Raw genomic sequence first — 72089 nt, 5'->3', positions numbered from 1 at the left:
TTCTAAAAGCAGCTTGCCGAGGCCAGATGAGTGCAACCTTGCTGTGGGCCTCAGGGTCTTTCTTCTCTAGGATTTCCAAACCGAGGAGGCCACTTCTACACAGTGTCATTGTAACTCTGGTCACAAACAGAGAAGAGGCCGAGCCCCATTGTACTTCTCCCCGAACTGAAATCACTCTCCCTCTTCCACTGCAGCTTTACCAGACCGACAGCACTCAGACAGCTCGAGCTCTGCACACTGGACTCACTGCCAGGTGATAGGTCCTCCTTATCTGACCCAAATGCCGTGCCACAGTGATCACACCCTGGGGTCTGCCTCTATTCCAAGACCCTGGTGCCTATCACTCAAGCTGCGTTCTGCCCAGATTATTGTGAGAAGATCCTTATTTTGTAGTGGAAATAGTATATATTTTGGAGGTAGCAAGAGCTGGGTTTGAATTCCAGCTCTCCCACATAATGGTCATTTGGCTTTGGTAATATCACTTAACCTCTGTGGGCTCCAGTTTTACTATCTAGAACATTGTTCTAATGGTTGAAAAAAAATCATTGTAAAGTGCCAGATATAGTACAGGACCTATAGTGGTTATGTAATAGATGGCAGGTTTGTTTGTTTTCCAGTGATGTATGTAATAACTCGTTCTCCAATTTCAGAATCATTTCTGGATTTGAATTCCAGGTCTATTACCTATTATCATTATGACCAGGAGTAATGTACTTAAAATCTCTGGGACTCTGAGTATCTTTGAAATGAAGATTATGGATCATAGTTCTCACTCTGCAAGGTTATTATATTGAGTTATGACAAAATGTGTACTCAGTAATGTAGCTATCTTAAAGATATGTAATCAAGATGGTGTTGGGTGAGAACATAAAATCTCTTATTCCATCTTTTACCACTCTTCCTCTCCAAGAAGTTCCCGAAGAAAAAGTGCATACTTCAAACAGTAAATGCCAAATAAACACTATTACTTTGAGGTTCCCATCATCCTAAACTCCCAAGGCAGAACCATGGAGAGTTCCTTTGGTCTTACTCAAAAGGAATAAGCCTTTTTCTTTTTTGTTTTTCCTCTAACTGGAGGAAAGCATTCCTCTGAGATCGCCTTTGTATCTTTTTTTCTTGGTATAAGTTTATATGAATTATTTAATTTTTTATATTTCCTCTCACTTTTTGTGTACATGGTTAGATATCAGTTCAGATTGGTTCCGCCGCATTTAACAAGAAAACCTTATGAAACATTGAGTAAACAAGACGGAAAACAATGAAATAAGTCAAGACACAGGCAGTCCGCAACTGGTAAGGCTGCTTGCCTTTCTATCTTTCTAGCTTGCCATCTTAAGCTCATGGCTCTCCATCCTCAAGGATTCCTCTTGGTAAGAGGATAGCTGCCGGAATTCCAGTTATCATATCTGGATGTCATGCAAGATGAAAGAAGAGGGTAGGACCGAAAGCCCCATTCCACTATCACTAGGTACGTAACATCACCTTTCTTTAGCTACAAAGAAAGCCAGCAAGTGAAGCCCTTTTGTCTGGGTCTTGATTTCTCAACTGTTAAAATGAAACATTAGGCTGAGTGATTTCTATGTCCTCTTCTAGCTCATAATATTTGAGCTAAAAAGAGTGTACTTCCTGGCTTTCTTTGTAACTAGAGAAACACATCTTTATGTGAGTGGCAACATAAGAACAGGACTTTTGGAGAACTCTTGAAAGGGGTTTTGACTCAGATGGGAGAGCTTTCGGTTGGATACGTTGCTGCTCTGTATAACCTCAGGGTTCTATTGTTAAGAAAGAAGGGACGATAGACGTTGGGTAAGCAAGTCATGGTTTCTGCCATGTAATATAATTCTGCTGTAATAAAATATCATAGTTGTTATTTTATAATCAGTTACTTCCCAAAGGTAAATCTACCCTAGGCCCTACCTCTGCTGCTTTTACAATACCATAGTGGTTTCCTATTATTACTGCAGTTGGTCACTGCATTCTCATTCTTCAGCACGAAACCTCTGTAGGATCGGTTGAATTTTGATCAGTTGGATTCCCCTTGTGATCTGACGATGTCACAGCATATTCAGTTGGTGAAGCACATTCCCAGGTTATCTATTTTTGCAGAGACAGAGAGCTGTGGGAGTTTATACTTCAAATAGTACATAATTGTTTCCATTAGTTCTAAGTAATTATCTTACAATGTGCCTTTTGATGCATTCTATAGACAGAAAGCTCCTATACTCATTCTCCTTCTACCCCAGAATAACACATTCCCAGGAGAAGCACAGTCTCCCAGCACAGTCTGAACTGGGTCTTGTCTGGCTGCCTTATTAAATGGTCTACACTATTCGACATAATTTTTTTGATACCTTAAAACATCCCCATTTTAACACTGGATACATGGTGTTCTTTTCTAAAAAAATAATTTATTTTTGGAGAACAATAATTTAAATAACCTATAAAATAGACTGTATTAATAGCCTTTTATATATCTAAAACTCCAGACAGAGCAGAAGAATAATGCAACCTGCAAATAATATGGCCAGGTAGTCATGAGATGGTTTTTGTGAGACTGGAGGTACAGCTATTATAGTCCTATTATCCTCGTAATTTTAAACATGAAACAACCGAGACCCAAAAAGCCAAGTGACTTCACAGACAGTGATTCCCACCCCCACTCTTTGTAGAACATCTGAAAATTTGGAGCTCATTCAGTGTGGGGCTTTTTCTGTTTTTGTTGCTGTTATAATGTGAATCAGGCACTTTTGACAATCCCTGTTTATGAAAAATGACTCATAGTTTTCAGCAAAAATGCCAAGTCCGACTGTGTACAGCACAGTATTGGGAAGGGAAAGTTAAATTTATCCTCTAAATGAGGAAATGCAGAAAAAGTAAAAACTGCTCTCCGGCATCCTGCATCAATGTCTTGGGTGGTCTGTGCTTAGTCACGAAGGGAGTCAAAAAAAAGACAAAAAATGCAAAAGGACCTTCAAAGGTGAAATATGCTCTAGAGATGAATTGAAGATATTTAAGTTATTTACAAAAGAAAATAAAACTCCTTTGTAATGTGATACAGGACACAAAATGCAAGAGGGACCCATTCTGTGGACCTACAACTTGAATCATGTCCTGAATTCTACCAAGACGCTTTTCAGAGACCCTGGAAACATTTTTTTCTTTGGATCAATCAGTAGCAAAGCCTTTATTGAGAACCTACTGTGTAACCAGCCCCATGCTGGGGATGTGGTCAGGGTCAATGCAAAGATAGGATCAGCAATATGACTTCAGGACTCATAGGAACCTCTTCTCTCTCCCCCAACCCCTCTTCAAAATGCCTTCTCAACTTCAATTCCATTTGAATTGAAGTCTACTTTTAGAGCAGCAATGATTTAAATCAATGCTCTACCCCACATTAAAGTGCAGATTCTCTGTGGACAAAAGCCGGACTTGAATCTCTGTTATTCATGCGCTTCTTTGTGTCAATGGGTATACTGAGCAAAGAGGAAGGAAGAGGGAACCTGCGGCATGGCACCATTCTTCAAGGGCCGTTCCAGAAGCTGTAGGCAGGCTCCTTGGTGATACACCTGCCCGTGCAGATCTGCATCTCTCAGCACTAACCAGCAGTTTCCAGGAGACAATTCTTCTTTGGATGGAAACCAACATAGTGTACCTGTGGCAGTCGCAGAGGTGCCATCTGCTTTGAAAACTCTTCCCCAACATTCCCACCACTTGCACCACAACACTCCTGGGCACAAGAGTCTGGGATTCTTATGCTTATGCATAAGTCTTACATAAGAGAGTCTAATGCTTCTTCCACAGTGCAGAAATATAAGGTCCATTTTTGATGAATCAGTTTGTAATTTTAAAAGAATATTCTTTTCCATTATCTCATTTTAGCCATACAACAATCCTACAGAGAAAGTATGATAGATTCCATTTTATGGATGGAAAAATGGAGGCCAATAAAGGATATAAAGAGAAAGATTGGCTACAAGTTACACAATTTGGTTGGTTCAGGTTTTCTAACTTCCTCTAAATCATCCTGTTTACAAAAAAAATAATCAACCTTACATTGTTATAATACATATCAGTTCACGAAGCTTTTTCGCACATTATATCATCAAATCCATCTGATTGGGCAGCACGTTTTCCTTCTACTTCTCTCCAAAGACGTCTTAGGCTGAACTTATTTCTTGGACTGATTAACTTTCACCATAAGGAAGCCTAGGGAGAAGGCAGATGCACCAGGCGAAGACTATTTTTGTAAAACACAAACAGCCAGATAATCAGATGCACAGACAAAACAACAAGGTAGCAAGGGCGGTGGCTATGCAGTCAGGACCCTGTGACTGAACCTTAGATTCATCACTTGTCATCTTGGGCAAGTCAAACTCTCTGAACTCTCTTTCCAAAGCTGTAATGTGCAGATTAGATGAAATGATAGACATGAAAATATTTTGTAAATCACTATGCACATGTCAGGGGTTACAGTCCTTAAAAACAATGTCCATGATTAGGAGGGCTTAGAAGTCTTGGGGACTTTATTCATCTCCACAAGACCCAGGATAAAAAAGGCCCAGAAGATTGTTTTGAAGAAATAGTCAAATGCACAAATAATTTGTCCATCAATAGGTGAGAGGGGCCTGAACTGGTGATTGGGAGAAAGAGTGTTTGACAGGCAGTTTGGGGGGAGAGGTCAGTTGTATAATAATATCTCAGATTTATAAAGGCTTCACAATTTGGAGAGCAGCTCCCCACGTACTTTCTCATTTGACGTCCATCCATTTTGGAGGTGACAGACCTGATACTCAGAGAGATTACTAAGCAGCTGGTAGAGGGCTAGTGATTGGAAGGGTGGGATTCAAATCTGGGTTAGTGTGACTCCAATTTTCTTGCATGTTCTCTGCAATTCACTGGATACATCAAGTGGGGAATTCTAGGTCTGTTGTTCTAACTAGCTACTGGTACTGTTTCTCTCCCACACCCTCGTCATCACAGGCTTTGGAGCTAGGATTAAGCGTTGTTCTGGCTCCCCATTAACATTTGCTGATTTGGTTCCTTCATCTCGCCTAAAAATCCTCAGCTCCTTTGATGCAGAAGATTTCACCTACTATACTTCCCAGTGAGGTCACCCATGGACTCCACATCACTCCCTTTTATCCACTGGAGAGTTCTAGGCCACTCCCTACCTCTCTACCTCTATTCTGATCTTTGTTCATGTGATTTCAAAATCTAGGCAGACAACCAAACCAACACACTGGTCTCTCAGTTTCTTACCTCCAAAGCCCCATTTCTACTTCATTTATCACTCACTCTCACTTTCACACCCATAGACCTTGTCATTGTTGATAACATACTTCTTCCAAAATTTCTATTTTAAGTCTCTCAAACTCTGTCCATATATCTTCCCCCATCACACACACAATACTTCCTTCAATAGCTTGATGCCAAAACCTCCATGACCTGAGCAAAATCTCAAAGCAATTGATCTTATCACCTTTTCACTATCTTTCTATCCTCATATCCTCATGTCTGCACTTCCGGCTTTGATTTCCAGTCAGTCATTATAGTTCTCTTGCATAAACTCTCGACTCTCTTGTACCTCTCTCTCTAGCCTGGTGACATGAAATCTTGGTAAAATCCAGCCCTAATTCAATGTTCTACTAATGTTTAAACAGCTAAATAAAACTAGATTAAAAAAATTCATTCATGCAGATGAATCTCAATTTAAATTCATGATCACACTTCAAGCGACCTTCAGTGCTGCCCCTCAAATGCAAATACATTTCATTGGCTCTCTCATTCTCCAAGGTCATTATCTTACACCTTATCGTTCTTCCTCAAAAACCTCAAAACACTCTATTCCTTCCTTCCTCTCAGCTTCTGACATTTACTTATTTCACTAACAAACTAGAACCACCACAAGAATTGTCTACATTCTCCTACTACTCAATCTGTAACTACCCAATATCTGTATCTCGTTATGATTTCACAGAATTTTAACAAGTGGTATAGCATGAGCGTTGATTCATCTGAATAGACCGCAGCTTTCAACAATCCGAACCATCACAACAGTGCATAGCACTGAAATCTCAACCCAGTCTATAGCCATATGCACTCCCTTCACTCCTGTGGCAGTGGACATGCTATCTATATCCCTACCTTGGGCCAACTCTTCTCTTAGGCACTTGATCACATCGCTTCTCGTCAACTCAAGAATATTACTTCTGTAATTCTCATTTTTTCTTCCATGTCATCATATTTTTCCATCTTGGTTGATTTATCCTCACCTACATACCAGTATCCTATAGGATTTCCTATTATTAAAAAAAAAAAATCTTTGATTCCATCTACCTCCTGATTTTTCTGCTCCTCTTTATAGCAGTTGTCTATTATGACAGTTTTCAGCTAATTTTCTCCATTACCCCTTGAAACATTCCTATGAGACTTTCATATCCTTCACTCCGCTGAATAGCTATTATGAACATCTCACTACTGCTAAACTCAATGGTCAATTCTCAGTCCTGATCTCACTCAAAGTCTTAGCAGTGTCTGTCACAACTGACACTTCCTCCTTTTTGAAACATTTCTTCATTGATTTTCTGGACAGAATATTCTCTGGTCTGTTTCTACCTAGTTGCCCCACTTATTGCTGAATCCTCCCTATCATCCTGCTCTCTAAATGTTGGAATGTTCCAGGGTTTATTCCTCTTGCTCTTCTGTTTTCAATCTACTCACATTCCTTAGGTGACCTTGTCCAGAATCATGGCTTTAAATGCCATTTTTCCATATGCTGGCAACTCCCAATTTTTTGTCTTCAACCAGATTTCTTCTCTGAACTCAGGACTTGTATATCAAATTACTGTCTCTATTTGCTTATCTAATTGTCATCCTAAAACCATTTTGTTAAGCAAAATGAAATCATTCAATTTCCCCTCCAAACTTGCTGCTCCCTTAATATTTCTCAGTTAAGGTGAATGGTACCTCCATTCACCCTTTGATAAGCCTGACTCTCTTTTTTCTCTCACTCTCCACATCTAATCCATCAACAAATCCCAGAGGAGCTACCTTTAAGACACAGACCCATCCTACAACTTCCTACTCTTCTATAACTATACATAACTGTATTCCAAGTCCAAGGCACTATTGTCTTTTACCTGGAACCCTGAAACAGATTCTTAACTGGTCTCCCTTTTCCAGCCTTGCCCCCAGCACTCTATTATCAATCTAGCAGGCAAGTTATTTTATGCTATTTTAAAACGTAAATCTGATTGGGTTTCTCTTCTGTTCAGAACCCTCCAAATTTTCCCATCACAGTTGATGTAAAATTCAAGTCCTTCCCTTCATGTGCTGGCCACTGGCTACCTCTCCCAGCTTTAAGTCCACACCCTGTCTTCAAAGAGCATGTGGTCTGCTGCTTATTCTGATCCTACAGCCCTTTGGAAGCCTCTCCAACCTCCAGCCTAAGGGCAATACTAGTCATTTCTTTCTCTGTACTTCTGTATATAACAGACACAACATTGCCCTTCCAGATAAGTGCACACATATAATCACATCTCTGGCATTTTTATCATTAGCCACCCAAATCTCTTCCTTCAGGAAAGTCCATTGTCTCCACTTGAGATTTTTACACCCTTACCTGTTCTCTTTACCTTTCCCTTCCCATTTAACTGCCTGAGAACTCCAGGGTTTACTCAGCCTAAAGGGGGCAGCAGATGGAGCAGCAAATTCCTCACCCTCATCGGACCGTGGACTTCTTGTGCAACGTGCTGTTTCTTCCCCAAAGACTAGATCTCCTTACCAGCAAGGGAGACAGCTTTCATTATGCTTCTTAAAAACAAACAAAAATCATAAGTTTTTCTTACCCCTTCTCCCAAAGCAAGGTGTAATTATTCCTCATAATGAAGAGCATCGCTTTTGGGGACCAAAAAAAAAAATCAATTTCTCTAGACAACATTTTATTGTTGCACATATCCCAATATTCCTTATGTTTGTTTACAAGACTGTCTTTCCTGTAAGTCTGCAAGATTCTTGAGGGGAGGACTGTTTATCACAGAACCCTGCTCATAATAAGATTTAGAATGAGCATAGGAAGTGTTAAAGCAACAGAATTAGGTAGTCATTTTATACAAATAGATTGATAAGTAGCTTTATCCAAATAAATCTCAAAAGGCACTGATGGGCATAGCTCCATTTGTTTAGGAAGAAGTATAACTGGTTTGTTGGCTACAGAGTTCTATGTTCTTTTTGCTCATCTCCCACTGCCCCTTTAAAATGTATTTAATAGAATTCATCTACCTCTGATACTGGACAGAAATTGAGAAGATTCCATGCCTTTTCTGCCTTACCCATAGGTGATGGACTCTCTCGCTTCAAATTACAAGCCCAGCTTCATTCAGAAATTGGAATGCACCCATTTCAAGATATTAATCAAAGGTTGGAGATTTCTTCCTCCTCCCTGAGGAGGAGGAAGACCTGTGGCTATTGTTGCCTCTCTCTAAGGAAGGAAATGTGATGGGGCCAGCTCTTTTTCCACATTACATTCCCTGCTAGCTAACTACTCTTTCCAACTTGCCAGAGTAAAAGCTGGTAGAGGGAGGAGAGATAAGTGGTAGGAAAATTCTTACTTGACAGACGACTTCTTCCTTTTTGGTCTGGCTGATGCTCAAAGATGAATGTTTCTTTTTCATCAGAAAATCTTATGGTGGAGAACTCTCTTCAAAACATTCTTTGACCTGTGCAATGCAATGTCATTCTTGGCTCCCCAGAGTCTGGCATTCACCTCTTGCTGGAAACACCATGGCTTTCTAGGGTGGTTTATTTGACAAGAAACCAAAACGACACACACTGGCTTTATCTCTCATGTCAGCCTATCTGATTCACAGGAAAAATTCACACATCCATTGCTCTGACATTCTGTAGAACAAGACGGCTTCCATTATCCTACTGCCTAAGGCCACTTGACTTTTCTTTGCCCTCTAGTCTCTCAACTGCAGGGAATTCTTTTAAACTCTCCAATTCATCCCATGGGTGCATGCCCCTCACCACTACACACAGGAGGCTTGGTGTGAAGGAGATCTCTTACCTTCCCTTCCCCTTTGGTATGGAGAAGGTATGGGTAGGACCCACAGCAGAGCAACTTCCATTTCTTAAGACAATATCACATGTCTTTACTCTTTCATCATGATAACTCCCTTTCCCCCACTTTTTTCTCCTGGGCGTGCCAAGTAATTTATATTTGGATGTTGGACATTGTGAATTTTAGCTTGTCGGGTGCTGGATCTTGTGTTAGTTACATGATTTGGGATCAGATTGATCCTTTCAAAGCTTGTTTGTAAGTTTATTAGGGTGTGTCTAGAGCAGCCTCTGGTCTAAAACTAAGTAAGGCTGTACTAAGCGCTAGGGCCAGACCTTTCTGAGAGTTTTACCCACTTCTCTGTGTTTTATGAGGTGTCTTCCCTTTAGTTGTTGGGAATGCAAATTATTTCCAGCCCTTTGTGAGCTCTGCAAATTGTTCAGCCTCGTGGAGATTTACCCTACACATGTATACTTGAATAGTCAGACAGAGATTTGAAGGGATGCCTCTGTAGATCTTCTCAACCCCCTTCTCTCTGGTGCTTTGCCTCCAAAATTCCAGCTGCCTAAGCTTTCGATCTCTGTCTTCCAAACTCAGGGAAACTCAGGGCTCTGTTGGGGCTTCCATTCCCTATGTTGGGATCTGGAAATTGACTCCAGGCAGAAAATTGGGTGATTGAATGGCTCAATCAACTTGTTTCCCTTCTCTCAGAGAGCAGTAGTCTGCACAACCTGTTGCCCAATGTTTTAAAGCAACCCTAATACATTTTGGCAGATTTTCTAGTTGTTTGCAGAGGGGGAGCAATTCCCAGAATTTAATCCATGGGCAGGAGTGGGAGCCCTTCTAACTCCTATTTGTACATCTATTTAACCAATGAATCTGAGAGTCCAAGAACCAGTTCTCAACTCTTTCTTTTGTAAACTCTGCTTATGGTGATTTGGCTTTGACATTTTGGATTTTATCTTATCTTGCTGTCTCTAGGGAAATTTTAATTTTAATCTCCTCTTATAAAAGCTCTGAAGTCAGTAGTATGGAAAAAATTACATTTATTCACCCAATGGATCCGGAATTAAATTTGCTTTTACTATATACTTGCTTTATGATCTTAAGTACATCACTTCTCTGGTCTTAGATTCCACATAAGAAAATGTAGATAATAAGTACTGCCCCACCCATCTCTTAGGAATTGGGTGTAGATCAAATGAAGGAACAGTGGTATAGCCCTTTGGAAAGGGCAATGCTTTAAAGTGAGAAAAGTAGGGAGGGAATGCAACCATTTCTATGCCCCCCACTAAATATTAGCAACTGTACAGTGATTAACATTCATTATTTAACGTAGACCATATAACTACTTCCTTAATAATTGGTAATGTTATCCCCACTTTTGCTTTATTATTCTTGATGCAGCAGTTGAGGATGTGTAGGCTGAGGCAACTTGCTCTATTTCACAGAGCTGCTAAGGAGTGGAGCTGGAATCTGAACCCTGTATCATACTGCTTGGTTTTTAAACTTATCTTTCTTCGACATAAAATGTTTCCTTTCCTTTGCCTTCAAAGGATGTCTTTTTAGTCTTTTATGGACAGACTGGAATGCCTGTCATTGCATGTGTACTATATATCTGTAAGAATGCTTACAAATACACTACTGTTTATTCTGCATTTCACCTTTAAGATGGCTGTTGTCAGAATTTTGTCTTCATCCCCCAGAATTACTAGTGTACAAATTACTGCTGTGCCAACTTGCAATTCTTAATAGGTTCCCTAGCAGGGCAATTTGAAACATTTTCAGTAGAAATCAGATCACTGCTTATCTTAAGTTGCAAGACCTCTACAAACCTTTTTTTGGCATCAGAACTATCAACCTTGTGGCCTACCTCCCACAATCTAGTCAAACTCACATCCTGTGTTTGCAAATTCTTGCTATGCTAGGGTAGTGAGGTTAGTCAGAAAAGTTGAGAACCGAGTAAAATGAAGACTGGAGAAATTCAGAGTAAATTTAAAACAAGACCCCGGGTTGATTACTAATTCTCTTGTCAAATATGTGAAGAACTGTCATAGGGAACAGGAATCAGTTGTTCTGTAGGAACCCAAGAAATAGAAAAAGGACCTTTGGTAGAATTGAAGGGAGGTACATTTCAACTCAATAAAAGGAAGAACATTCTAAGGATTAGAGCAAGAACAGAATGAGCTACCTGAGGAAGCCATAGGTTCATACTTACTGGAGAAAGAATGGAGGGGGGTGTTAGGTGACCATTTTGTGGGAATTTGAATACAAGAAGGGGTCCTTCACTTGGGAGCTACAGAAACCCCATGTGGTCCATGAATATGGGCCAAGAGACCTATGAATTCTTTAAATTGTATATATGAAAGCAAATGTTAATTTTGGGGGAGAGAGGGTTTATAGCTCTCCTTTGATAGTCAAAAATCTTCAAGACTAAAGACCAGATGCTAGGTCTATGAAACACAGAGATATCACATCATACTACAATTCTCAGGGGAGTTTCCTATTTTGGAAAGGAGATTCCATTGTTTGGACTGATATCCTTCTTACTTCTAATAGTCTGTTTTCAAAATAAGTGCAAGAGGGACCCAACAAATAAATATTTGGGAAATATAAGCTATATTTCAGGTCTATAGCAAATACAATAATAAAAGGAAAAAGTTAAACTATGTCTTGGCCACTTCTAGACCCATTCAAAATACATCAAGATGTTTCTCCCAGATAGAAAAACAAAATTAAAATCTGCTTCTGGCCATTTTACAAAACATCCCATCACTTAAGAAGCTGATTTTGAAAAAGTTGGCCAAAGTCACAATGCCCTAGAATTGAAGGAACCAACTAAAAAAAGAGCCCAAATTAGTATTTCCTTTGTGAAAGAGTGGAGACTTTGAAGTGCAACAATTAAACTATTTAGGAAATGCAAGCATCAAATTTTAAAATATCTGAGAATGAAGGAACAGATTCCAATTGAAAATCCAGAACCCGAGGCACACAGACAGCCAGGTTTCCCTGCTGGAGCACTCCAGAGCTTCATCAAACTGGATCCTTGACTTTTTGCCCCTCCCCATCATATCCTCCTCTCACCCCAGCCCTCCTCTCCATCTCCTTTCTCTGCTCCCAAGGCAGCTTCCTCTGGGATTTTGATGTGACTGCAAGTGCACTGGCTGGTCCTACCTAAGGAATCAGGACCTTTAAGCCATTTACAGAATTTACATGACAAAAACAGAAGTAAATTTCCAGAGCTTTCAGCTTATGCAGCATAGGATTTAAAAATGTACCCTGTACATTTCCTCATTAAAAAAAAATCTATTTACATAAAAATACCCTTCGCTCCTATTCACCCAGGAGGATGACTCACTTCCCCAAACTCTTAAGATGTTTTTAAGCTTTTGAATCTCAGTCATAGCAGGAATGCTCTATCACAGCTGTCTTAAGTACCTTGTTTTTTGACCAAAATATCTGGGAATCTTACAGTATAAATAATCTATAGAAAAAAGGAAATATTGAACACTAAACAAAAAAAAATTGTTTCACTCAGTTCTTCCTTTAAAAAGATACATACGCAAATTTTTAACTAAATTCTATGTGAAATTTGGAAATTGAGATTTCAGGATCAGGATCTGGAATTTGACAGTTAATGTTGCTGGACATTTCCCGGTGAACTAGAAAAAAATTGGTGAAATTAAACAGAAGCAAAGAAAAATAAGTTTAGAAGATAAAGGAAGTCTGTCCCTTAAGAAGTCAACTTAAATCATTTGACGACTGTGAACGATATTTTTGTGGGATCAAGATGTGGAAAATCACCCAACCATAGTTAAACTGACACTCAGTCATGGAAGAGAACCTAAAATAGTTTAATAGACTTTGACATGTAGCAGTTCTATTTTATTAGAAAGATAAGAATAACACACGCCCAGCTTTGTTGGGATCTCACATCCTGAAATGACGTGCAAGAAGAGGGACAAAAGTGTGTTAAGGCATTGACTCCAAAAAGGCAGGAATAAAATAAGATACCCAAGAGAACAACAAGATTAATAAATTTTTCTACCAGCTTTTACTTGCAGGAAGAAATACTAAGTGTTAAGAAAAAGAGACACGTTTTGTAAATATAAGCCAACTTTAGGACACCTACTTAAGATTATTTCACTTTCAGGAAAGATTGCCCAGAAGAAATTTATCTTTAAAATTGACCCAGGCTGTTGATAACCCACTGGATTCCTAGGGGTTTGCGTTATGATTCTAAGTTCCCCTGAATAATATCCAGACACCACAATCTCAACTGCCAAGGTTAAAAATGTTTTCAAAGGAAATAAAACTGGCTTAGTTCTCCATTTTTTTTTATTTGGAAGATGCTCAAAGGAATTTTATTAAGAGAAGAGAATTCATTTCTTGGAAGAAAATGTCCTAGTTTGACTTTTATCTTTAGTACTATTACCATTATCAATATTACTCTGTTATTGGTTTGCATGTCTGTTTATTGCCAGTTTCATGAGAGACTAGAAGTTCTTGACAAGCAATATCTCCAGTTTCAGTATCTCTGGTAGGTTTCTTGTTATGTAAAACTGACTAGAAACTTGTAGAAATAAGAAAAAAAAATCCCTCAATTCACTTCAGCCAGTAAATGGAGTATAAACAATAAATTCTCTGCTAAAAGATCACATTGGATTTTAAGGAAGTGACAGTTTAAGAGATTTAGGGGCTTACAATTCCACTGATGAAGCATAAATGAGTTTCTGCTTCATGTGGCCCAAGGAAAAATGGTATTGTATCCATTTCAGAAGCATGGATTGGGGAACAGGAAGCTTCATTAAGGATTGTCTGCAGGTACAGCTTTCTAAGCAACAGAGGAAACGTTAAGTCAGGTCCAGGATGCGAAGGCCAAGATTTTCTGGATTGTGCTTCACATTTTCTGCATGAGAAACCTGTATTCGTCTTTGGCAATGTAAGTCAGAAGTAAGTTCTGTGAAGTCTTCCCTGTTGTCTGTCTCCGTGTCCTCCCTCAATTCTGTCCCTCTCTCCTTGGTGTTGTATTTGTCCTCTGTGTATACTCGGTCAGTGGTCCCTCACACAGCATTACAATTGTTTGTGCATGACTTTCTCCTCGATTAAATCTCCTTCATTCATTCTATAAACATTTATTAAACACCCGCAGCTCCAGGCTTGCACTGTGGACTCCTTGAGAACAGACGCTATATTTTATTCATCTGTATCTCTTCAAAACTTACCACAGTGCTGGCTCCTGATAGGTGTTCAGTCAATATTTGCTGAGGTGATTTTTTACACCATCTCTGTTTACCCTTATGATGACTTCCATTGGATCCACAGTGGGATAATTTATGAGTAGATATCTGTTTGGTTGCTAAACTTCCACAAATGTAAATCACCAAGAACGGGGTAATTCTGAACAAAGTATTTTTCTTATTAGCATAAATTTAATCACTTTTCTGCAGATATCTTACCAAAAAACATCCAGTGTGGCATAGATTGGTAATCTTCCATCATCTTCGGCTTTTCACCCCTATTGGTGAAGAAAAAGAGTTTATAATCTGAAAAGTTAATTTCTTTTTGTGCAATCAATTTGGACTTCCAGAAAGAGAGGGAGGAAATTGACAAAGAGGGTCAAGATTTAGAATATCGTATCCATTGTGGTTCTGTATTACTTCTTAGGTCCCAATAGGCCACATCTCTGGAGAGCATTGCCACGGGTAATTTTTCTCTCAAAGAGTATTCCCCTGCCTTAGGCCACACAAAGATACAGTTCACTTCTATAGAGGTAACAGCCTTATTCCTCTCTGCACTGATCAAGATATGTTTGTGTGTGTATGTGCTTGTATATCTACTTTGGATGTATTTAGAAATAGTCCACATTATTTTCCACCCCACCACTTAACAAGAATAACACACATTTGATAATTATATTTATGCTAGTAACTTGAAAGAATATTCTATATACTTTATGAAGGTCTTTTTGTTAATTAACGTAATTCGTCATTTGAAGAGAAATCTTATACTGTTCAAAATGTGAAACTTCTTTGTCACTTCCAAGTTTAGGACCTGGAATTTGAGGTCTAATGCTGCTTAGACATTTCCTGGCTAGAAAAGAGTTGGTAGAATCAGAAAAAGTAAAGAGAATAAGAGTTAGTCACTTTATACTACCAGAAAGTAGATAAGAATTAAGGACAAGTCAGGAATCCAGTCATTAATTTGTTGTGTGACCTGAGGTCAATTCTTACCTCCCTCTTCAGTTTCTTCACTTTTCCTCCCTGAGCTGAATAGATTATTCTGGAGCACCCAATCCCATTAAAACTGACACCAAGCTTGACTCTGATTCCTCTGGCACTTGGTTCTCAGTCTTAGCCTGACCTTATTTCATTCTTTATTTACCAAAAGAAAAAAAGAGCTCAGATTTTATAACAAATCAGTCAGGGTTACTTTTTTAATGTGATCACTTCCTTATCTCTACCCAAGTGATTTTCATGTTCAAATACACAGGAATAGTTTTGTTTCTTTTACAGAAGTAATAGTTCACTGAGGGATCCTAGTGCACTGGGGTGGACAGGTGGAGAGAGAAGCTGGGACAGAGGCAGGGCTTAGTTCATGGTGAGGCACCATGTTATGCTGAATACATCTGATCTTGAAAGCGAGGGCAAATCTTGGAGCTTTGTAAGTGGAGAGGATTGTGTGTGGGAGGGGAAGGAGGGGATGGTAGGCGTCCATGAACAAACGAGTGGGGTTTCAGCCACCAGCTTGGGAATCTGACCCAGGAAACCAGCAACAGTCCAGCCACCCTCAGGATGAACAGTTTATGCCCAACCCTGGGGCCCCTGAAGCATTGGGCTCAAAGTCTCAAGCTACGTCCCTGGGATCTGAGAACAGAGAACGTCTCAGGAGCTGACGTCAACAATGTGTTCCCGTGTGTCTATACAAGCTGGCAAATGACAGAGGTTTGATGTTGAATCTACTCCTGCTTTGGCTATTTGAATATTCTCTACCAGTCAGCTTCATCTGCACATTGCTGGGCCCTTGAGTGCGGCCAGGATAAAAGGCCAACTAGGATCAGAAAGGCTCTGGAAGCACTTGGTCTTGGCCTTGAAGACTTGCAAGTAATGTTTATATAGGGAAGAGGAGACAAAAGACTTTGCAGGCAAAGTGAAATGCATATGTGGTGACAAGAGATGGTAGCACAGGAGACAAATTAGAACAAAGAAATAAATCCGTTTTGCTGTAGGACAGAACTCATGTACGGGGGCAGTAGCAAATGTGGGCTGGAAGTCATATTGTGAGGAAATTTGAACTTTCAGCTATGTAGCCTGTGTTTCATGTTGTGGGCAATCAGGAGCCATTGAACGTTTGTGAATAATCCAATGCATTAGTTTCCTATAGCTGCTGTAACACACTGCCACAAAGTTAGCGGCTTAACGAACACAATGTTCTTATTCATTATCTTACAGTTCTGGAAGTCCAAGGTCTCACTAAGTCAAGGTGTTGGCAGGGCCGCACTCCTTCTACAGGCTCTAGAGGAGAAGGCTTTCCTTGCTTCTTCCAGCTTCCAGAGGCTGCCTGCTGTCCTTGACTTACGCTCTCTTCCGTCTTCAAAGTCAGCACTCCAACCTCTGCTTCCTCCTCTGCGTCTCCTTCTGAGACAGAACCTCCTGCCTCCCGCTGTCCCTCGTTAATATGATTATATTGAGCCCGCCCAGATAAGCCAGGAGAATCTCCCCATCTCAAAATCCTTAACTTAATCCCATCTGCAGTCTCTTTTGCTATGCAAGGTAACATTCACAGGTTCCAAGAATTAGGATGTAAACATCTTCAGGGGGCCATTATTTTGCCTATCACACCCAATTACAACCAATTAAATGGAGCTAAAATAACATTAACAGAAAACATTTGTTCAATACATATTATGTATAAGGCGTTATTCTAAGTACCTCACACGCATTAGTTCATTTAGTGCTGAGAGGAAACTTTTGAAGTATCTGAGGTACAGAGACATGAAATAGCTTGGCCAAGGTCACACAGCTGGGAAGGAGTGGGACAGGGATGCAAACCCAGGCCGTCTGATGCCAGAAGCCACAACTGTAACGGCCCCATGATGTCACTTCTGAAGTAATGTGAAAGATATCCAGTGAATTGTTTGAGGAAGAATCTTTGCTCCGATGTTATTTCCTTTCCTGTTACATATTTAAACTTCTGCCTCTATTAGCAGTGAGAAATTATTCCAAGAGAACATAAAGAGTGCCAATACCCCAGAATAAGCACCCTTTCAGAATCATTTGCTCATGCGAGTGTCCTCAGCAAACCGCAAGCTATTATAGAACAATAACATAATGTCTGCCTCACAGTCAATTAGGATCTGAAGCTCCGGTCTAACAATTGTTTAAATACTCAAATTGTGATATAGCTTAAAGTATCTACTTGACGGTAAATGGTACTTATGGTACTTAATTGCATTCTAATTTGCTTCCCCCAAAATTGAAGAAGGGGAGAAGGGTCTTGATGGTTTCCTCCGAAAACCAGATTTCCTTACATTTAGGGATGGTTTTGACATAAATTGACTTTCTACAGTTGTTAATATTTGTTAAATACAGTGGATTCTGGAAGAAAATGAAAAGGCAGAGAAAGTAGCCCAGAAGAAAATTCACAATGAGCAGCTGATAAGATACACTGGGTATTTCTGTGAGAATCTTTAGAATTGGTGGAATTAAATTACTGCTCTGGGTATCTATTTTTTAAGGAAAATGTGTATTTGCCTAATCCAATTTCAGCATAATTCATATCCCTGTAACACTCCGAGAACACTGGCATATGGTTACATGAGATATAAATTGGGAATATGATTAAAAATCACTGGTGTTTCGATTTCAATTATATTTCACAAAATAGACTCCAGGGGAAAATTGCACAAGCAAGACCACAATCCGCTGCAAAATGAGAGTGGAGAAAAATCTCCTACACATGCACGCACACATACCTATGCACGCACACACACGCATAGCCCTCTGCAGATCTGAGAAAGCACGGTAATCCCGAGGTGAGCTCCCAACACTGTTGGCTTCCTCTGGGTAGCCAGGCAGCTCTTCTTGGTTTGACTTGAAGCCAGAGTCCAAAGGTTCTTGGAAGCCATTTTTGAGGCTGAATCAAAGGACAGTCCACTCTTCCAGAATTTTGAAATCAAAACTGGGATCAAATCACAACGATCACTGACCTTGAGCAATTTAGTCAGTCTTTCTTCAAAATGACCTTGAAGAATAACTTTGAAGACTAAGTGAGAAAATGTAAATTTCTTGACACATAATAGGTGCAAAAGTAATGTATTTAAGTCAAAAGAACTTTGCTTAGAACTTCAATCGTCCACCTTGTTTTATTCACCTTTGTATCCTTAGAGCCTGGCAGGATTTCTGGCAAATTCTAAAGGCTTGACATACTTGCAGAATTGAAAATAAAGAGTCAGGCTTTCCATTTTTCTTCTCCCGACCTCTCTTTAACTCTTCATGGGGATATTGCTCCCAAATGATATAAAGGGGAAAGGGGAAAAGGAATCATTTTCATTAAAGTAAGATTTTAAGAGCAAAAATAAATTCTTCCCTCCTTAATCTTGACAGATGGAAATTTCAAGTTCCTTATTTCGTTTTAAGGAGCTAATAAGGAGTTCATAAATCTCAATTACTTCTGTGGCGTTAAAAGCAGCCGCAGGTCTGCTAAGCATGATTCCAATCTCTGATCAGCCCTAGTACCTTTATTAAAACACTGGAGGAGGAGAAGGGCCAAGTCATATTTCAACCTTGAGCTGACATTACAGCAGTGAAATTTCCTTCTTATTCTGGTCAGAGTAAAGGAAGAGGATCAGGCCAGGTGACCTAGGTGACCTGCGAGATGCCATGTCACACACTAAATTACACACTGCCAGCAGCTTTAGAATTGGCTTCAACTAACTTCCTGGAATTGGCCAATTTCCATGCATAATCAATGAAGAGATCGATTAATAAATATTTATGCCCTTAACAAAACTCGTTGTCTTTTCCTTCCTAGCCATGTACTCTCTTAATTATATATGTGTTCGTTCTCGGTTTTCCAGATAAAAAATAGTATAAAATCCCTTCTCTCCATCATCTCTTTCATCATTTCCCTAGGGCTTCCGTAACCAAGTACCACACACTGGGTGCCTAAGGCACTTAGACAACAGAAATTTATTTTCTCACAGTTCAGGAGGCTGCAAGTCTGAGACCAAGGTGTTGGTAGAGCTGGTTTCTTCTGAGGTCTCTCTCCTCGGCTTGCAGGTGGCCATGTTCTCCCTGTATCTTCACGTGGTCTTCCCTTTGTGTGTGTCTATGTCCTGATTTCCTCTTCTTATAAATTCACCAGTCATACTGGATTAATGCCCGCCCTAATGACCTTTACCTTAATTACCTCCTTAACTAATTTGGAGACCCTCTGTCCAAATATAGTCACATTCTGCGCTACTTGGGGTTAGAACTTCAACACATGAATTTAGGGGGACACAATGCAGCCCATAACACTCCTTAAAACTCAATCAGCCTCTAGTTTTGGTTGATTCTACTTCCCCAATAACTCTGAAGTGTACATCCTCTAATTGGCCTGCCCTACACCTAACTTTTCAGACTCATTTCACATTTTATTATTCACTCCTGCCCCATGTAGCCAGGCGGTAGCTCAGCCTGTTTTCTTAACCTGGGTTCTTTCCCCCCAAATCCTTCTTATAGAATGTTATCCATATGTCCAGCTCCAATCCAGATCCCAGATTCTTCTCTCACCCTAAACTTATTGAGCTTTCTGTTCTCCAGTCTCCTCCATCACTTAGTTTACAGTATAGCGCAGTCATTTGCATCCAAGAGGCAGTATGGTGTAGTGGAAAGAGCAGGCGCTCTGGAGCCATGTAGTCACAGCATAGAAGTGCAGCTCTGCCACCCACTAGCTGTGGAAGTTTGGGCAAGTCACTAAACCTCTCTGAAATGCAGTTTCCTTATCCATAAGAATGCTATGACAACGCCCACCTCATGGGATTACTGTGAGGATGAAAATAAATTAAATATACCAAATGTACTAAAACATCTGGCACATAGTAGGCACTCAAAAACACTTGTCTTTGTCATCATCTTCTTATTATTATTACTATTATTGCTACAGTGTTTTTATCACTTCCTACTGGACTGTTGGCTCTCTGGGCACAAGGACTAGAAATTGATCACCTTTCTTTGCCCAACAGCAACATGACCAGAGATTTTCATATTTTAGTACTCAACAAATATTCACTAAATTCATTTTGAGCTCCTCTTCTGAGACCCCTGCTATCCACAATGTGTTGCTTGGCGCTACGAGGAAGGTATTAATCTCCATAATTGGGATGATGAGCATAATAATTCACAAGACTGCTTTTGGGAGTAAATAGAACAATCTTTATAAATTAAAAAGTGTTGAACAAATGTTTGCAATTCTTTAGGAAAAAAGCTACACAAAAGAGATCTTAAGAGGTGGAGATGTGTAAAGGTAAGATGAGAAGAAAATGAGTGTTAGAGGGGGAGGTAAGGGTAAGCACCTGAGTGGAGGTCTCGTTAGTGTCACCCATGGAGGGGCAGCCAGGTCAGTCTCACTGACACAGAGGTGGTGTGTGGGCAAGCGAGTGGCCCAGTGCTGTGCTAGGCAGAGAAAAGCAGCAACTCCAATCCCTGCAGGGTGAGGGGTGAGGGAACCTATGATGAATTCAATACAAAAAGAATCCATGCAGATGAAAGGTGAGGACTTTCTGGTCTTTGGCTGAGAGCCCAAGGAGTTCTGTTTGAATGGCAGGTAAGGTATGGAATTGGGGATCCAAACTGTGGGGCAGAGACAAGGAGTGCCTTAAAAACAAACTGATTAGTGAATTAAAACTGATTATTTCATTAGAATATTTACTAACCATGGTGCTAGGCCCTAATGTTAAAAAAACGAGTGAGTTCGGATTTCCTACCTTCACAATCTAAGGGAGGAAACAGATGTTTAAATAAACAGGTACCATAAATTTTCTGGATGCTATCATTCCACATAGGGTAGAGTAGGGCATGGTTGAAGCAAGTATTCAGTAATCAGAGGTTTCATAGAGATAATCATCCCTACAGAGTCCTGGAGAACCAATTTTACGGTGCAAAGTGGGGAAGAGGACATGACAGGCTAATGAGCAGTGGGAACAAAGGGCGGGGATGCCGTGCTAATTTCAACAGTTTGATTTAGCTGAATTAGGCAGAAGCAGTGAGAGGGGAGGCTGAAGTGATTGGCAGGGATGAGGCCATGGAGAGCCTTTTACAACAAGAAATGTAGGCTGGGTTTTCACCGGCAGCTTATGGGGAGCTACCGAAGGACTTTAATCAGGAGAATGACATGAACAGATTTGTGTTTTAGAAAGATTACAGTGAAATGGAAGCAGTATATCCTAAATCCTGATTTGATTAATTAATAAAACAAAAGATTTTTAGAATATTTTTGAGTCCTTTAATCATCCAGTACAGTGCTGCATATCCTGCAAGTTAAAGGAAGTGTATATCTACAAAATCGTTCCTCCGAGGCCAGTAAGGGCTGGACCAGTGAGGTCGAGCTCCATAAAGGAAGAGAGAGTGGAGTGTGATGAAACATCAAGCTAATGGCAGAGAAGGAAGATCTGGATACTTAACTTCGCTAAATCTGATTTCTTGTCCGTAAAATGCAGATGGCCATAAAACCTACCTTATGTGATTATTAGAAGTAAATGACCAAATGTGTATAAAAAAATAACCACAGTGCCTAGCATATAATAGTTTCTTAATCAGTGCTATTTATTCAAGTGGGAAGACAAGAATGGATTTAAGATGTACTGGAAAAATTATAGAGTTAAAGTCAAATTGAATTGATATTATGCTGGACTTCCTATGTTCTGGTCTTGATGCAAAGTCTCTCTCTTTTTTTTTTTTAATTTTATTTTTTTCCTTTTTCTCCCCAAAGCCCCCCAGTATATAGTTGTATACTCTTAGTTGTGGGTCCTTCTAGTTGTGGCATATAGGACGCAGCCTCAGCATGGCCTGTTGAGCGGTGCCATGCCGCACCCAGGATTCCAAGCAGTGAAACCCTGGGCCGCCGCAGCGGAGCGCACGAACTTAACCACTCTGCCACGGGGCCAGCCTCTCAAAGTCTCTTTTATGCATTGCAGTAAATCATATAATCCCTTTAACAAATCAGTGGTATAGCTACTATTATTATTTCCATTTTACACATGAGAAAACTGAGCCTTAGAGATGTTACATACAAATGCTGGTAGTTACTTGCTGTGTTACCTTGGGCAAACTTTAGCCACTGTGGGCCAGTTTCTTCACTCACTTCCTCTACTTCCTCAGCACAACTCTAGATGATATTTTCCAGCCTCCACTGTAATTGGGATTGGCCATATGACTGAGTTCTGGCCAAGGGACAATGGCAGAACTGATGAGCACTGTAACTCTAGAGAAAATGGTTGAGTCATATTGGTAGTGGGTGTTACTGACTACCTTTAACAAGGTATTACAATAGGTAGTTGTAACTCAGGTGACGATTGGCTGGCCTGTAAGCCGAAATCAAAAGGAATAGAGAAAGTTTAGAGATCTGGGAGCTTACAGGGTTAGATAAGCCAACTGTGCTTGTTCTAAAACATGTTTAATCAGTTATAAGATGCACACTTTTTCATATTTTAGCATCTCTGAAATTTGGATGTGACTTATAATCCCTGTCGTCTCAGAGTTGCTGTTGGGCAGGTAACAATTGTAACATAGTTGTCATTGCTTGTGCACATGTGAACTTGGTACTTATTCCTGTGTATTAATGGATAACAGCATCCCTTAAATGTTTCAAATGATAAACCATTAATGACCATTTGAGGAAGAAATATGAATAAAGGTTGATGCCTGACTATCTTCTATTGACAGATGGATCAGCCTATTGTGAGATTACAAACGAAAGTGAAAAAGTGCCAGCATCAAAACTTACACAGCAGTTATTGCCAGCTTGTAAGAAAATGTTGGGGACAATAGTAGAGAACATTTTTTATTAATGTTGTACCACCAATATTTTTGATGGCTTAGGAGATGAAATTGTATGAAAAAACCCAGATATCTACAAACACAATGCAGAAAGTGATTCTGAACAGTGAATGTGAAGAATTTTTGAAATGATTCAACCAAATTTTTTGCTTTCATTTCTTTATTGTATATTTATAAATGATATAGGAGATTAAAATATATGTCAACTTCCTTTTGGTATAGCTGAATAAGTTCCTATCAAAATAATCCAGGAGATAACAAGTATAAGCTTCAGGAAAAAAAATGCAAAAAACCACCACTGAAAGATTAATAAAAGACACTGGAAAGCGATAAAAGGAGGCATATTCTGGGGGAGGAGTTGACACTTGGAAGAAGCTAATAGCACTGGACGGATTTGTTGATTTTATGGCTTTTAGCCTGAGGGAAGGCCTCAGCCTGCTCTTAGACAGAAAACCTGCAGACTTTCTAAACTGCAGAATCAGAGGATAGAATTTGCATAAGCCACAGCAGCTGAAAAGTGAAGGAAAAACTGCAGAAATAGAGGAGGCAGATCCCTAAATTCTGTGCGTAGACTCCACCCAAATCTCTGGCTGAACCTTAGTTTTTAAATGCACAAGGAAGACTCCAAGCACCCAAACTAAGGAGGAATGAGCTGAATGAAGGTTTGAGCAGCCAAATGAAAGATGGTTTGAACCCAACCAAGTTAACCGCTAGCTAAAACCACCAACCAAAAAAAAAGGAGAAAAATTAATATTCTTCAGAAGACTATAATAGAATCTAGATTTCATAACATAAAAATCACAATGCCCTGGATATAATCCAAAAATACTTAATACACAAAGAAACAAGAAAATGTGGTCCATTCTCTAGAGGAGGGGTCAGAAACTATAATCCTCAAGCCAAACCTAGCTCTTGGCCTGTTTATGTATGGCCTGGTAGTTAAGAATGGTTTGAACCATTTTAAGAGTTTGTTGAAGGAGGAGAAGGAGAAGAAGAATCATGACAGAGACTGTATGAGGTCCTTAGAACCTGAGGTTTTTACTCCTAGCCCTTTACAAAAAAAGTTTGTTGACCTTGCTCTGCTTTAGAGGAAAGACAATCAATGGAGACTAACCCTTGGATGATCCAGATTTTAGAATTTGCAGACAAGGATTTTGAGGCAGTTATTATAATTATGTTCATTAGCATAAAGGAAATAAGCACATCAGAAATGAAATGACAAGAAATCTTAGCCAAGAAGAAGAAAAGACTAAAAACTGGAAATTTTAGAACTGATAAAAGCAGTATCTGAAGTAAAAAATGCACTGGATGGGTTTAACAGCAGAACAGAAATGATAGAGGACAGAGTCATTGAATTTGAAGGCAGATCAATAGAAACTATCCAATAGAAAGCACAGAGAAAAAAAGAAGAGGAAATAAATTAACAGAGCCTCAAGGATTAATGGGACAATATCAAAAATTCTAACAACAGGAAATTGGAGTTCCAAAGGAGAAGAGAGAAAACAGGACAAAAGAGGAGGAGCGGAAAGGGAAATAATGTCTAAAAAATTACCCACTTTGGAGAAAGATATAAATATACAGATTCAAGAAGATCAATGAATCCCAAGAAGGACAAATATGTAGATAAAGACACCTATGTACATTACAGTCACAGTGGTAAAAGTAAAAAGTTAAAGAGAAAATCTTGGAAGTAGCCAGAGGAGAAAAAGACTAACTATATTCTTACATATATTATAATATAAAATATATATTCAAAGAATATGTAACTATATATTGTTCCCTATTAACTATAGGGAAATAATGATTAAATGATTATCAACTTCTTATTAGAAACAATGAAAGAAAGAAGAGAGTGGAACCCAATCATTAAAGGGCAGGAAAAGGAGAAACTGTTTATCCACAAATCTGTGTCTAGACAAAATATCTTCAAGAATAAAGCCAAAATAAACACATGTTCAGTTAAAAGAAAACTCAGGGGAATTTATTTCCAGAAGAAATGAACTACAAGTAGTGCCAAAGGAAGTTCTTCAGTCAAAGGGACATGATGATGCCAGATGGAAATGCAAATCTTCAAGAGGGAATGAAGAGTATCGAAAATAGCAAATATCTTGGGGCTGACCCACTGGCGCAGTGGTTAAATTCGCATGTTCCGTTCCTCAGCGGTCCGGGATTCGCCGGTTCGCATCCTGGGTGCGGACATGGCACCAATGGCGGCCATGCTGTGGTAGGCGTCCCAAGTATAAAGTAGAGGAAGATGGGCACGATGTTAGCACAGGGCCTCAGCAAAAAGAGGAGGATTGGCAGTAGTTTGCTCAGGGGTAATCTTCCTCCAAAAACAAAAAAAAAATTGCAAATATCTGGATAAATATAAAAGCAAGTTTCTTATTTTCTTTAAAATATATGAGACTGTTTAAAGGAAAAAATATGACATTGTCTTGGAGGGTTATACTTTGCATACGTGTAACACACATGAAGACTATGCTATAAAGAACAGGGTAAACTCACCTGGATGGTTGCAAGGTTTCTACATCCATGTGAAGTGGTACAGTATTAATTCTAAGTAGACTCTACAGAGTTAAGGATATGTAAAGTATCCATAGAACAGCCACCAAAAAAACATATATAGCTAAAAAGCCAATAGGTAAAGTAAAATGAGATTATAAAATGTAATCAAATCATCCAAATGAAGAAAGGAAAGAGTAACAGAACAAAAAAACAGAAGGAAAAAATAGGAAATAAATAGTAAAATAATAGGATTTAATCTAACCATACTAATATTACATTAGGCAACAATAGGCTAACTAGTCCAAATAAGACAAAAATTGTAAAACCCGATCAAATACAGGATGTAAATGTATGCTGTTTACAAGACACACACGTCAAATATAAAGACACAGATGAGTTGAAAGTAAACAGGATGCAAAAGGATATACTATGCTAACAGTAAACATAAGAATAATGGATCTGATATTTATCTTAATATTACTTAAGACAAAGGGCAGTACTGGAGATTAAGAGGAACTTTGAGTAATGATTAAAGGATCAATCCATCAGAAAGATATAATGCTCATAAATCTGTATATGCCTGAAACAGAGCTTCAAAATTCATGAAGCATCAAATGGCAGAATTGAAGGGAAAAATAGACAATTGCACAATCACAGCTGGAGATTTAAGCACCTTTTTCAAAAATTGATACAACAAGAAAAAATCCATAGAAGATCTGAACAACGGTATCAACCACCTTGACCTAATTGATATTTATAAAACAGTATACTCGACAACTGTAGAATAAACATCCTTCCCAAGTGTGCTGGATACATTTGCCAAGTCAGATCATAAGCTAAGTCACAAAACAATTCTTAATAAATTTAAAACTATTAAATCATAAAAGCCGCATTCTCTGACCATAATACAATGAAATTAGAAATCGATAAGAGAAAAATTTTTGGAATATTGCTAAATACTTGGAAATTAAATAACACACTTCCAAATAATCCATGGGTTAAAGAAGATATCACAAGGAAGATTTAAAAAATGATTTTGAACTGAATAATAATGCAAAATCAAAATGTGGGGGATGCAGGGGATGCAGTGATTAGAGGGAAGTTTATAGCTTTAAACTCTTGTATTAGGAAAGAAGAAAGATTTAAAATCGGTACCTAACAGTCTAAGGAGCTAGAAAATTATAATAAAATAAACACAAAGTAAGTTAAAAATAATAATGAGGCAAAAATCAATAAAAAAGAAAATTGATACAAAATAGAGAAAATGAACAAAGCCAAAAGATCTTTCTTCCTAAGGATGAAAAAATTGATAATTTCCTCAAACTGAATAACAGAGAAGAGAGAGCAAACATAAATGACCAATATCAAGTGTAAAAAAGGTTTCCTTAGCACCCGCCCAGTGGCACAGTGGTTGGGTTCACATGCTCTGCTTTGGCGGCCAAGCGTTCGCGGGTTTGGATCCCAGGCATAGACCTGCACACCGTTCATCAAGCCACGCTCTGGTGGTGTCCCACATACAAAATAGATGAAGGTTAGCACAGATGTTAGCTCAGGGCCAATCTTCCTCATCAAAAAGAATGGGGGGGGGGGGGTTCCTTACTACAGTTAACCAGAGAATATTATCAATAACTTTATGCATAAAATTTAACAAACTATGAAATGGAAAAATTCCTTGAAAAATTCATCTTACCAAAAGTGACACAAAATGAAACAGAAAAATTGAAAATCCTATTATCAATTAAAGAAATTGAGTTACTTATCAAAATCTTTCTCATAAAGATAGCTCTAGGCCCAGGTGATTTGACTGGTAAATTCTATCAAACAATGAAGAAGGAAGTAACACCAATCCTACACAAACTCAGAAAATAGAGGAGGAGGAAACACTTCTCTACTTATTTTATGAGAAGAGCATAAATTTAATGCTAAATTCTGTCAAAGAACTCATTAGAAATTATGGATTCATATTCTTCAAAAATATTGATGTAAAAATCCTTAGGAAAATTTTAAGAAAATCAAGTTTAGTGATGTATAATACATCATGGCCAAGTAAGATTTATCCTAGGATTGCTAAGCTAATGTAACATTAGAAAGGAGGAAAAACTATACAGCAATAGATGCAGAAAAAGCAAGTGACAAAATGTATCAGCCATTCATGATATGAAGTTGATATTATATCATAAACTCTCATAAAACTAAGAGTGGGTGGACACTTCATTAATATGATATAAGGCATCTTTGGAAAGCCAGCTTATAAAATCATAATGATAAAATTCGAACTGCTATCCGCCTAGGATCTGGAACAAGACAGAGATGCTTAATCTCAACACTTGTGTTGAATATTATGCTGAAAGTGCTAGAGATTGCAATAAGGTAAGAAAAATAAATAAATGGCATGCACATAGAAAGAAAAGAAGTAAGACTGTCTCTATCATAGATTACATAATTGTTTATGTAGAAAATCTTAAGAAATCTACTGCAGAACTGGTTGCAGTGAATTTAGCAAGGGCACAGGAGTCCTGGGAAGTGTTGAAGGACCAAACCTTAGTGAGGAGCAAAATTAAAGTGGCTCTGTGAACTCAGCAGTTCATGGACTTTCTCCTCAGATCATGGAAATCAGCATGATTCATCTCCAGGGACACCGTGTCTCTGCTCCTTTCTTTCCTCCTATGTTATTTTTTCTCATTGTTGTCTGAATTCCCATCCACAAAAGAATAATGTCCCTGTAACTGGGCTCTGCTTGTTTCTCAATCCCATGTCAAGCCTTTCTCCTGCCCTTACTGTGCTCACACTAGTCTCCTTTTGTTCCTGCAATATGCCCAACTCTTTCTGGCCCAGGGCATTTGCACATGCTGTTCTTTCTGCCTTGAAGACAATGTCCACCCCACCATTTCACACAGCCACCTTGTCTTATCCTTCAGCTTAAGTGTCAGCTCTCAGGGATAATTCTGTATCTTCCCCCCAATCTCATTCTCCATTTCAGCCTTTGGTTTGTTTACTTCATAGTACTTATCACCACTCATAGTTCATTTTTCATTGTGTTATCTCTTAGGATATGTCTTTCTTCTAGAGATATCTGTCATATTCATTTTTGTATCACCAGCAAACAGTATAGTGTTTGGCATTTAATAGTTACTCAATATATACTTGTTGAATGACAGCTGAATGAGCAGTGAGTAACACGGCCTCTGACACCTCACACACCTCCACAATCTGCCACTTCAGCCACTGAGAAGGAAACAAAATATTAAGAGTACTTTATGTTTGGATTTATAACTGGGTTAAGAGCATGGACTTTGAGTCAGATAGATGAGAGTTTGAATCCTCAGACTAGTTGTGGGATCTTGTGCACATTTCTTAATTTTCCTAACCCTGCAGCTTCTAATCTACAGCATCTCTGACTTAAAAGAAAAATCTGAGTAAAGTCAACCTTATTTCATAAAGTTTTGTGATAATTAAAAGCAATAATACATACAGAGTGCCTGGCACATAGTAGCGTTATTTTTGGTTATTATTGTGGTCTCATTTATTTGGAGCATCTTCACTAGTTGCTAATGAAGTAACTCAATATTAATGAAGCACTTGATCGTCTCAGAGTGATGAGCCAGGATTCATCCCCTAAAGATCTGAATTAATAATGTTTTTTTAAGCTAATTAAATTACTACAGAGAAGTTCAACAATACACGGAGGAAGTTGGTTTGACGTTTTAAGATTCTGATCCCATTGCTTCCATCTTGAGTTCATTTACACGGAGAAATGCTCCCTCTCTAGCTCTAAGAGAATTTAGAGTGATGTGATTCTTTCCCTCCTTCCACGTGAACATCTTCAGTGAAATTGTCATTAGAAATTATTTTCTATTCCCTAAAAGATCTGTTTAAAGAACTGTACCTGCTTGGAGGAATAGGGAGAATTCCTTGTGAACTAAAATGGTGTTTGTTGACACTCAAAACAGAAAAGATATACATTTGATAGATTTTAGTAAAGATGTAATATCTATACCTAGTTTACTTCCTAGTGCTGTATTATCATTAATGACTACTAGCTCAGAGACTAGATTTGCATTGATCAACCTTTCAGAGTAGTCAAAGGAAGTAGCTTTCCAGGGATCTTCCAAGAAGAGAAACAGCAGAGTACATTTGCAAAAGGCTGGGATTTGGAATCAGATTAATAGTTGAATCTCAGCTCATTTATTTACTAGCTATGTGATTTAGGGAAATTTCTTTAACCACTCTGAGTCTTAGGTAAAATGGAGTATAGTTTCCCACCTACAGTTCTGTGTGTGTATGTATGAGTGTATATGAGGATCAAATGAAATAATAAGTATAAGGATGCTTTATAGGTGCTTGCCATTTACTTACAATTCCAGGTGATGAAAAAGCAGAAGCCAAGACTGTCAAGTTCAGCTACACTATGGGGAAAAAGTGGGGATGTCTCGAGGCCTGACCTTTCTCATCTCTGTTCCCAATCTCTCCTCAGACAGAAATCAGACTGATTTCAATAACCCATCACTCACCTCCCCATCTCTCCCTCTATTCCTTTTCTTTGCTCGGGGTCCACCTGACTTCACAGAAAAGTTTAAAGACAGTGCCATGAGTTTGAATGACCTGACCCCTGGACTTTTCACCCTTGTGCCAAATGCCAACCCAAAAAATGTGCCACATTCTTCCTGGTTATCAATTTCCCAACTGACTACCCTTTCAAGTACACTAAAGTTGCACATACTTTCTATTGTCCTGAGGATTGAGTTTTAAATGACTCAGTTTCCTTTTGTGTCTCCTATAGACTCAAAAGGGACAAAGATGTGGAGGCCAGTACCAGGATGGTGGTTCCCACAAGAACTGGCTGGTCCTGTTTTCTTGGTTGTTTTAGGCTGAATAGGATTTCAGCCTTAAGCACCTCCTTTAAAACACCTCCAGTCCTTTAAAACAGTAGTCATAAATTGGAACACATTCAGGAAGATGCACTAGCACTCTCCACACTGTGAATTGAATTCTCTTGGTAATAGAAAACTGAACCAATATCTTATTGACGTATCAAATCTCATTATTTTTGCTCAAGTTCAATTCAGAACAAAGGTCAACTGAGAAACAAAACAAAAAACAACAGTCAAATGAAGACCAGAAGAGAATTTTAATCTGGGAAGGCATGTTGTGGTAACTTTCTAGTAACTGACAATTTCCATCCAGGAATCGATCTCTATTCAAAGGTTTCTGTGACACTATTTTGCATCGTAGGTATCCTGTCAGGTTAAAGAAAAGTGGTACTTGCTGGAAGATGATGATGGTGAATTTTGATTGATCGCTGGATCCATCCAGCTTCAACTATTTCTGATTCCAAGGCACCTCACTAAGGTTCTTTAATGAAGTTTTATAAACAAGACTTCTGTGTTAGTTCCCCAGAGCTGCTGTAATAAATTACCACAAACTGAAGGGTCTAACCAACAGAAATTTATTGTTTCATACTTCTGGAGGCTAGAAATATGAAATCAAGGTGTTGGCAGGGTTGGTGTCTTACGGGAACTGTAAGGAAAATCTGTACCATGGCGCTTTTCTAGCTTCCGGTGGTTTCCAGCAATCTTTGGGGGTCCTTGGCTTGTAGACACATCTCTCCAATCTCTGCTTCTGCCCTCATGTAGGGTTTTCCTTCATGTCTCCTCTTTGTCTTATAAAGACACCAGTCTTATTGGTTTTAGGGTTCATCCTACTCCAGCATGGCCTCATCTTAAATTACATCTTCAAAGACTGTTTCCAAACAAAGTCACATTCTGACGTTCTGGGTGAACATGAATTGGGAAGCACAGGATTCGATCCTGTGCAGCTTCTCTTGGGAAAGATGAAAACAACACCTGACTGGAATATATGCACAGATGTACAATGTAATTCTATCCACTTTGATTCATTAAGTATCTATTACCTAGTAAAAACAAAAACAAAAATGAAACACAAGGGCTTGCCTCTGTAACTGGAAAGCATTCACTGCAGAGGCTGTAACTTTCTTTAATTCCAAGTGTTGACCAGAAGGCAATGCTTTTTAGCAGGCTGGGGTATGTTTCCATCCTATACCTTTCCTCTCCACTGGCTCTTTCTTTTCCAGTGGCAGCAACAGGAGAGAAAGGCTGATGTCAGAGCCTTTTTCAGAGGGGGCATTAAATTGCTGGGGATCAATAAGAGCCCTCAATTTTGTTGTCCCACTGGGAAGCATCTCCATGGGAACTCACAACAAATGGCAGTGCCTATCTGAGTATCTAATGTAGAGAAAGAACTAGACTTATTTTTATCAGATCTAAATATGAAACGTTTCCTTCAAGAATGAACTTAGAATGGGAACAAAAGGAGTTGAATAAATTGGCAGATAATTCGGTCTAAAAATGACTCAATTTACAAATTCAACTGAATAAGAATTTGCCAAACAACTTTCATGGACCAGGCCCTCTGAATTTGCAGAAATGACAAGACATGCTAAGGGATTCAGTGGAATTGGTTTGGCCCACATATAAAAAATGCTGATGCTGTGCAGCCGTATGTGTCGTAATCCTACATTCTTCCAATTTAGCTGCCTCTTTCCAGCTTTGAAGATATTAGAGACCGCATTTGCACCGATGAACAAACCGCAATAATGACAGCTACCGTTATTTACTGAGCAGCAACTATATTCTAGCAGTACAGTTTATATTTAGCATACATTATAACATTCTACCTCTAAGGCAAGAATTATTACCTCAATTTTGTAAGTGTGGAAATTTAGGCTTTTAAAGCCCCTGTTTTTTCCTCATGCCACACTGCCTCAACAGTCCTGGTACACGTGCGGATCAAATGTCGTATAAGGACTACTCAACAAGCACTCTCCCCCCATCTCATCTGGACCATAAATTTAATGGTTTCCAATTTAACATTCATATCTTTTGTCAAGTTTTCATTATCCCCTTCAAAAAAAATCAAAGAAAATTATTTAAACTCTGCAAGCCTCAGTTTCTCCATCTGTCAAGCAGAAAGAATAATACTCGTCTTCCAGGTTTTTCATATAGAAAGCACATAGTAGGAGTTCAATGAGTTGAGGTTATTATTATTTTTGCTGCATTTCAGCAATTGGCTTCCCCTTCAGAGGGACAACTCTCCGCACCCTTTTTCCTGGACATCACCGGCATGGTCACCTGTCTCAGGGCGGGACGTGCAGGTGGTCAGGTGGTGGGGAGTTTGGAGAGTTTGTGTGGGAAGCGGAGGAGCTGAGGGACACAGAGAATCTTTAATGACCCCAACAAGTTCTGGAAACTGCATTGTCACCCTGTGAATTAGTCTATCCTTCTAGTTAAATTTCCAGATGGTCCTGAGGGTGCCAAGAACTCACAGATTCTGCTGCTGCAGAGGAGAAAGGAGGCTGGAGGCAGAGAGCAGGGCTTTCTGGAAAGTCACCTTAGCCACATACATTGAAGGCACCCCCAAGTGCCTAGCTGAGTGAATCCTTTATTCATCATCCAAATAAAATGCTGCATTGGGAATCAACCTGTTACAACAGTAACTTCTGCAGGAGGAAAATTCTGTTTGCTGATTTGTCGGTTGGAATTTACATTTGAATCCACGGACTCACAGACTCTTAGATTTGGAAAAGAGTTTATAGGTCATTTAATCTAAAAATAAATATTCATTTCATGAGTAGGAGGATTAGAGTTCACGACTAAGTCGTTTGTCAAAGGTCACACGGCTGATTTAGACAGAGCTAGGCCTAGGAACTCAGTTTCCCTTTTTAAATATGGAGATCATCTCAAGACGGGGTCTCTCAGCCCTGACACTGTTGACGTTTTGGGTCAGATAATTCCTTGTTGTAGGGGAATCTCTGGTGTGTTGTAGGATGTTTAGCAGCATCTTTCTACCAAATAGAAGCCAGTAACAACCTCCCAGCACCCAGTATGACAATCCAAAATGTCTCCAGATGTTGCCAAATGTCACGTGGGAGTAGAATCACTCCAGATGAGAACCACTGCCTTATAGTTTATTTAGCAAATCAAATGAGATGATGAATTTGGATTTGCTTCATAAACAATAAAGTGCTGCACAGGTGGTAGTGGTTCTTGTTAGAGCAGGAGATCTGGCCCCCAGTGTTGTTCTCTGTCTCTCAAGTTGGATGTGCTGGGGCAGGCATGAGATAAACCCCCAGGGGGAAATTGGAAAAAGAGAGCTCGTGCTGCCTTGGGAATTAAACAAGGGAGTTAGCTCAGAGTGGGTCAGATCACGTCTCCTCTCTGCCTAGCATGCCCTCTCACCCATCTGAGGCTGCTAATTCCCAAGCAGCCCCTCCTAGGAAGCCTTTCTGCAGCCCCACTCTGCTTCTCAGGTTAGCTGTCTTTCTCCGCATTCCCAACCCCCTAGGCACTTCTCCACTGCTGCACTCAGCACACTGAGTTACAACCATCCGTTAAGCTGCCTGTCTCCCCACACAGACGTGGACCTTGAGGAACAGATTGTTATCCTTCTTTGTATACTTGGCTTGTGCAGGACACAACCTAGAAGGTAATCAGTTAACATTTGCTGCATGGATGGATGAATGAGTAACAGAATGATTTTTAAAAACAAAATGAAAATAAAATAAATGGATAGGCTTTAGGGATATGCAAAGTCTATTTACTCTAAATTATAAATAGAGTGATGGCTCCCCAAGCCAGGTAAAGATTTATCTCTGAATTTGGCTGGACTAAGGAACAAGCCAGCAGGTAGCTGCCTATAGCACCGATTCAAAAGTGTTCTGAAACATCCTTGGATAAAAAATGTGTGTGTATTAGAAGAAGATGAAATTAATCTGCCAGAATCTATTTCATGGAAGAGTATGTGGTTAGAGGGAATATTATGTTAAGCCAGGCTCAACTATTAATAGACACCTTTAAGCTGCCTTCTTGGGAAGGTAGATCCAGTTTCCTGCAGAGCACTGTTTTGCTGAGGGGGAAATGCAGGGCTGGGCCAGAGAGGAACTGCCGAGAACAACAGAGAGGCTGAGAACTGCCACAGGCCCCTGCTTTCATGCTTCTCCCCTGTGCAGAGCTCAGCTTCTCCTCTAAAGAAGTGCTGAGCAAATATTTAAAAAGCATCACTTTGAAGAGAAGCCAAATCATTGGCCTGGCCCCAATTATAACGTAATTGAAAGTATTATCACAATTAAAGAAAGATGCAGGGGTTGTATTGGGAAGAATGTCAACAATGGAAGGCCAGGGAAGGAGGAGATGCTGAGGGAGACTTTGGAGGGGCCATCCAAGTCCCCCTAGGGCCAAAGGTGGCCTGTTGGACACTTAAAAACATTCCATCATCCTAACAGTGAGCAGTATGTATGGCAAAGCTGGGTGCATGAGGCCACGTGCAGTTTATGAAACTATCTGCCTTTCCCTGATTCCAAGCTTACTGGCAATCTTTACTTCAGGGTAGGTTGCCCACAAGGCATGTATTGATTAAGCTAAAAAGAAGCGCTGGCCTGTCTGACAGGTCTATTTCTCCTGGTAAATAAACAACATTGCTCCTGGTTCATGTATGTTTCCTCAGTATGAATTGGCCTTCCCAAATGTGATCAATGCTGGGACATTGGTAAAGTTGAGTTTCTAGACCTGTGGGGTGAAGGGCCAGACAAAGGACTTCTGTGATTTCACCAAGGTAGACACCAAGCAGTGAGGACTCTTAATAGCCAGTCTTACTCTGCCATCACATCCATCCTTGCCAACACCTTTCTTTCCAATTTCTCCACAGAGCATTAAAATATCCAACCTTTGGATTCAGTCCAAGTGTTTCATAACAAATTGCAATTATAAACTCCTACGTTATGTCACAATAGCATCAGTTCAATCATAATCTTCTCGCCAAGTAAGCTTTCCTGAACATAACCATGATTGTTTTTCTACAAAAACCACTCCATCTGGGATGCACAGACTCAGAGAGAGCAGTGCATTGCGAAATCTGACAGACATCCAAGACAACTCACTTGAAATTTTGTTGTCATTGGTTTTTTTTAAAGTGCCAGTCCTTCCCAGGATTCTGAGAACTGTTTTGGTTTTGTCATTTTAAATCTGTTCTTTCTCTACAAATAGGATCTATTCATTCGTGATTGACAAGTCTTAGAAAATACAAAAGAGAAACTTAGACTGACTAATGCATTTTTAATATTTACGGGGCACAGACCATATGTATGTGTTTGGTCTACTGCCTAGTGCTTGTTGGAGCTCAGAATGTGAAATAATAGTCTCTTGAAAAACCTCTCCATTGCAGAGGGCAGACTACACACGCTCCCCAAAATACCTTGCAAATAGTAAGCTCCAAGTAGCACCCTGTGTATAGTGGATTTGGAAGTGCTATATAAAGCTGAAGTTAAAAACGTGAGTTATTTATATATACCATTATGATCAAGGCAGAAGAGTAGATGTCAAGACCGAGAAACATCTTATAAGTTTTGACTTCCTCACTCACCACCTCCTTCGTGTTATCTTCTTCCAAACGGTGCTTAAATTGGTTTTCTTCCAAACCAGGGGAAAAGGAAAGTTTCAGAGCAGTTCGGCTAATATCCCAGCATTGCTGCCAAAACCATACAACCAGTTGTGCCACCTCTTCATTGTCACCTGCTGCCTTCATTGTTAGGGCCTGTCAGTTCGCTCCATCTGAGGTGTGCACACACCTCCGAAACCTCCACCTCTACCCCTTCCATTCGCTCAGCACCTTTAATCATCGTCGAACAATCTTTGTTACTGCCTATGAGCATGGAGTTGTCAAGGAAAATGGCCATCCTTAGGAAAAGTAAAGATGATAAACCTTCATTAGGGGGAATTTCACAAAAGCACAGGTGCATTTCAAAGCCAAACTACCCAAGATAAAGGCAGAGCAGCAGCTGCACCTCCCTGGTGATGGGACTCAGGAAGAGGCAGGCACATCTGTTAGCTCCTGCGTGGTGTTTCTGTTTTACACCCGCCACCGTGCTCCGATGGCAGTTGTTAAGCACTGCTAAAGCTGTCATTCCACCAGGTAATTAAGTCACCTGTGCTGTTCCACACCATGCTTTGTTGGGGAAATATCAGATTGTGGTGGGGAGTGTTTCAAATATTTGTTCCCACGGAGAGCACATTAAATATTCCATGTTTGAATTCTTAGCTTTCTATTTTGGGGAATAACTGATATTTTCATAGCATTTCAGTTTATAAATCACTCTCCTATACATTCTCTTTCAGATCTGGTCACTAACCTGTGAGAGGGGAGTATTAGATAAATGCAGAAAGCAAGCTCACTGCTGTTAAGTAAAATTTCCCTGTGATTGCTCAGAAAGGGGAGGGCCAAGACTCAAATACTGGACCTGTGATTTCAAATCTTATTCTCTTCAAATCTAGAGTCCTATCAAATTTAACCAGGCAGAATGTACAGCTCTGCAATGGGGGTTCCCAGGCTCTAACTCTGTTAGATCTTGTTTTCTGCTCCAAAGATTTTCCTGGAAATATCCAATTTAGACCTGAGTAATTTTTGAAGATTACTGATAACCACATGCTATATAATGTGTATGTACACATTATATAATTACATGCACATACATATATGTGTGCATGTGTGTTTATTAAACTATTGGGCTTTTTTATTTTTCTCAAACAAAATCATACTTGAGAATGAAGATGGGGTATGTTTGGCTCCAAGAACTAGAAGATTAGAAAAGACGAGGTCCAGTGTAGCTGCGACCTGACCAGAACTTATTCAATGATGTTGGCACATGCAAAGAAAGAATATGGCATTTTAAATGAATGCTGAGCATAGGAAGAGGAATTGAGAAAAGAAAACTGCCATGATCCTTCAGGGAAGGGTTGATCACTTTAGGACTGTTCTTTGAGGGGTGGTGGGAGCATTTCTATGCTTCATCCAGCAAATAATTGTGGCAGGCCTGGTGTGGTGTCTGGGCACGCAGGTGAATGAAGCACGGACCTACTTTCCTGGAGCTCACAAAGGAAGGTAACAACAAACAGACCATTGTGGTGCATTGTGTTAAGTCTGTGACAGAGCAAAGCTCAGAGGACTGTGGGAGGCTAGAAAAGGGACGTCAATTCCATTGGGACATTGCAAGGGCTTAAGGAAGAAACTAGGAGTCAGAAGTTCACTACATAAATACAGATGGCAGAGTCTTCTGGGTGCAGAGAATGGCATGTGATTCACAGAAATAGATAAGGAACTACACATTGACTTAATCTCTACATCTGGAGTGGAGAGTGCAAGCAAGGAAGTGATAAGAGAAGGATTTGAAGAGATAATCAAGAGCTAGTCATAAGGTTTTCCTACTGGTCACTAGGCCATGGGGGAAAGGGTGGGATGGCCACGATCTCAGCATTTTAAGCTTAAGCTTAGGGACACGATCAGAATTCATTTAGGAAGATCCTCTAGCAGCAGCACCTAGGATGACTAGAACTGTGTTTACAGATTTAGATTAGGAGACTATTGGCAATTGGCCTGAAGAGATGTGCTGAGAGTTTGAAGTAAGAAGGTTGAGCTGGAGATGGAGGAAAGAAATTGTGAGTGATATTCGGTGAAGTTTAGCTGCTCAGCCCAGAGGCCCTGGATCTGCTATGCTCCTTCTTCTACTATCAGACCAAACTGGAACCATGATGTTCTTACCACCTTCCACTCAGTGATTGGTCCCAGGAATAGGCACATGACTAAAACTGGACCAATCAGATGGCTTCACTAAGACTTTTCAACCTTGAGCTGGGGGGAAAAAATCCTTCACCTGTCAAGACCCGAAGCAGCCAGCAGTCATTTCTCCCAATGAGAAATGGCCTCTCTATAGTCAGTGAGAATAGAAGTAACACAGAAAAAAATAAAAATAGAGGTTTAGAGAATGAAAAATAAACTATGGTTTCAGAGTCTGTAACTCTAGATGTTTGTAAAACCAACTCAACATTGGATATGCTATATGGGCCAATTGTCCCCTCTTCTTTGGCTCAAGTTTCTCTGATTTGGAGTCAGTCATTTTCAAATCTCTGAGGTATTAAGTAAAACAGTGGGAATGAGAGGAATAGGGGCAGCATTGGGAGATCTGGAGAAATGGAATTATGTGACGTGCAAACAAGAAATAAGGTGCAAGTCTAACACGGACTAGATCAGAGGTTAACAAACTTTTTCCGTAAAGAACAAGATAATACATATTTTAGGCTTTGTAGGGCATATGGTCTCTCTTGCAACTACTCAGCTTTGTTGCTGTAACATGAAAGCATCCAGGGACACATGTAAACAAATAACCATGACTGTGTTCCAATAAAACTTTATGTACAAAAACAAGCAGCAGGTCAGATGTAGCCTACAGGTCGTATCTTTCCAACCCCTGGACCATCCAGATCACTCACCTTCTTTTGCTTTAATTCCAAGCTCATCAAGCACTCTTTTGTTGCCAATCACATTCCCAGATTACCTGTATTAGGTGAAGGGATACCCTGGATTGAGGACATAGTCATCTTCTTACCTGGAAAAGGACATCTCTGATTGCTGGTTTAAATTGGCATCCGTTTTGTACACTACTCTTGAAGTACATCAGAGAGCGTTTGGCCGCAAGTGTTAGCTATCTGTGCGTGTGCCAAGAAAGTCCAGGTTCTGGCCTTCAAAGCCTCGAGACCAGAACCCTTGTGATGTCAAATCCATTGAGGCAATGCCCCCTGGCAAGGCTGCCTGCCTTCTCTTCCCAGTATCCCCTCTACCACACAGAGGACCACCTCCCCTCTTGTGAACTTTATCAGCAATTGCAGTGTGACAGAAACAACACTGTCAGTGACTCTGCAGGAAGCAGAAGCATTAAGAAGTGGCCTGATCTCCTATTTCCAACTGAAGCTGAATTTACCCCCTGCTTCCTCTTCCTTGTACTTTAAGTTCCATCTTAATGTGTTTTCTGCTCACCCTGTTCCAAACTGCTAAAAGGTACCAGATGCTAGATTTTTCACTGGGCACATCTCTCAGTTTCCCTGTATGCTGTTGTGCCTATCTGCAAAAAGGGGAACTAATCTCTGTCTCACAGGGTGGCTCAGATAGTTAGATAGCAAATATGAGAATGTCCATCTCAATATCTGGCCTGCAGTAGATCTAACTCAACGCACGCAACGTGGCCCTGAAGGGCAAAGGAAGTTCAGGTGAATTATGCAGCCTCCACGGCCCTTGATCTTATGCCCCCCACAGAGAGGTGTTCAAAAATGATTCATTCAATTGGTTGTTTATTCTGCCCGTGTGGCCTGGGACCTGTTGGAACAGGATTGATGCCATACTCTGCATGCCTCTGAAGAAGAGACTCTAGGGAAAACCAGGCATGCGTGTTTTGTAAATAACTATAGTAACAGATGAGTGGAGTTAGATGTTTTGTCAACATAGAAATCACTTTTCCAAAGTAAGTTTTCCCATCTACGGATAGTGCCCTTAATTTCTACAATTAAAAATACCTGCCATATGCTAAACTCTCTTTTGTAGCAGCTCTGACGCGACACCACACATTCTCTGGAATCCTTTGCAATGTGGAGACAATTGGAATTGAACAAGCTCGGAGACTTGGATTCTACCCTCCTGTCCTGGCTCTCAGAGGGGCTCTGCAGGCCGCTTTCCACTCCGGGCCTCACTTTCTTGGGCATAAAGAAAGAGCGTGAGTCCCTGATTTCTAGCAGTCCCTGTCCAGTCAATCTCTAATGTAAATATCTTGCATAAAGATGAGATTGAAGAAGAAAATAACTTTCAGAGAAAGACTCGCTCAGAATGGCCCCTCAGCAGTGGAGTCGGGGTGGGGATGTGTGTGTTCAGGGGAGGCGGGGTGCGAAAGTGTATGCAGTTTGGGTTGGCAGTGACCCTCCAATGAGTACAGCTCAGATGCCTTGTCAGTGGCCATGTGGCCTTCAGAGCCAGGCAGACCTGGTTCAAATCCCAGTTTAGCCACTTATTTGGTTTGTGAACTTTAGTAGTTTATTTACTCTCTCTGAGTCTCAGTAAACTCATCTTCAAAATGGGCATAATATAATGCAAACGTTCCAAGATTTTTAAGATGATCAAAGAGTTTTGAATGATGCCTAATGCCCCATGACAGACATTCAACAAATGATAATGAACCCATATCCCTGCCTCTCTGAGCCACTCCTTTCCCAAAGAAGACAGGCTTTCCCACCTCCCAGGCTTTGTTCAAAGTGCTCACATTTGGAATGTTATCATTGTCCTTTTTAGCTCCTAGAAATTCTATTTCTTCAAGACATAGCTTAAAGAAATTTCTTCAAGAAATATTTCTTTCAATCTCAATTGTCATTCACTCATTCACCATTCAGTTATACTACACATTTGTTGACTATCTACTGTGTCAGAAACCATGCTTATTAACGGGAAGACTGATTGACAGTCCCGGCTTTTGAGAGTGCTCAGTCCACTGGGAGACAGTAGTATGTGGTCAACTCATAAACGCCACAATGAAGACAGAAGCACACAGAGATTATCGTGATGAGTCTAGAGGGCAGAGGAGAAAACCCTGCCTGGGCTGGCTGTGGAAGGTGTCGCTCCTCTCCCATAGCATCTTATAAGCTGTCTTTTAGCACTTACCCGGTTACTGTGAGTGTTTATGGTCTGAGTCTCTCACTCATAAATATGGGAACTCCTGGAGTTTGTCCCTCTGTTTCCTGATACTCCAGCAAGGCCTGAGTGTGAGTGTGAGATAGTCCAGAATGTTCTATCCTCCATAGTCATCATCAGGGAGTTGCTGGTGACCTAGTGGTAACAGGCCGGTGCTTAGCTGGACCTTGGCTGCAGCCAACTTCCAGTTCAATGTCAAAGCTGTCACACTTGAATTACCAACAATATTTAGTAAAAAGAGCCATCGTCAACAACAGGAAGAAAACACACCCTTTCTTTGTCTCAAATGGCAAAGCTGTGGAGTTTTTTCATCACTGAGGAAGGAGGTTGACCTAAATTCCAGCTTAGATGATTTCACGCCACATTTGGCATGGGCAACAATGAAGTCATTTACCTGTGCAGGAATGTGTCTGGTGTGGACAAATACCCAGAATGACACCTTTTACAAACATGTCATAGCAAAAGAAAAGTTTGAAGAAACTTCTGTGAAATTTCTCTTGGACTTATCAAAAAAAAGAGATAACCACTAAATGTTTTCAGCCATTGTCATTCGGTACACTATAATGTGTACTGTGATCCACAATCTACCAAGCATCTTCACACACATTTTTTGTTTGAGCCTCACGAATTTAAAAATGATTATTATCCTGTTTCATAAGAAGTGACACATAGACAGGTCAAGCAATGGGTACAAGGTGACGCAGGTCCAAATGGCATTTCTGCCAATCAGGACACATCTCTGTGTGCAAGGGTGCAGATAAGAAGTACAAAGATCCCCCATTTCCAGAGATGTCCAATTTCACCCAATGCTATAGTTTCTCTAACTTTTCATTGTAACTCCAAGTATCAGTTTAACTCCCAGCACAGTCCCTGACAAGCCATCAAGGAGATCTGGGGATGCTGAAATCCAGCGGAAATGGCAGATGCCATTAAGAACTAGAAGGCCTCACACGAAGGGAAAAATGGACTTACTTTATGTGATCCCAGAGGTCAGAACAAGGACCCAGGAATGAGCGACAGGCAGGCGAGGCCAGGCTTCACGCAGAGAAAAACTCTCATCTTTTCTGATATTTACAACTGATGCCTTTCAGAAGTGGTGAGCTAACTACCACTGAGGTGCCCAGGCAGAGGCTGGGAGATGTCTTGCTGGAAAACTGTAGCAGGAATTCAAGCATCAGCCGAGCCTGGACCAAACGACTCCTTTTAAATCCAGTTGTCTAGTGGTCTGCTGCATTTCTTTCATTAGATCCTATTGCCTAGTGAGCACACCTGCCTCTGTCTTCCTGGGCCTGTCAGTCAGAGGAGGTGTCATCAAAAAACTTTTCCCTTAACTCAGTGACTCAGGGCAGGAGGGCAGCAAGCCTGTGCTCCCATGCCCATTCTCCCTCTCTCTCACACACACACACACATGCACACACACATCCTATCTCTCCCCCGAGTAATTAAGCGTTAGGTGATGGGAACCCATAAGCCCCATCACCCAAGCATCATAACACAGCTCACAAACACCATGTGATATTCCTAATAAATGCCAACCTCTGGTTCACACAGAATTCTCCAGCTTCTTAGACTCATCTGTGTATCTGCTGGCAGTGTATCTTGAATTTTACCAGCTCTGTACATTTTATAACATAAATGGAATGATAATCTATTATATGTCTAGGTCTAATAAGAACATCAATATTAATGATGTAATAATAGTTGTCCCTTTACTAAATGCCCGTGATATATCAGGAGCTCTGCTAGAGACTTCACATACTTTGTGCTGATTCTCATCCTATGAGTCATATGATGACCCACCCATTTTACAGACGCTCACAGAGAATAAGCTCCATGACCAGGGTGGTCTGACTTCAAACCCCATGCAATTCAAACTCCAGAAAGTAAGAGACATTTCCACTGATAGCGCTGACTGGTAACAGCTGGGATTCAACCCCAACTCTGTCTGACTCCAAAGTCGGTGTTCCTTCCCACTGCAACACTCTGCTGGAAACATTCCTAACTGGGCAAACAGAAGTTAAGCTTGGATTTTCAGTTGTATATATAAAAGGCAACTTTTATTTTAGAGTTGCTATTAGGAAAAAAGTGGTGTGCAGGGGAAAGAAATACAACCAAGGACTGAGGTCCTAACACCAGGTTGGATGGTTATTTATTACAAATGCTGATTTTTTTTTCCTCTCTCTTTCCATTATTTACTTGTTCAGGGAGCTGGAAACAGGAAAGCAGCCCCAGCGATTCAGCAGATATTTAAATAGAACAGTGAGGGATCGTGCACCAGTCCGCTGTAATTGGAAACCATTCCTACCATGCACCAATATTTCAAAAGCAATACAACCCAATTCTCTGACCCATGAATCAGGGTTTTCCCCTCTCCCAGTGTGAAAGATTGGGGCCAGGGAGGACCGGAAGGAAGATTTCTCTTAGGCATAGCTTTTGCAGAAGAAAGCTGACAAAGGAGAATCTAGTTGACTGGAGTTTTAATTGTATACTAGAATGGCGTTAGCTTTTCTTGTGCAGTGAGTACGTGCTAGAAAACATGCCCTGTATTCTGCAAACTGAGTGACATACCTCTCTGAACACTTGTAATGGTCCCTGTAACTCAGTGTCTTGAAACAAACTCACTTAGGTATAATTGTTTATGTTCAAGCAAGACATGTTACTAGCAAAGTCATTCTCTTTTAAATCCATGTTTATTCTCCTCTTACTCAAACACAGTGATTTTGATTCTGGTATCCCTGGCACCAATCTCATTTTTGGAAAAATTAAAATCATGGGTTTTGAAACTGAGAAAACCTGACATTACTATATGACATTGGATGGGCTATTTTATCTCACTGAACCTCAGTTACCTCATCTGAAAACTGGTCATAAATGAATATCACAAATGGGTACTGAGAGATTAAAGAAGGTGATGAATGTAAGGGGTCAGCATAGGCCTGATGTCTAGTAGGTATTCAGCAAATGTTACCTCTGCTCTTTCTTTATGCTGTGAATAAAGGTGCAATGGACATTTTGGGGCCATGATGCTGGTTCCCTCACGCATGTATAACTGCAAACAACTCTTCATGACTTGCTGCTTTTCCTCACCTAGAGCTGGGCTTGCAGTCTCCTTCTTCCTATTCATCACCAACACGGCTTTCCCACACTGAGCACCTATACTCCAGGTACTTACATCAGTTATCTTACTTAATCTGATCCTCACACTACACGTGAGACTGTCAATATTATCTACATTTTATAGATGAAGAAACCAAGTCTTACTAAGGATAGGTAGTTTGTCTGAGATCAAACAACTAGTAAACAGCAGAACCAAGAATCAAACCCAGGTCTGTCTGACTCTAAAGCCTCTGCCTGCTTCTCCTTTTAAATAATCTTCACTCAGGACAGTGGCTCTCAAATGGGACTAATTTTGTCCTCCAGGGAACATTCAGCAATGTCCGGGATGTTTCTAATTTCCACAATTTAGGGATGAGGGGAGGCGATGCTAGTGGCACCTAGTTTGTGGCTGCTAAAGATGCTACAATGCCCAGGACAGCTCCCACAACAAAGAATTATCTGGTCCAAAATCTCAATAGTGTTGCTGTTGAAAAATCCTGTCCTAGCATTTATCAAAATTTGTCTTATTTTAATCTAAGCGAATGTAATATCATATTTCTGAATTCAGGCCTTCATTCTTTATTGATGGGTAGATACCAAAAGAAGTCTTCTGCAAAGCAGAAATTTTCCCACAGTGTGTTACACGTTCATACTGTCGGTTTCCCTCATTTCCACAGCACAACATCTATTGTCTTGTGGTTTCCATGGTGAAAGGTCTATCTGTTGTTTGCTTAGATTATTTTTTGCTTGTTCATGCCATTTTGAAAATGTTGTAAAAAATGAAACTGTCAAGGTCAAATATAATCCATTCTTCCTTCTTTTTCTGTTATTTTTTCCAACGTAAAATAGATAGAATGCCGTGGAATTTAAACAATTCACAATATCTGTAAAATGCATACTAGCTCTAAGATATGATGGAAGGAGCTATTTACAAAATAAAAATGTTATGTCTGATACGGTTCTTAGAAGCATAGTTCACTTCCCAACTCCATTTGACAGAGAAGGAAATAAGTCCTTGGTAAGTTGTGATGTACCCAGAGTTACACAGCTAATTGGCACAGGGCGAGAATAAAGAGCACAGGTCTTCTGACTCCTGAGCTGGCACTTTCTTCATCATGCACTTGGGGTTTCATATTGTAAAACCCAATCAGCACACATACACTTGGGCGTGCACACACATGGGCAGGCACAGGTGTAGCCATACATGCACACACTCACACCCCTAATTGTATTTTCCCTCCTTTTCTTTTAGAAGGCTTCAAATAGTGATGGCTACCAATATGTTAAATGAAAACCTAGAGTCTTAGGTTAACTGTTCTCTGCTCTATTGGGGAGTTTAGAAGGAAAAGGGATTTTGGACAACCTAGAGTCCAAAATGACAGCTTGAGATACACAGACCAATTACTCCAGACATCTGCAGCTCCAAATCGAGTTATTGGCATTTAGTAAGGCTGACATAGCATGCAGAGTGACACTGGACTACTTTCCATCTTTCTTCCCCAGTATGTCCCCACACTACCTCCAGGATTTCGTTTATGGAGTATAAAAATGGTGCATTGCCACCTGGCTCAAAAGACTTTAACTGCCTCCCATTTCCTGGATGAAAGCTAAGATCTTCAGCATGGCATATAAAATGGGCTCACCTCTCTAGACTTTCCCAGATATACATGCTGCTCCCACTTATTATGTCTAAGAGCTTCCCAGAGAATTGCCTCTCATAGACCCTGGAACAAGTTCCTCCAGTCCTTGCAGCTGGCCTCCTGGTCTAGCTCCATGCTTCTTCCTCTGCAGCCACTGACTTCTATCCTAGCAGCATTGGCCTCCCTGAGGCCATCCCATGCTGTGTCAGAGGAAGGGACACTGTTCTTCTTAATTTCCTACAGCAGAACTCAGACCCAAATTATGTCAAGACATACTGAAGACCCAACGATTTAAATAAACAGAGAGAGTAATTTAGAAGCTTCTAGAAGCTGTAACTCTAAGGCTCATTGACAAAAATCCTCAAAATCCCTCCCCAACTCCTACCTAACTTCTTCTTGTCAGAGCCAACTCTAACCTTCCCCAATACACTTTCCAGGCATCTCCACATCTGTGAGTTCAGACCTCAAGTAGGTAAATATCTTAGTCCATTCAGGTTGCTGTAACAGAATACCATGGACTGGTGGCTTATAAAGAGCAGAAATTTATTTCTCACGGTTCTCAAGGCTAGGAAGTCCAGGATCAAAGTGTGGGCAGCTTCAGTGTCTGGGGAGAGCCCACTTCCTGGTTCACAGATGGCAGTCTTCTCCCTGTGCCCTCACATGGCAGAAGAGGGGAAGAAGCCCTTTTACAAGGGCACTAATCCCATTCATGAGGGCTCCAGCCTTATGACCTAATTTACTCCCAAAGGTCCCACCCTCCTAATACCATCACATTGGGGGTTAGGATTTCGACATACGAATTTAAGGGGGACACAGACATTCAGTCTATACAATAAGAAAATCTTACCCTCCCTACTTCTAAGAACCATAACATTTCCTGCTCCAAGATGACCAATAGTGGGATGATCCATTTGCTTCAGAGTAAGTCCTAGCCACAAAGGTATAGTCTGACCACCACTCTCCACCCCAAATCGGAAAACTGTACTTGTCTTTGGTGTATTTTCTAAAGTTTGGATTGTTTAGTCTCAGTAGCACGTCTCATTGGCCAAACTCTGTCCTGCTCCTGTAGTTGTCTTTCCTCCAGACTGAGAGGTGTGTGGCCCAAGGCCTTCTGTGCTCTGCAGGAAACAGGCCATCTATTCTGAAGTCCTCATTTCACAGATGAGGAAGAGGAAGCTAGAAGGACTTGCCCAAGGCACCCACACAAGTCAGCAGCAAAGCCAAGACTAGAACTCACATTGTCCAAAGCCCAATCAAGTACTCGTTTCCTTTTAATGTTCCTAAAAATCTCAATAATGAGACATTTTAATTTTATATGAATATGAATACACATACAAGTAGTCAGCAAGTGAACGAATATGAAAACCCCAGGAAGCACTAAACACGTGGAAACTGAATCTGGGTCACAATATTCCTTGGGGATCCATTATTCCTTGGCCACAAACATAATAACTGAAATGGGAAGGTAAATTTCAATGGCAGGGGTCCAGTACATACTGTAATTGATTTAGAAGATGTATTTAGAGACTGTTAATAATGCATGTAAGATGCTGAATATTACCTTTCTTGTCATAAATATTTAAGGGTATATAGTTTTTAATAGCACAAGATATTACATGGTGATCAGCTCATATAAATGACACTACCCCCTGGTTACCTGAAGCTGAAGGAAAAGCATCATTTCCTGTGCCTGAATGATCATAAAAGTGGCATTCTGAAACGGAAAAATAAAGTCCATTTTAAAAGACCCCAGAGTTAAATAGTTTCAACTCAAGGTGAATCCATCATTCTTTGCCACAAGAAGCAGTGTAGCCTCAGGTTATGTTACACAAACGTAATTTCTCCATGTTTGCTCCAGGATTAGCTTCCTCTTTTGCCTTTGTAGTGGGGTTTTAATAGCCACAATCAAGTTGGAAATTTCTTTCTTTGATTCTTTCAAAATCAAGGAAGCCTTTGAATCTTTTTAGATAGCAATTCAGCCGCAGGTTTAAAAAAGAAAAAACAATAATTAGCAGCTACAGGAGTGCTAATTAGAACTAATTATAAAACTTGATTGAGTGGTCTGGTCAATAAAGTTGGAACAAATACTACTCTATCCCAGTGGAAACCACCCCCAACACTATTTGGGTGAGCTCTTCCGTCAGGGACTGTCATTTCTGTGGATGCCTAGTGACAAGTCAGATCAAAAGACAGTTGTACCTAAATCAATATACAGCAATGATTTCCCTAGAAACAAGCCCCTCACTGTCAGTCAGTGGGAAGAAACACGGACAATAGCAAAGAGCCAGATACAGAAGTCAAACATACTGACTTAAAATTCTAGAACCACTGTTTGCCAGCTGAATGACTTGAGGCAAGTTACAACTCTTCCCTGAACCACAGGTTTCATATTCAGGAACTGGAGGCAAGAACACCTATCCTTGAAGGCTGTTGGGAGGATTAGAATCAAGATATGCCCTGTTGCCCACATACTGTATGTCTGACATATAGTATCCACCACCCAGCTTAGCTAGATTCAGAGGAGATAAACGACTGCTCTAAGAGCCAATGAGGTCATCAGGAAGGTTGTTTAAACCACCTGCTGCACTTTGGAGTCGTGCACAAAGAAAAGGTTTAAATATTTTATTAATCTGGAAATTAGGGTATGTGTGACCAAGCATCCTTCATTCTGTTTTCTTAAATCTTCTTCCCAGATGAGAAAAGTCTGGGGACCCTGAGGACCAAACTATGTCCCAGATGTCTACAAACACGGAGGTCACACAGTGCCTGCCCACACACTGTGGCCTATGAAGCCAAGGGAGTGATCTGAAAGGAAGAGCCACATAGAGAAGCCAGAAGAAAAGGCTAAGCATCCCATCCACATAGACCGCCAGTCAGAGGGCGTTAGATACCAACTGTATGGAAGGCAGAGAGGCGAGATGGATAGAAGCATCTGAACTGAGGGTAAAATGAGAGACAGGAGCTGAGATGAAAAGAAGCTTCAGGGACTTTACTTCTGATACCTGCAACCTCCAACATGTGTGTGAGGGAAGCAGCTAATAATCATGACATGACATGGACCAAAGAGATCTGCCTGCTATGGGCTTCCTTTCAATATTTAGCTTCTCAAGTAGTGTGAAAATAATTGCTTTGTTCTTTATGTTTCCAAGTTCAAAAAACCAGAAGAACATGTAATGACTCTAGCCAAAAGTGTGCCAGTCTTTTCTTCCTTCTCTTGAGAGGTAAAGACGTCTCCAGATGCACGTTCACCCATGAACAGATCGCTCAGCAACACAGCATATTACCCAGAAACATGGCATCTGCTCCTGGCGCAACTTCTGCTCTACAATTCTAGTCCAAATGCTCAAATCTAGCCAATGACTCAATAAATTGAGATTCCTACAGGCTGAGCACAGCAGGGTGCATCAGGAGCTAAGACCCAAACTTCAAGAAGGGAAGGGGCATTGTGGCATGTGTGTATCTCCTTCTGCAGGCCTGGGGAGAGAAGGCTTCACTTGACTTCACTGCAGCCACCCTGGCTTCCTAGTTAGTAGCATGTGACAAGACATATTGCCAACAATGGAAAGCTACCACTGAGAAGGAATCTGGCACAAATCTACCAAGCCCTCTTGCCCCCATTCTCCATAGGATGAAGTCCACACTCCTCAACCTGGCATTCTAGGCCCCTCATGATCTGGCCCAGGCTTCCTTCTCTTTGCTTCTGCCCTGAACTCTTCCCTATTTTTCACACACGTAGATGTTCTTATACTTCAATGCCTTTGCTCATAACGCTGCCTCTGCCTAGAGCTCCATTCCAGACTCTTCATCTATATAGAACCCGTGTCAAATGTCCACTCACTCATATATTCATTCAGCAAATGTTTATTGATTGTCTAATGTGTGCCACTCTCTGTTGTTCTGGGCACTGCTGACACAGATATTAATCAAAAAGGAGCAAAAATCCCCACACTAACGGAGCTGAAGGAGGGTGATGAGGATTCCTGAAGGAAGTGTTCTGTCCTTCCCCGGTTCCCAGGGAGGAGTCATGGCTCTTTTATCTGGAGTCCCGCACACATTCAATTTGCTGCACTCTCAAAACGCTTACTACTCCCAACCTTGAATTAGAACTATTTAGTCAACTTTAGAGTTTCAGAGTAAAAAAGTCATCTTTAGGGTCATCTATTGCCCATGAGGAAGGGCCAACTGGCCCATTCTCAAACAAATATAACTTCTTGCAAAGAGGGATTAATCCTCGGCTATGGAATCTTCTTTATCTTGTGTTGAACTACTTCCAAAGCTAAGGAGGGTATTTTGCTATCTCTTATATGTGTATGGTTTATCCATTGCCTCTTAGAAGCAGCTGGCCACCACCTGGTGTCAAGTTATCCCTGGACATAACCCCTGGCCATTATCATGGATTTCAGAGACCAAGACTGTGGGTTTAACCACAGAACTAAAGATTTTATCAATGAATTGTTTTAGTGGAATGGGGCTGAGGAAGGAATTTTTGATTGTCTACCCACATCCAGTTCCTCCCTCCTGCCTTCCAAGCAGAATCTCCCTCTAGTTAAGCTACCCACCCCTCCCCACTGATCTTGTGTGGCTCAGGAGGAGCAAAGCCCACCCAGGTCCCAGGAGTGGTCCTTGCCATTACTGCTTCAGGAATGGACCTGAGACTCGATACAGGGCAATTTTACCTGAGGAAAAGTTTATAGTCAGCTCTCTAGAAAAGCTCTTCCTCGTTCTGGAAAATATCCGGAAGTGACCATCTATTCTTTTTCTAGATGTTGCCATACATGGATATGAAGGCCAAAACTTCTGAAAGCAGGCTGAGGATGAAACCCAAAGTGAAGGGCACTGCCACCAGAGGCAGAATTAAGCTGGAATCCCTGGTTACGTTAATTCTTAATCTACCTGTCCTCTGGACTTCCAGAAATGTGGACCAATAAATTATTTAACCCAAATTAAGTTGGGAATGCATCAAGAGCATTCTAAATATTATAGGGAACTTTATTATATAAGAGAATAAAATCTCTCATTGGGCTGAGACACAGCAAAACTCAATGGAAATAAATATTTGGAATTTTCAGTCTCTAGTAATCAGATCTAACAAGGAACTCAAGGAAGAATGGCATTGGCTCATAAAGGAAAAAGAAAAGGGTCTGAATCTTTCCTTCAGAAGAATTGCTGTGGGAGAGTAAATGAAAAATGAAGAATGACATCTTGCTCTAGCTGGAGGAAGAGAAGGGTTTCTTTGGGAGAAAGCTTGCGAGCTCTGGGGCCAGGCTGAACAGACAGGGAAAGGGAGAAGAGCTATGTCTGGGCGGCACTTCTTTTAAAGATAGGGAAGGAGGCATTTCCACATGGAGACTCAGAACCAGAGAGACCTAGCAAAGGAAAGGCTGTTTGGAGTTGAAGGAGTAAAGAAATCACACCTTTCTCTTCTTCTGAGTTCCAAACCTGATGGAGAAACTGAAACATGTATCGGTTCACGATGAAAAAAAGCAATGGCAGTAACATTCTGGTTTGGAGAACACAGCTGTAAGCTTGGCCACATATAGTCTTCACTGTATCCCTACCCCATACCCCACCCTCTCCACCCCTAAGTAATTGAATCCACCCCTCCTCCCCACCCCGGCCCCGGCACAGGCAGAGCAGCTAGGTAAATTCAGATGTCCTTCTTCCTGCCCCTTCCTCCCCTTGCAGGGACAGAATCTGCCTCTGGAAAGATTTGTTACATGGAAGAACAGAGAAAAACTGAAAATTCGTTGCAGTCGAGGCACCTCCTCAAGAAAGAATGAGGCATGGGCAATGGGAACAGTGTTATTTGTCATCTTAATCTTGCCTAAATAATAAAGACGGACCAATGATATCAGACTTCCGAAATTTCACCAATGAGCTATAGCACTCTTCCTCCACGCCAAGGAGGGACGGGGCATGGGAAGAGGAGTGGTAAGTGCTATTCTGACAATGTGTCTGGAAGTCATTCTCTCACGGACACACGAGGAGAGGGGAATACTCTCCCCCTAGCAGGAGACAAAAGCTCTAGGAGCACACTAAAAGGACTCAGTTCCATATGGAGCCCACATCCAGCCTATTAAGAGATGCGCCTTAAAGCTGTTAAAGAGGGTCCACAAAGGACAATTGGAAAACCAACCCTTTAAGAACTAGGAGAGCTACACCAAGTAGACGCAGACAACATCGAACAGGGGGCCGGCCCCGTGGCCGAGTGATTAAGTCCTTGCGCTCTGCTTCGGCGGCCCAGGGTTCGAATCCTGGGCACGGACATGGCACTGCTCATTAGGCCACGTTGAGGTGGCGTCCCTCATGCCACAACTAGAAGGACCCACAACTAAAATATACAACTATGTACTGGGGGGCTTTTGGGGGAAAAGGGGCAGAAAAAAAAAAAAGATTGGCAACAGTTGTTAGCTCAGGTGCCAATCTTTAAAAAAAAAAAAAAGAAAAAGAAAAAGTAAGAATAGATTTATGCCAAGAAGACGGGGAAGATCAGTGTAGAAAGGGTCAAGTATCATTCAATATATTTCAAGACAAGACTTAGTCCCTCTCACTCCCCATTCCCCCTCCTTAGGTGTGACTGCAATCACCATACATGCCTCTAAAGAACATGTCCAGGACATTTATACTGTTTCAATGGCATGGTTAGAAAAGACTAGGTATACTTAAAAATATATATTGAGTTTGCTCCTAAGTTATTCTTTTTTTTTTGCCTAGGAAGATTCACCCTGAGCTAATATCCATGCCAGTCTTCCTCCATCTTTTAGTATGTGGGCCACCAGCACAGCATGGCCACTAACAGAGCTGTGTAGGTCTGAACCTGGGAGCCAAACCCAGGCCGCCAAGGTGGAATACACTGAACTTAACCACTAGGCCACCAGGGCTGGCCCCTAAGTTATATTTTTGACTGAAGGAAGGAGAGGTCTTGAGTGGAGACATTTGACTCAGTAAGGTGAGAGTAAATATGATTTATCTGAAGCGTAGATATTTAATAGACCCAGATTTCATGAACTTAACATATCTCACTGCAGGAGAACCCACTCACACATAGAATCTACAGGAATATGTTAGGAAACCAGATACTAGGCCCCGAAAGGAAGTCTAGTTGTGTATGTGGCAGAGAAAGCACATGACCAATTTGCGAAACAGTTCACGTTTATAAAACTCAGCCAGGCCTGCTTGAAAGGAACAGGAGCAAAACAAAGAAAAATGAAAGAGGGACGGGCAAGAGATGACTAGAAAGGCAGTTTCTGCTGCTATTGAAGGAACGGAAGTTACTCGAGGTATGGACAATTCAAAAGCTGAAGAAAGACAAAGTTCAGAGGAGCAGGTGGCAGAGGGCCTCACTGGATCCTGAGGGCGTTGGTTTTCCTGTCATCAGCAAGAACATGAATCCAGCATCTGCAGTAACAGGTTTGCAAAAGGATCACGGAAGTGCAGAGAGAGAATGGCAAAAGATGGGGAATCAGGGAGATGTGGAACCCTGGCCCTAACCTGCATGGGCCTGCTCAGCACAGGGCACAGACTAGTCTCCAGCCAAACCCATGTTCAGTCCAAAGCTGGGGACCAAGGAGCCCAGGCTCAAAGAGAAAGAGGAGATTTAGGCATTTAAAGGTGTTGGATGAACCTTAAGCACATGAGGAAGGACTTCAAGGAAGTGACTGGAGGTGCCACCAAAAGAAACTTCCAGATTTCTCAGGAAGTTAGGAATGTTTCCATTTTCTGAAAGAGCAGGCTGTATACAATAGGTAGATTTTACCCCATATATAAACAGAGTGTCACAACCCCTTCATGAAACTCTTCTTCCTATTATATTTAACGCACATGTAAGATGATTTCTGGACTCTGGCCCAGTTAGCATGGCATCCTAGCAAGACTGAAGCACGCAGCTGTTCAGCTGTTGTCTGTATCATTTTCTTCCTCTAGATACAGCTAAATCTTTGCTATAGTGTTCTGCTGGCAAAACTTATGCAGCTCTGGTTTTTATTGTATATTTAATTTTGGAAACATAGCCTTGCTTGAGATTGCTTCTATAAGAGCTGAGGGGTTTTGTCTTTTTCTAATACTCTAAATTTTGTGGGTGTGTGGCTGTTGTGATAATCTCATACATTGTACTCCCCATCGGCTTTTCAAAAAGTAGAAGATAGGGCAGACTCTGGATTGGCTTAATTCAACTTAGGAAGTGATGAAGGAATTGCATTCACACTCTCCTTCCAGTGGAAGAAATACAAGCTGGAGCTACTGTGGGGACCCCAATTCTATCCAAACATCTGAGTGAGACCCCCACTGCCAAAACTAAGCAGAATACAGCCTTGAGAAACATAGGATTTGGAACATGAGTGCCTTTGAATTTCACTTCTGAGCCTCAATTTCATCACCTGTGAAAGTAGGAGAGGCATAACGTACCTCGTAAGTTACTGGGAGGTGAGGACGAGGTAATATTCGCGAAGCACATAGCCAGTGCCTGGAAAAATAGAAGGTCTAAAATAATTGTTGTTATTTAGTTCAAGTCTAAAACGTCAATAATCTAATGCGTGCTTGAATAAGCCTTGTCACAATTGCCAATGAAATAAACATCCTTTTGTTCATCTCCAGTGGGGGAAAGGGGAATCTGGAGATTGTTGAAAGCGATGACCTAATTCAAATCTGTAATAATTCATTCAGCAAATATTTATCCAGCGACTGCGATGTCTCAAGCACTATTCTAGGCACTGGGATGACAGAAGTGAAGAAATTCTCTCCTTCTTAGGGCAGAGGATGGAGCCTCATCAACTAATTTTTCCTTATCCCTTACAGACTGCAAACCTTTCAAGAATAGGGACCAAACATTATTGTTCTCATATTTACTTTATGTTCAATAGGCAGAAAATAGAGACTGTTGATGCTTATTGAGTTAACTTGAGCTGAACAGAGGAAAGGAACTCAGCAAACCACACAGAACATTGAGGATTTTATTGGGGAACTGAAAGAACCCTAGCCAGGGTACACAGTACAGACAGCCCCAGTGGGACAGACTTCCGAGTGGGCTATCAAGGCAGCCTCTCCTCCCACTGCTTAAGACTGGTCTCTGTGAGACCTTCTTCCCAGGGCTCTCCTGCACTGATCTTACACTGATTTTATCCAGTCTCCTGAGCTATCACCAACCTTGCGCTGGCCCACTGTCTCTATCAACAAGCAGCAGCTTCACAAATACTTTTGGGGTACCTGTTATGAGCAAGGTCCTAAGCAAGTGCTTTCCTATGGTCAGCTTTACTCCATCACCATCATAAAACCATGACATAGGTAGCTCGCAAATGAGGAAACAAACCCAGAGAGGATAAGGAATACATTCAGGGTCGCACCACCAGTAAGTGGCAAAGGGGGCCTTGAGACCTGGTTTCTTGACTTCAAATCCAACGCTCTTTCTGCTTCATCACTTCATTCTGTTCCCATTCTTTCCAAGCTGTAATTGCAAGTCTCCTCCTCACCTTTCTACACGCCACTTTCAAAACAGAAACAAAACAGAAAAATAGAACCTTTGCTTGGGTAAAATATGATCTCAATTGTATGATAGTGTTTTTAGTTGGCAAAGAACTTTCAAACTCATTACGCCAATTATTCCTTCAAAACATGCTCATTTGATGAGAAAAACTGAGGATCAGAAAGAAATTTGTTTTTACAATATCACAAAGCTAGCAAGGGGCCAATGTAGAATTCTAACTCAGGTTTGTTTGATCCTGACCCTAGTCTAATGGGCACCCCAAAGCTCCATACTGTGTCTGTAGAATTATTTCTGTAAATTTGAACTTGATTATGACAATAGTTGACATCATGCATGATGCAGGTGTTCAGAAAGAGAACCTCCAACAGATGCCTGCGCCAATATGAGGAGAGGTCATGGAGCAGGATGAGAAAATCCAAATTGGGTGCCCAGTTAGGTGTCCTCTACGCAAGAAGCAATAGAAGTTTGTCCAGAGGCTCCAAGGAGTTTTACAAGGGCCCAGTTGAGGGGCAGAGCTGGAATAAACTGGGCTATGGGGCGGCTGATGCTAGAGCATTATGACAGGTCCCCCCAGCATCTGTACAAAGTCCATTCCCTGTCCCCTTCCTCCCTTCTAATGGAGCCATGATTTGTTCAGCTAACTGGGGAGATCCATCTCTCTTCAGGCGGGTGGACCTACTTCATCCCTAGTGGGCAATGACTCACGATTGGTTAAACCAATGGTGGATTTCTCATTCCCTTTGGTTCCCTTGGAGGTGGCCAAGTAGCAAATTCTAGTCAGTGAGATGTAACCAGAAATTTACTCAGTAGAGCTTCTGGAAAGACTTTGCTTTCCTGCTACAGGGGATAAATTTGTCTGATATAGCCCTTTTACTTACATGCCCTTCCCTTTTCTTCCTGCCAGGAATGTAGACACAAGGTGCAGTGGCCAGTACATAATCATGAGGCAGCACACACGAGGACGAAAGCCAACATTATCAGGATAGTCGGGAAGAAAGACGGAAGGAGCCCGCATCTTTGAGGACTTCCTTGGGCAGTGTCCTAGGCCTAGATTTTGTATTATATGAGGAAAATGGACTTGTTTATGCCACAGTGGTGTTTTTTGTTTGTTCGTTTTTATATCGCTTCTTGGCCTCTTGGCTAAGATCAAGTGTGTTTGTTTGTTTTTGTTTTTTATCTTTTGAAACTTGCAGCCAAATCCATGTCCAAAAGGAAGCCCACATCCTGACTGGTTATTTTGAGTGGGCAGCTCCAGTCAGCCCACATCTCCGTTTCCGGAACTAGGACCGACTGGGAAAGCAGGCTCTGGGCTTTGATGACTCTTGTTTCCTTAAGGTTTTCTTGTTTGTGTACGGACATGCCTCACCCAGACACTGCGTTTTACATTGACTAACTCAACAATGATGAGACTCCTCCCGCCCAGCCTCAAAACGTGGCTGGCTAAACTGGCTTTCAGACCGAAAGGTGAAGGGAACAGCACTGCCCAGCAGATTCACCTTGATAAGCCTTAACCTTCACGGTACTGGAATCACTAACTAACCAAGAATAGAACATATCTTAGCAGAAGTGTGACAAAGAACAGGGAGGTAACAATTATCAAACACCTACACAAGCTTGGTCAGGTATTTTCATACATTCAATAAATGTTACTGAGTGCCAAATATGTGCCAAGCATTCCTGCAGCCAAGGGGGTTGCAGACAATAAATAAAGCAAACAAAGATCTTTGTCCTCAAGGAGTTTACATTCTAGTCAGGTGAGGTAAACAATAAACAACCATATAAGTTATATATTCATATACATATATGTGTGCATATGTATATATGTACATACACACATATATGTACACACACACATATTACGTATATAATAATGTTTAGGGAGTGGGAGCACTGTGGAGAAAAATACCATCAGGAAGGGATATAAGAAGTGTTGGGTGACACTTCCCATGCTGTGTGACCTCTCTGGCCTCAGCCTCCCCCTCTAGCAAATGAAGGGTTCCGAGGCAGGGTCCTTTCATCACTGGCATTCTTTGAGTCTGTAACCCCCTCCGTCTGTTTACGGACTGGCTCACTCTTGACGGCTTTCGAAAAATATTCTTGTGAATAAACTGCATTCCCACTAGGTTTTAACTCACTGTGTAGATCACTTCTCCCCTTCATGGCTCCTGTAAAACCATTTTCTTCTTTATGGCACAAGTCACAGTTGCAGTTTTAAATTTGTGAGATTAATTAATCATATTTTATTAAGTAGTTAATTAATGTCTGTTACCCTCACTGAACGTCTCTTTGTGCTTCCTATTATACCCAAACCGTTAACACAGTGCTTGGTACCTAGGGCATGCTCAATGTAACTATACTTGAGTGAATGAATGAATGAATGAATGAATGAACATACTCTATCTCATCTTCATTGCTTCAATTCTCCAGACCTTTGATGTTTTCCTTTTCTTCAGCATTCTTTATTTGAGCTTTTCACTGATATTTTTCAAAGACCTCTCTTCAAAATGCATGCTTTCAAACCCAGAGGACCTGGGTACATATTCATTCATTTTCTAGACAGAGCAAAATTTTGTTTACATACTATGGAATGTGTGAGCTGAGGTGGAGGTGATGAATTTGTATACAGTAAACTCCAAAGAGACCCCCTTACAAGGGCTAGAATGGCACCTGAGCATGTACGCACACATGGATACAGATAAAAACGTTCTCCATAATTTACAAAGGGGAGGGTGAGTATAGATGCCAGATTTATGTCCTGCCTCAGGCCCTGGGCTACCTTTCTGTAGCCTCTGAGCGCCTGTCTGTGGGTTCCTCTACACAGAGTGTATAATCACAAGGGGCTGTTCCGAAACGTAGGTTCCCAAGCTTTTGTGGAGACAACATTGCCTATGAGAACGAATTGGAAGCATTAAAAGGCAGGGGATTGCTCGACTGCATGGAATCATTACATACGGGGAGGAATAACAAAAATGTGCTCATTTGGCAACTGGTGTCACAAGGGCATCTAGCCAAAATCTTTCTGGTCTATTCAGTCACATATTTATTATTTATTCATCTTTTTGAAAATCCTTTATAATTTATGTAATTATGTATGTTCCTAAACAGATTATACTTCTCATTCCACAATGTGGGTTTGGCCATTTTCAACCAATTCTACCATCATATTCAGAACACTGAAGAGCCATTCTTTGTGGCATTATATTGCTGTGTCTAGACGTGCTAGCCTCTACTTGGCTATAGAGTCAAGTTGTGGTGTGCTGGGGGAGACAGTTCCAGAGGCCCACCTCCCCCCAGCCCTCTCACAGGATGAGGCTTTTATTCTGACAGGTAGGTTGCAATACAAAAGCAACTAGCATAACATCTGGTAGAAAGTAGAAACTCAGATCCTCATGGTTTTCTGACAACAAAGGCAAAAATCAACCAACCACCATAAAACCTCAGTGTCATCATTCTGTGCTAACAAGAAAAACCGAGTGACAAGAAAGACAAACCTTTTTCTAGCAGCTACTTTTAAGAGGCAATTATTACAGAGAGCCTTATGGAAGGGACATGGAGCAGTGGAAGGCATACTCTCTTCGGTAGCATTTTTATAGAAGACATAGAAACATGCGTTATTCCGTCGTTTCTTATATGGCTCCTCAATAAAAGAAAAGGACATCCTCTTAAATCGCCATTCTCTGGAAACATTTTTACAGGTGTGAGAGTAACGGTGGTAAGACCCACAGGTTTTGGTGATCTGACTTGATACAGGATCAGTGTGCTGATATTACAGTGGACGGGAGGAGGCCCGATGACCATCGCAAATACTGCTTCCTCAGCAGGGCTGGTGACAGGCGCTGGTTGATAGCAGTTCCAGATAACGGGCTTAGACGGGAATCTGACCACAAGAATTAGGCCTTCTCGTGGGCAGTAACCACTCCACTGACTTCTTTCTTTTCTCTTTCCTTATTTTAGCTTTTTAACTCTTCCAGTATCATTTTTTAAAACCTTTTCCTTTGTCTAGGCACGAAATTTCCCCTGAATGTGTCAGCCAGGAAAGGAAGTCACTGCCATGAATGCTCGAATTGTGCTCCAAAGCCGGCATCCTTTGAGGCCTGGCCTGGAGGTCTGTGTATGGAGACTGAGTGTTAGCTTGGGTTACTGGGCAACAGATGTCAAGTTTATCACATTTGTTACAATCATTTTCTCTCTCAAATTGTCACATAGAGAAGTTTGCAACTGTTGAGTCTGGGTAGGTCAGACAGACCTTGAAGTGGGGAATTGTGTCCTTTAAAAGGATATGTTGGGGGCCAGCCCCATGGCCGAGTGGTTAAGTTCACATGCTCTGCTTCAGCAGCATAGGATTCACCAGTTTGAATCCTGAGCGAGGACGTAGCCCCATTCATCAAGCCATGCTGAGGCAGCATCCCACATAGAAGAGCTAGAAGAACCTACAACTAGGATATACAGCTATGCACTAGAGGGTGTTGGGGAGGGGAAAAAAAAAAAAGAGGAAGATTGGCAACAATTTGCTCAGGGCCAATCTTCCTCATCAAAAAAAAAAAAAAAAAAGGATATATTGAAGTCCCAATCCCCAGTACCTGTGATGGTGACCCTATTTGGAAATAGGATCTTTGCAGATATAATCAAGTCAAGATGAAGTTATACTGGATCAAGGTAGACTCTAATGCAATGACCAGTATCCTCAGAAGAAGAGGGAAATTTGGACATAAAGACACACAGGGAGCATGCCATGCGAAGATGGAGGCAAAGATTAGAGTGATGCATCTACAAGTCAAGGAATACCAAGCAACCACCGGAAGCTAGAAAGAGGCAAGGAAGGATCCTCCCCTAGAGCCTTTGGAGTAAGCATGGCTTTGCAGACACCTTGATGTCAGACTTCTAGACTCCCAACCTGTGAGAGAATACATTTCAGTTTGTGGCACTTTGATCTAGCAGCCCTAGCAAGCTACAATCCCCTACAAGCCCTCTAAGTATAACCAGAGATGTGTACGTGGAAAAACTGGAAGTGTCTGAGATTGAGAGAGTTTATTTTTTCCAAGCCCATGAATTTTTAGAGATCTGAGCGATCTGGTAAATAAAATATCATTAACAGCAGTAACGATACAACCTCACCAAATGCATGAGGCACTCAGCCCTGAGGTTGGGACATCGACACTGTCCGGGTCCTGCCCTCCTTTCCAGGTTTGTCTCAGAAGGGGCAGCCTACCCAAGCTTAGCTTCACCAGAAAAGGACCAGAACAGCATTACCTACCACTTACCTTTCAAGGGCATCAGGGAGATCTGTATCTCTGTAATGTCTGTCCATGAAATGGAGCTTCTTGGAGGACTGTCACTAGCTAAATATAAAGTATGTTATTATCTCCCCAAACCTTGGCAATTCTTTGTCACTTTCCTTTTGAAAAGAAAATTATACTTACCCAAAGCATTTCATTACCACCTGAACTGTCTGTTTGATACAAATTTAGAAACCTAAATTTATATAACCCCACAGCCAAATGCATTTAAGTTAGGAGCCCGGGGCACCTGTAATGTTGCTATTACAGAAAATAAATTTTGGCAGGTGGCCTTGTATCACTACTCAGTCTAAACTCTGAATCATCTCTATTTAGAAAAGCCCCTTCAAACTATTTTGTGGGATAGTTTGCCTACATTACCTATAACAGTTTATGCCAGGTAGAGCTTAGAGATGTACTAACTGAGAATTATACTACCATCTATCTGGATATTTGGGATTCTTTTTTTAATGCACTTATGAAAAGCAAAGTCCCATAGGGGAGGTATATTTACCCCACATCAGACCTTCTTGACTGGCTGAAGATGTACACTGAACACATGCGATATAGCTGGAAAGCCCTGTGGATATTGCCAGTAACTCTTCCAGTAACACTTTGGGAGGAGTGAGTGGAATGATTTCAGTTAAATTGTGTCCCTATCTTTTAAGCTCATGCGTTAGTTTTTCCCAATCCCTAACCTTTTTCGACGGAACTGTGGACCTAGATGATATCAAATTTGTGCTTGGCACAAGCATTGTTGTCTCAGTTTCCTCATAGATGAAATGGGGAAATAATAACCTCGTTTATAGGATTACTGTGAGGACTAAATGAGCTAATTCTGTTAAAGAAGTTAACATGGTTCCTGACACATAGCATGTGTTTGATAAAAGTTAGATGTGAGCAAAAAGAGGAGGTAATGGAGGGGAAGAAGAAGAAAAAAGTCTTAGTAGTAGTATTATCAGTGGTGTTAGTACTAGTTAGTTAGTACTAGTCTCTAAGTTACCTCAGGACCCCAGCGAGACATGGCTAGTAGAAAAGAATGCAGTAGGGGTAACAGATTGGATTCGGCATTGAAGTTTCTCTGTTGAATTCTCTGGACATATCAACGATGTCAGCCAACTGATCAACCAGCTAGCCAATCTCTTTTCCAACTGTGCCAGTTGTCCCAAGTGAAAGACTGAATAGTATCAGGGCCATGTGGTCAATAAGCCATGCTGCAGCTGCCAGACGCATCATCCATTCTGGCAGGCAGAATAATGGCCCCCCCAAATGTCCATGTCCTCATTCCAGGAGCTTGTGTACATGTTATATAACATGGCACAGGGGAATTAAGGTAGCCTGCGGAATTAAGATTGATAATCACCTGATCTCAAAATAAGGAGAGTATCCTGGATTATCCAGATGGGCCCAAGGTAATCAGAAGGGTCCTCAGATATGGAGAGAGAAGCATAAAAGTCAAGGTCAGAGCGATGCAATGTGAGAAAGATTTGATCAGTGATTGCTGGCTTTGAAGACAGAAGGGGCCATGAGCTAAGGAATGTGAGCAGCCTCTAAGAAGCTGGAAAAGGCAAGGAATGGTTTATCCTCCATAGCCTCCATGAAGGAACTCAGCCCAGTTGACACCTTGGTTTGAGCCCAGTGAGATCCATGTTGGACTTATGACTTCCATAACTGTAAGGTAATAAATTTGTGTTGCTTTGAACCACTAAGTTTGTGGTAATTTGTTACAGCAGACACAGGAAACTGATAGAACCATCAATGATCAGACTGAACTCTATCCCAGCCAACCTCAACCCCAGGGCTGTGCTCCCTCAGTGAACCTGGGAACAATTCATCAGAAAATTATCCTCTTACACAGGGAAATAGCAGATTTTCTAATAGGAACAAAGTTCTTGATGGGTGAACGCCTAAGGGGCAGAAGCTTGAACTCAGGAGAAAGAGCGTTTGACACTGTTCCTCTCCCCATGGATTCTCCAGAGCCCCTCGCTCCCTGCCGGCTTCCCAGGAGCTCTCCTCTGCCCCTCCTTGGGAGCCTGCTCAAATTGGTTTGAGCGACTCCCTCAGAGGAGACACCAAAAAATTCTGGGAACGTGAGTAGTGGGCACGTCCGTGGGGTGAGCTTGAGCTCTGCCTCTGGGGACACCCATTTCATGGAAAGCCTCATAGAAAGGTTCATCTTTCTGAAGATTTTGGGGGACATTTGAGGACATCCCAATTAATGCCAAACCCTCATTTCAGATATTAGATAGATCAGAAAATAGTTTACAAATTACCACACAAACATAGGTGGTGTTGGCATCGTTGAAGGCTTAGGTACAGTTAAGTGGCATTTTTATTATAATAGTAGCATAGAATGTGGGGGGAATTAAGGGGATTATGTATTATATTAATTAGCAACAATTTATGCATTTAGTAATACACTTAATTATTAAAATCTCTGTCTTGAGGGGCAAACAGCTAACACAAGGCTACAAAAGAACTTATGGTATGACCCTTTTTCTGTATGCGAGAGTTCTTTTATAGAAGCAAGTCTATCTCAGTTTATACTAGGATTCTATATAATTAACCGTGACTTTGACTTCAAGGGAAGATTGTAGAATATTAAGTAAGAACAGGGTTAGTCTTATGGAAAATTCAGGAGAAGGTATTTTATGTAGAAACAAACTGAACACTAATTCCTCTGTAATGAAAAGATTCTTCTCTCCCTTCCCTCTGACTCCTCACCCCTTATCCCTATTCCCACCTCATCCCACTGCATTTACAAACTTTAGAGTGACTATTATAAGATTTTTGAGGGGCTGGCCCGGTGACAAAGCGGTTAAGTGCGGTGCGCACGTTCCACTTCTCAGCAGCCTGGGGTTCGCCGGTTCGGATCCCGGGTGCGGACATGGCACCGCTTGGCAAGCCATGCTGTGGTAGGCGTCCCACATATAAAGTAGAGGAAGATGGGCACGGATGTTAGCTCAGGGCCAGGTTTCCTCAGCAAAAAGAGGAGGACAGGCAGTAGTTAGCTCAGGGCTAATCTTCCTTGGAAAAGAAAAAAATTTTGAGAGGTTCATACACAACACCATAACGACATACTGGTTGAATAAACCAGCAAATATTTTCTGAGTGCTTATCTTGATATCGCCATTACATGGACGATAACTTATTCAATTATTGCACACCGTGTTGGACATGAAAACTACATCTGTGTGACCCATCGGAGTAAAGAGTCAAGGCAGTTACAGAGAAAGGGAAAGAGTCCAGAAGCAACAGCTGCCCCAAGCCCCACCCAGCTGTCCCTGGGCTGAGGAGATTAATATCTAGGAACACTTCTAACCACCTGAGGCATGTCACACACCCTGATTGGGAAGGTCTGGGATAAACAATAAAAGGTAAAACAACGGGCAGGTAGCATGGCATAGTAGTTAGGCGGTGGGTACTGGAGTCCCAGCTCATCTTTGCCATATCTGCCTCTGTGGCCTTGGGCAAGTTACTTACTGCTCTGTACCTCAGTTTTACTATTTATAAAATGAGAATGAGAGCGATAGTGTCTACTTTATAGAGTTGTTACGAGAGTAACAGTTGTAAAATACTTAGAACAGTGCCTGGTGTACAGGGAGTCCTTAATGAACGTTTAAGTAAAAAAGCCTGGGTCTAAATCCTGATATGTTGTATGGCCTTGAATAAGTCGTTCTGTCTCTCCAGGTCACATGTTCATTGACTGTAAGTGAACAAACATTTGTAAAACTGTTTCGCACCCCATCCCAATTCTTCTGGGAGAGTCATATTATGCATGTTGTCTCAATGCCCGCCACCATCTGCTCTGAAAGTGGCCTACAAAGTGTCCTAGTTTGATGATAATTGCATTGTCGTATAAATGTCTTTAACATTTTAATACCCAAAGAGTCTGGTGACCAGGAGGTCATGGTTGCCCCCAGCAAGGGCTGTTTTGGAGCATGGTTGGGACAGAAGCCAAGTATAGGCTCTCTGGGAGTGTATGCACAGAATTGGAGACAGTGAACCTAGAATTTGGGTCCAGAATATCTCCGTGGATTTTGGTAGAGACATTAAGGAGGAAAATGAGGCACAAACTGGAGGGGAATGTGGTTGAAGGAGAAGTGGAGTTTGTGTGTTTGCTACGATAGAGACATGAGAGTGTTTGTATGCTGAAAGCAAAGCGCCAGCACAAAGCGTGGGGCTTCAGAAACAGGAGAGAAAATGGATGATTAATGGAGGGAGATGCCAGAGGGTGTGGAAGAGAAGTGTAGGATCTCAAACCCTCTCTCCAGGATTCAGTGAAGTCTATATGGGCAACAGGATGACTTAATTGAGCTCTCTGATTTCAGTGACGCCCACAAAAGAGATCAGCACGTGTTAACTTCTAGGCTATCCCCAGTTGATTTCTGTATTGCAGCTGGCGAAGAAATAAAAGCAAAATGATAGAGATTGATTTCAGGCTTCTCAGGAGACCTGGCTGGCACTGATAATGCAGAGATACTATAATTACTCAGGGAGTCCTTGGGCCAGAGCCCCTGGAACTGACTTCTGGGTAATCTTATGGGGCTGTCACTCTCCGCAGAGCTGAACCATCCCACAACCTCCAGGTAAACATACTCACCAGGCAGATGTGCAGTCCCTTCCCGCCTGCCAGTCCTTCATGGAGCACTTATAAAAAGGATTTGATTGACAGGCACTACCTCAACGAATACTAGTTCTAAGGTTGCTCTTCTGACTGCAGGTCCCATGGTGTCTCAATTTCTTCAGGGTCTCTCCAGCTCACCCTGTCACCAGAGGGTACTTGAGTCATCTCATCCTGGCCTCTACTTCTTGAACTTGCCAACTGATTGGTCCAATGTCTCTCACTGCTGCCTTTTCTCAACCCAGCCTGCTGATCTGCACAGCCTGGAACAACAAGAGATCCATTCATTCATTGACTTATTCATCCAAAAAACATGCCGGGCACTGTGCTGGGCACTAGGGACTCACAGATGAAGAAGACATGGAGTCCTCAAGAAGCTCAATGTCCAGTGCACAGATCACTCCTCCTGGAGGGACTGGAGCTGCCTAGAGAGCCACTGACAATTTCCCAGAACACACTGGGCCTGTTGCCCCTCCTTGCCTTTTCACATGCATTTCTCTACTGGGAAACTCCTTCAAGTCTTCAGGCAGCCTCCTCACTAGGAAGTCTTTGATTTTACCCACTCCCCCGCCAAGTCTATGACCCCATTCCCTATATCAGTTAGTCTGTTTTATATGGTAAATAATAGAAAAACCAATATAGCTAATTTAAAGAATGAATAAATGACTTGGTTCGCATATTCGGAAGTCCAGAGGTAGAGCAGTTTCCAGTTGCCTGAATCCAGTGCTTCAGGCTTTTTCTCTGCTAATCACCCAGCTGGGTTCTCCTCTAGGTACTGAGTTCATTTTCAGGCTCATACAGCCAAAATGGCTGTGGTGTTTTTCACAGGATCAAAGAGAATGGGAAGCTACACCCCAAATTTTCCAACACATTTCCCCTCACATCTCATTGACCTGAAATGGACCATGAGGCCATTATGAAACCAGTCCCCATGGCCGGAAGACAGCCACATATTGATCAATTTAGGCCTGGGTAGCCCATACCAATTACTGTGGCAAGGCATAAGATTTCCCTGATTAATTAGGCAAATCAGAGCCCATTTCTGGAGCTGAGTAAAATTCAAAATTTCACGGCTGCCCTATAAAGAGAGGAGTGCAGAATGGATGTCAGTTGATCACTAGTTGATGACACGACCACAACGTGGGAATAGGAGCATTCACTATTGCTCTGACGTTGACACGAGTGAGAAATGCTTGTCACCTCTTCTGGATGCAAAATCTCCACAGGATCCGTGCTCCAGCCCCTGGCCAGAGGGCCCCAGGATGCCAGACATCCCCTCGGGATATTCCCTTCCATTGCACTCTCCTCTTCTCAAAGACATCTGAGAATTTGTTCCAAGCAATGTTAATAGGCAGATCAGGAGAATAACTGAATTATTTGTAAACCATTCTGTTTGTCTGCTGGTAGATTGGCCTCTGATGATGGAAAGACATTTTCCATATTGCTTCAGTTGGAGACCTCATTTATAGTCTGTGTCACACACTATTTTTCATAAGGCAAGGGAGACAATCTCAGAATCATTCCACATCCATTGACTTATTTTCATCTAAATGTTAAAGGAAAAACTCCTTCTTGGAAAGCAACATTTTCTCATTATGGATGGCTGAAGCCAGAATTATGGGATTTCTTGAAAAGAACTGGTGAACAATAAATCAAAGAGCAAGACCCTGGGTGTGCAGTCCAGCCACACCAATAGACTGGGAGAGTGGAAGGAACTCTACAGCACGAAGTGAAGAGGCTTCCCAGGGGATGACATGGTGCCTTGGCTCATTTTCGAAAGAAATATCATTTGCTCTCTTCCTAGAAGGTGCTGTGTGTGTAGAAAAGCCTTCAAGCAGTGGTGATGAAAATATAGCTCCAGATGATCAGATCTGGAGGGGCTTTTGTAAAAACTAACGCCAAGCGAAGTCAGGCAGCTCCTCCAAGATGATTTTCCTAAGGGAATAACCATTTAAAGAAGCCATAGATAAAGAGAAAATAGGAATATGATCTGGCAGAGCCAGAGCGCTGTGGTGGGCCAGGCCCACACACCTTTGGAACTTGGGGTTGGCACCAAGGATGGATAACAATGCTCACACTAAAGGTCATTGCAGGCCACTCTAGAGAGAGTCGGAAATCTTGGGTTCAGACACAAGGCCAATTCTGGAACTAATGTGGGTAGCAGGAATCTGAGGAATACTGCCAAGTGGCTTGTCTGCTGCTCCTGCCAGGTTTTATCATCTGGGTCTCTCCTGTATCAGCTCTTGCAATGAAGGTATCCTCAGGGCATTTTGTATTTGCAATCCTGAAAGATCCCACCCAGAAAGAGGAGAAAGAAGGAGATTATACAAGTATCCGAGGGCTTATTTTGTGCTCAGCACCGCTCTGTTTATTGTGTGCTCCTTGTGCCACCCCCACACACACACACTCACATGCACGCACTTTAATTTGTTACATTGGTTCCCTTGTCCCCGAGTCCGTCTGGGTGTAGGTATCACACTCGCAAATCCCCTGAGCTTTTCTTGGCAAAAAGGAGTTAAAAGAATGATCCTCCCTGATTGTTTCATTGAAGAAGGGTGGCCATGGTCTTTGGTAACTCAGAAAGGCTAGGCTCAAAATTTCTCTTTCATTTTAAGAACAACCCTGAGCATCTGCTATGTACAAGTATTCTGTCAGATTGGGGCTATGGAGAGTGGGGAACAAGGTGATTAAAAAGGAGCAAAGAAGAGATAAAACGATAGCCTACACAACTCAAACAAATGAAGAAACAGGATATTTGCCTTCAAATTAGCTTTCAGATACCAAAGAAGGAGAGAGAGCACCTCTGACTTTCCTCAAGAGTGGGCATGTGGACTATGCCTTTAAGGAGAGGCAGGAACTTGACTGTAGATCCCAGAGGCCATGGGAGCAAAGGCTCCTGGGTAGAATGTGCTGTGCAGGCCTGCCTGTTCCTGGGGAATGGCAATTTGTCTGGTTTGGAGCACAGGAGAATGCCGGGAAAGTAAGGAGATGTGCTGCCCTCTGAGCAGGCTTTCACCACGCCGGCGGTTTACATCTGGCTCAAGAAACTCTCCGGAAAAAATCAGGTCAAGTGTTTTTGCCTTGTTTCTTGAGAACTTTTACAGCCAGACTATCTGTCGGTAGAAAACCCCTGAAGATCTCCTGTTTTGTTCCATTCCGCTCATTATAGCCTTCCTGCAAGCATCTGGCCATCCCTCACAAAGCCGTGCTTTGGGTACTGCCTTCATCTTGCACCATCTCTGAACAAACACCAGTCTTCCTCTCACATCCTCCCTGCAAACCTTCATCCCCTCCTCCTGGACCACTCCGATAGTTTCCCATCTCCTCTCCCTGCCCAGGCTCTCCACTCCCAGACTTCCTACAGAAGCCAGAGGGTGACCTTTCTGAAAATCAGTCTTGGCCACGTCATTTCCCAACTTAAAGCCCTCCCTATCGGACTCAATAATCAGTGTGTTCTGACAGCGGGAGGCATCCAAATGGAATATGCAAACAGGCTGGAAGTCCCAAAGGACTTCCTGTCAAATTGACATCTGGTCTAATAATGGAGAATTATAGGACAAAGGACACCCAGGCAAGGGACAACCAGGAAATGTGTTCTAAACAGGAAACAGCAGGTGAAAAGGACTCAGGGCTGTGAGCACCCACATGCGGAGAACTGCATGCACTTAGAAACGCTGCAGCAGACGCTAAGTGGGGTGAAGGGGAGCAGTGCAATCAGGAGGGAAGCAAGGCTCCTGAACTCTCTCTCATCCCACGATTCCAAGATTGCAGTGGTTACTGCACATCTCACGCACATCTACTGCACATCTCATGCACAGCTGGTCTAAGACCGGCCCCTGAGAGTGTGCCTTTCGCCTCCTCAGGCCTCCTGTCCCCAGGTACCTCCTGACTTCACATTCCTTGAATCCGTGATTCTTAGAATCATATTCCTGCTCTACTTCAATGAGACCAGTCCCTGCAGTGTTTCTATCTCATGTCTATGGCCTTTTCTGTATTTGATTACACATTCCTCTAAGGTGCAGGCAGGGGAAGGCTTTGGAGAAAGCTCTTTCCTTGAAGACGAGGGCATTCAGAGGGCAGAAAGGGGAATAAAGTTCTATTTCTTGGTAGACCCAGGCAGGTGAAAAGCATTTCTAAGAGCCTGAAGCAGAAGTGTCTATGATTCATGGAGTCATGTCAGAGACCGTCATATGAGCCTCCCGTGAAAAGAATTGTAAGGGAACTTGAGCTCCAAGGACAATTGCTCTGTAATGGGTTTCAGCACTTAACGCCATGGGCTTTCAAGATTCAAAAGAAAAGATTAAACCCCAAGGGTATAGGACAACAGTCTCCATTTATTTATCAGAGAGAATAAGGCTGCCTCCACCTCCTACCGCCCCCACCCCAGCTTTCAAGAATGACCTCTTCCCAGGGTTGGCCCAGCTTTTCTTCACATTTGGTCCAGCAGTCATCTAGGTGTTTTAGTGACTCAATCCCACTTAATTCAGCTCAGTGGATTTTCATAAAGCCCCTACTCTGTGCAGGGTACTATGCTTGGGGCTGAGAAGTCAGGAATGGATGAGACATCCATTTGAACCCTCTGGGAGTTCAAATCCCAGTTAAAAGAGACAGACACACATCACTAGGCTACAGATAAAAGGCTTCTTTAAAAGAATTTTCAAATCCAGTGTGTGGGAAACAGCATCCCTCCTCAGCTCCAGGCCACACCAGTTGCCTTGAATCCCAGTTCAAGAATCGCCACCTCCAGGGATGCCAACCTCTGCCTGCAGTGGTGGTGGCGAAGCAGGCATTTGAAGCCTGATTTCTCCCTGGGGAAGAGAAGGCTGAGGCGCTGTGGGAGGGAGATCTCAGAGTATAAGGAGCTTAAGGGTGGGGGTCAATTTGGGGCACGAGTACTCTTTTATTAGGCCACTAACAAATCCCCATATGACAATTTAAAACCCAAAGCCTCTCAGAGCTCTACCACAGTTTTTCTAACTTTGCAATCCTAAGAATGAAGCAAGGATCATCAGCACCACTTTGTAAGTGAGCAACCAGAGGCCTAGAGAGGGAGAGTGATGTATCTAGGGTCACACAGTGAGACGCGCTGGAGCCCGAGGATGACCTGGGCCTCTTCCCAGGGCCCCACCGTTGTTTCCTCAGCTGGTCCCTGGAGCTGTCCTAAATGGCAAATTTTATTCCCTGGGACAGGACCTGGAACACAGTAGGCATTCAGTGCGTGGTAGCTAGTCATAGTACCAGATGAGGTAAGAAATTTGAAGCCTAGCAAAGCGAGCCATGCCTAAGGTCACAAAGTTAAGTAACAACAGATGTAGGTTTTCTGAGTACAGGTCAGTCCTCTTCCCACTGGACTTTTCCAAATGCCATAGGCCCAGCTTTCCAGGCTGATGTGAAATCTGATGTCACCAGCCTGGGTGGTGTTTCTCTGTTCACTGACTGCCACTCTTCCAGCACAGAAAGGAAACTCTTTCTCCATTGTTAATGAAGGCTCAATTAGAGAAAATTGCCAGCACTTCCCAGCACAGCAAGCAGCATCTGAGAGCCTCTGGCAAGGAGAGAAGAGGCGTGGTTGATTTCCATAAGGAGAGGAGAGTCCCACGCCCAGAGACGCTTAGCAGGGTAACCCACTGGCATCGCTGCGCCTTCAGTTTGCAGCACTTGTGCGCACTCGCCAGCCCTCCCTCGCAGCAACCACACCTTCACTGCTCAGCATTCGTGAAACTTTTACCGTGTGTTGGGCACTTGACCAGGTGCTAGAGATACAAAGATGAACAACTTCAGGCCTCACCTAACCATCCTAAAATGAATGGTAGCCTTGCCACCCACAGCTGGTTGACAAGTTCTTTGAGAACGGGGGTCATGCCTCCTCCCTCCCCGGAATGTCCAGAGGGCCAGGCACAGAACAGCGGACTCAGGACCTTGGTTGCCAAACACCATGTCACTCTGTGTTTGCAAGCCCAAGGTTCTCCCCTCAGGAGTGAGCACTTCTTCCTCCCTTACTGGGCAGGACAGGAGGCAGGACAGAGACCAGGGCTATGGCTGGGACCATCATCAATAAAATGGAAATTGCAAGACCAAGCCAGAAATACAAGCTCCCTGAGCCTTGTTAGGCTGGAAGTTTCTCTTGAGAAGCATCTCTTCCCTCATTTTTTAATTAAAAAAATAAATTTATCAAGATCCTATACATATTGGGCCATCTGCTAGGTACATTTACATCCATTATTTTATTTTATTTAACCCTCACAACCCTTTGGTAAGACAGACAGAAATATTCCTGTTTTGTAGGTGTGAAGTAAAGGCCCAAAGAGATCAAGTGACCTGCTGAAGGTGACATCTAGGAAAGGGCAGACGGGAATTCTAACCTAGGTCTCCAGGCCTTATGCGACACTCAACCATCTTACATTTGTGCAACCTCCCCCAAACAAATACATGTACACGTGCATGCACAGATTATCACAGTACCTAGCAATTCGTGGTAAATCAATCCTACCCAAGGTAAATGTGTAATACTGCACTTTCTGCAGATTCCCACGATTTATGGTAAGCCTGGTGCATGTGTCAGGGACACTAGAACCAAGAGGTTAAGAGCACAGATCTGGGAGCCAGGCTGTTCCCATCCATCCTTAGCCAAATTACCAACCTCCCTGGGCTCAGTTTTCTCCTTCATAAAATGGGACAACAGGACCAGCCCGGTGGCACAGCAATTAAGTGCACACGTTCCACTTCAGCGGCCAGGGGTTCGCTGGTTTGGATCCCAGGTGTGGACATAGCACCACTTGGCACACCATGCTGTGGTAGGC

Source organism: Equus caballus, chromosome 15 (assembly GCF_041296265.1).
Source record: "Equus caballus isolate H_3958 breed thoroughbred chromosome 15, TB-T2T, whole genome shotgun sequence".
Taxonomy (NCBI): Eukaryota; Metazoa; Chordata; class Mammalia; order Perissodactyla; family Equidae; genus Equus; species Equus caballus.
The sequence above is the reverse complement of the archived record's forward strand: the minus strand, read 5'-3'. Positions refer to the sequence as shown.